At 44.7% G+C, this 72,089-nt stretch overlaps 1 protein-coding gene and 1 long non-coding RNA gene across 6 annotated transcripts; one reads left to right on the top strand and one right to left on the bottom strand.

Annotated features, from left to right (window-relative positions):
* Positions 1-33,175: 33,175 nt before the first annotated feature.
* LOC118509564 (polycomb group protein Psc-like) lies at positions 33,176-62,297 on the bottom strand. Of its 5 annotated transcripts, none has more exons than XM_036050324.1 (6): positions 62,193-62,297; positions 59,765-61,051; positions 58,470-58,560; positions 41,646-41,846; positions 39,476-39,689; positions 33,176-39,345 (listed from the first exon to the last, which is right to left on the bottom strand). In XM_036050324.1, the coding sequence occupies exons 2-6, from the start codon at positions 60,126-60,128 to the stop codon at positions 35,128-35,130; spliced, it is 5,088 nt and encodes a 1,695-aa protein (XP_035906217.1). In that variant the 5' UTR covers positions 60,129-61,051; positions 62,193-62,297; the 3' UTR covers positions 33,176-35,127. The 5 variants fall into 5 exon arrangements, with proteins under 5 accessions (XP_035906217.1, XP_035906216.1, XP_035906215.1 ...); XM_036050323.1 differs by lacking the exon at positions 62,193-62,297 and adding an exon at positions 61,965-62,102; XM_036050322.1 differs by lacking the exon at positions 62,193-62,297 and adding an exon at positions 61,754-61,821.
* Positions 59,156-62,169, top strand: LOC118509565. Its single transcript, XR_004905893.1, has 2 exons — positions 59,156-59,750; positions 61,495-62,169. It is a non-coding gene; the product is annotated as an uncharacterized LOC118509565 (long non-coding RNA).
* Positions 62,298-72,089: the final 9,792 nt, after the last annotated feature.

The following is a 72,089-nucleotide window of genomic DNA, read 5'->3' as shown; positions in this document are numbered from 1 at the left end:
GTCCCTCTTATCGACGCCATATTAAACAATTTCCATCCACCACACCATGCAATTTTCTTCCCCTGCTCCCGTGATGCATGATTTATCGAGTCAAAAAGTTTAGCGTTAAAGTCGAAATCATGATTTATAAATTACTCTATCTCTCTCTCTCTCTCTCTCTCTCTCTCTCTCTCTCTTTCTCTCCCTCTGTGTTTTTACCATCCTAATCCCCTATCGCCAGCCGGATGTAATCGTCACTCGGTCATGGATCGTTATGGACGGTACCGGGCGAACACTTTTGAAGAAAAGCTCCCGAAACACCCCAAAAACTCTCTTGCACCATTCTATTATTGTGCGGAACTTTATCCTTGTGCATCCTTCCGGCCAGAATGTTTCATGCAGTGGAGATGTGTGTGTGTGTGTGGACAGTGCCGAAGTTTCCGAAAGGCTTTCGAAACAAGACTGCTCTTCCGTGTCGCCGGAGTTGCAAGCGTTCGAATGTGCTTCGAAGATCCTTCACTGTCTTTTCCAAAACTTTGCAAAACCTTCCCAAAAAACCACCATTTTCCACTTCCTACTGCTTACAGCGTGGTATGATGCTCTGGACCATAGATACACACTCACACACACACTCATTGGTGGCCCCACATTAGCCATATGATGAACGCAACTCGCCCCGGAACGAAACGTTACCCCCAAGCAAGACAACGCTGCCGTGCTACGGATATTGAAGCCGTCGTTCGCTCACTTCGCCCGGAAGGAAGTAAAGTTTTTATCTGTTAAACATACATTTGCGGTCGAGACGTGGATTAAGGGTACGGCCAATCCCGTACGAGCTTAAAATGTTTAAAGCGCTCTTTTGCGGTGTTGCGTGGCTCTCAAGCCTGCATGCATTTTGCATTCTGCCAAAGTGCGCTAACCAATATTTTAGTGCACTTGGTGCACAGTGTGAGTGGGGCCCAGCTGTATACAGACTTCCTGATCGTGTACATGGCACGCTTGTGTAGCGTTTAACGTATTTAGGGTTTTTTTTGGCATTTGTAAACGTTTCTGTCCAATAATATTTAATCCTTGCTTTCAGGTTCTTGTGCAGAAGAGGAACAAAAAACAGCCCGAGTGTTGTTGGCGTCTGATGCTGTTTGCAGCATCTCTCCACTGGACCGAGAAATGGTTTTGAATTGACCAAAGAAGTTTAGAAGTTTTTGGGCGTACTGTCTGGAGCAGAGCTGTGTTGAATGCCGACAAGCATATATTTATTTCCGATTGGAGTTTTTAGAATAACGAGATTATGAGCTTGGGTGAGAGATTGTTTTTGTATGTGTGTGTGTGTGCTTCTTTTCATAACAGTTAGCTAGCTAGGAATTGGGGACGCTTTGTATACAATGAATTCGACTGGGAAGACCTACAAGGTCCTAGGTCTTATCATTACAAGCACTTATTTTAGACAGTGTATAATAGATATCACTGTACATGATTTCTTGCCTTTTCTATTCTACGACTCGAACCTCATCTATTGTAGCCTGACAGAATAATCATACATTGGCAATAGGGACGTTGTTAAGCCACTGTTATTGTAAGTTAAGCCACAGAATTGGTAACCACTTGTGTTTTTTTTTATTCGATAAGAACAGCCTTAAGTCCTTGGAGCGTGTTCTTCATGGCTTTTCCATGGATTTAAAGAGCCAGTGATCTTCCATCACTCTAGTCAAACTCAAAGAGCTCTTGCAATATTTTTCAGAAGATCTCAATACATGATGCCGAAAGGACCCTACCACAAGACACACAACAATAGCTCAAAATGAATGATGTTCTTGCATGATCTTATGTATTCCAGAGAAGGGGCAAATTATGACAACTTTTTTCTCTAAAACTAGTCTCTCAAACCTCTGCCAGCTTTGAGCATTAGTCGTTGGTTACTATTCGACACACACCTCTGAAACACTGCCCAAAACTCATTTACATTCGAGAGAAAGATGTACACTGGAATTTTTGATTCCATATGTGTGTGATCCCATACGGACGATGAAGGAGCCGATATAATGACGAACTCTACGAACTGTGCGATGATCTCATCATCAAGCAGGGAATGAGATTCATCAAACTCCGGTGAGCTTCGGTCATGCCATGCAAATGACACCGGACAACACAGCCCGTAAGGTCCTTTTAGGCCGTTCACACGGACAGAGGATTCGTCGTTGGCCCTAATTGAGATTGAGCGTCCGCCAGAAAGGTTGAGATATTGGACTGATAGACGACACCCTTACACCACGAGTGGTATCGAGGATTGTTGCAGCAGACCAAGATCGCGAAACGGACGAAGCGCCTGATTATTATGTAGGTAAGTAAGCATTTTTTTATGTAAAGTTTTAACTCCGATAGATTTACTATAAATCTTTCCCTAAAACATATTTGTGCTCCTTAATGTCTATTTATTTATAATTTTAATACTATTGACGTGGTATAGGCATCTTAATCGCTATATCTCTAAATAAATGATGACTTATAAGGTTCAATGTCTATTTATTTATAATTTTAATACTATTGACGTGGTATAGGCATCTTAATCGCTATATCTCTAAATAAATGATGACTTATAAGGTTCAAACTTAAAGTCCTTAAATCATTTGAGTCCTAGACCCTCAAAAGACTTTTTATTATTTTGTAAGGAAGGTGTGGTCTATTCTAGAATTTAGACGCATGACTAAAGATTCTATACCTAAACTTACAGATATAAATTAAAGTCCTTAAATCATTTGAGTCCTAGACCCTCAAAAAACTTTTTATTATTTTGTAAGGAAGGTGTGGTCTATTCTAGAATTTAGACGCATGACTAAAGATTCTATCAATTGTCCACCATTCATCATCATTTTTTTGATAAGGCTTGCTATTTAAATAATGACGATTGTGAGGCTTCTTTAACAGCTGATATTTTTTAAGCATGTTAACACGATATCTAAGAAGCAAAATAAATGTTATAAGACTTCACTTACAATAAAATCATGAGTTTAAAAAATATTTAAAGCCCTGGTTAGGGACGCTTCTATTCCGAAAGCACTCCAAAGCGATAACTTCATCTGCAATTCAATGATGCCCTAAAATCAAAGAGGCTTCGGATTGATGTTTTCCGAAATTGATTTTCTTTGACAGGGCAGGTCCAGTTTTTTCGTCTCGCAAATACGCAACACTTTGGTACGCTGCAGGCTGGACCCAATTGTTGCACGGCACAGTTATTCGATTCGATTGCCAAGCGTCCGAAATCTAGTTTGTTATCAAACTAACCAATAGCAAAAACGTAGGCTCTCAGGCTACGTATAGAAATAAAATACACTAAAAATCTAACCGTGAACGTAAATATAGTCGAAACTTGCTTTCATACCATTTCCCCATGTTCGGTGTACAGGGTATTAGGTCGGCTGGTGGTGCACGGTTGTACAATTTACATATTCCCTTTGCCCTCTTTGCCCTATTCCTGCTCGCCCTCGCAACGAAATGGGTATGTGTGGAAAGCTGTGGCATGGGACGATTTAGAATTTAAATCCAAAAACACACACATACACACAGCGACCAGTGCGACAACGATTCTCGCCATTTAATTGAATCAGGAATGCACTTTGTTGCACGGACTCGCGCAATAGGGGAGCAGCAGCTGGCGGATGACTACTGGAACGAGAGCCAGCATGCATTAGCCGGGGGGAGGAATGCATTTTCAAATCACATTTTGCACTGGGGACATGGACACTGCTGGGCATTTCTGGGATGGGGGAGCCGGATCGGAACAAAAGCTCATCCTCATTCAGGTCCGTAACTAGAAACAAAAAGCCGGGAAAAGGACGCGCGCACCAGAGCTGTGTTTGTAAAATAATAACGACATTTTTATGGTTCGTGTGTCTGGCGTCGAATGTTTATGGCTGCTCGCCTCTGCCATGGGAAGCTTAGAAGCAGGTCCTCTTCAAACAGGAAAACTCGGTGTAGGGTGTAGCAATGCAGGCAGATTCATTTCCGTCGGAATTCGTTATCTTTTCGAGGGAAAGTTTTTTTTTTTGCCCCGGCATTTCCCGGCAACTTTATGACAACTGTACGGAAGGATGTATGGATGGTTCAGATGGATCATTTTCACCAGAACAAACAAAATCCCATCTTTTCGAGTCTCACAACCCCCCAAAAGAAAGGAAGTGTGTGTGTGTGTTCACTGGAAGAAAAAAATGTAAAATAAATTAATATTATTCAATGATGGTTTGCACGGAATTTCTCATCCAGCCTTCCCTTTTTTTTGGTCCAGGATGACTCCCCTAAAGCACGGAGAAGGTGGAAAAAGTGTGCAGGGAAAGTGAAACATAATTTCCACTGACAATGTCTGAAAGAAATGGGATGTTAAAATAAGAGAGACACATTCGAAAAAGAAGTGTTACTTTCGACGTGACAGTATCACCGGGCTGGAAACCGTCCGTGATGAGGCTTTCGGCCGAGGCCTTTCCCCGGGACCGGGACGCGTTCCCGAAAGTCCGAAACGTGCGCAGAATGGTAACGATTGCCCTTGTCGGGTTGGTCCGCCGGGCCCATGCCGGGCATCATGACTCCCCAACGAGTCCTCGGCAATTGGAGTCGAAAAAAGCCGTTGCCACTGGTCCAACTGATGTAGAATGTATATTTGTGTGAAAAGGGCTCCGAGGGTTTTTTTTGTCTTTTCTGCACCCCGCGCAACATTTCACTTTCTTCTTTTGTTATTATTATGGTAATCATTCGGTGGAAATATATTCCACCAAAGACACGTATATAGAAAGGCCCGGGTAGTTAGTGAAAAGAAAAAACCTATCTCCCATTGTAACGCAACGAGGTTCAGTATAAGGGACCGCAGTGTTCGGCAGCATTTAGCAAAAAATCATTTAGAATTCGAACCGGGTTGGTCCGAAACCATTTACTCCCCTGATCCAGGAAGCTGTGACAAAAAAAAATCCCCTTACTAGGACCTGTGGCCCTTTTTCCATCCCCCCCCCCCCCCCTCCTCCAAAACACTCCTGGCCCTGAGAGGTGGTAGTGAATTTGAAAATTGAATAAAATAATTGATTGAATTGATATTTGATTGATCCCACTGCTCGATTTGATATCGATTCATTGGGGTATCTGAGGGAACCCTGCCCGGAATGGAGACGTGGAGGGTTTGTTTTCCTTTCTAGGGCAAATTTTGATTCAACCAGTATCAACCACTCCGGGTGTGTTTGTTTGTGTAAAATTCGACGATCGAAAACAAAATGGAGCATAATTGGAAGTGGGACTCCATTTCCGAGTACGGTATGGGTACCATCCATCTGTTGCCGTATGCGATCGGAACGTTTTGCTTTGCTTTGATTTGTACCGGGAATGGGATGCAAACAAAAAAAAAAAAAACTGTAATGTTGGCCGCTCTCAACACATCACGATTGGTAAAACAATTAGGAGTAACAGCGTGAAACAGTCATTGGATCCTTGTTTTTCGTATTGATGAAGAACGGCCAGGCCGTATTGCATTCAGATCCTTGTTAACTGTTTGCTGTTTTGAAATAGTTTTGGTATGATTTTTTCTAAGTTATATATTTTCTAAGTTCTGACACTGGTAGATATGAACGACACCACACTGAATTAACGAGCAACAAGGATTAAGAGCATCTAAAGAGTCCATATCCAAACAGTACGTATAAAATCAATTTTAATAGCAAAGATTGGTTTGTAAAGCTAAGCATACGCAATTGTAGACAAATATTCAACCATAAGTACCTCAACTTATTATTTACTAACTTATCTAGCATTTCAAGTCCTTGATAATAATCTCAGCTGAGCGCAGACGTTTGCTTATCGCAAATCCACACTTTTCTATCGGAAGATCCCAAGCCGACATACCACCACAATAACAGAGAAATGATGTTTCAATATACAACAAATGATCTTCTGGATTACTTATTCTTGAATCTTATTCTTATTCTAGAATAGAGATTATTTCTGCCCAGGAAAGATTCTACAAACAGATCAAGGCAGAAACACTCAGACCAAGAAAAATAAATGAAATTTTACAACTCAAAGTGTTTATATGTTAACTTTACGTATTATGCCAACCAAACTAAAACTCTTCCTCTGTCGATGTGAACGACCTTGAAAAGAAGTTACGGGCTGAATCGTTCAGCATTATTCTCGAAAAATGTCCAGTTCATCAAGGCACTCAGGCGGAGAGCCTCAACATGATGATGTCTAACTGGCTAACTGGCTTTGGAATGACTAACAGAAGATTTTGCCCGAGGTTTGGGTGGCTTACTCTAGCATCATGTTGAAGAAGAGATGTAAACCCATCAAGCTGGTACAGGCCCCTAGTGATAGCAAAGAGTCCTGAAAGTTTACCTGCCAATGCTGCTAGGGTTGACTATGAAATCTATTAAGATAAGGATCGAGCGAATCAGCAGTCCTGTTTTCTTTCCTTATTCAAGGTACGCCGTGCTTCAAGGAGTGAAAATTGAATCGATGGTTGAATTTTGTCTTCCGAAATATTCAAATGTTCAAAGTCAAAATCCGAAATATAGGAATAATTATTACAGTACCAGCATTTTTTTACCTGCGTTCAAATCCCATACAGACCGCCTCCTCGTGAGTAGAACTGTCTGTCCAGTAAAATCAAGCCACAGAACACCAGAAATGGAGAGGCAGAGATCTTTCGCGACTATTGAGCCATAGAAGAATAAGTTTTTACCAAAATTTTTAAATCTACTGGAGATCTCGTTATCTTTAGCACAATATTTGCAAAAAAATGGGAATAGATATTCCACAATAAGTAAGAGCTACACAAAACAATTATTCTTGGAACAATACAGATGAACTTATACACAGCAGCACAAATTTGTAGCTTGACGAAAGGATCTCGTTTTCTCAATGAATCTTTTCCCAATCATCTTACCAAGAAAGACTTAATAATATGTAAAGAGATCAGCCTGAGTGATTCCTTAGAAGAATGTTGATACTGCTAAAAAATAATAAAAATTAATACGGGGTACCTCAACAGTCTTTGAAGCTTTCCCAATTATAATTGTTTTCGATTCGGTGATTTTTGACGCTTTTTCGTACAGTTTTGGTATTTCGACCAGTTTTTTTGACGGTCTCCCAAATATTGGTTTCCCCAAATGGTTTTTTGAAAGTTCCAAAAAATGTTTTAATCACTTTTTATTAAAAAAATATTTTTCAATAAATAAAAGAAAAATGGATGTCCTTTTTTGGGATGAGGATGCTGCACTTCAGCAACTCTGGCACGGCCGATTCGACAACTGAACTGGTCTAAAGCTAGTACGGGACACCCGCGTTTGACTCGCTTTGTGTAAGTTCAACCTATCATAACTTCAAACGAACGATGCACAGACGTCAATCAGCTACTCGACGAATGCAATTTCGTTTAGTGAGTTTTATAGTTCACTTCAGTGAGTAAAGAGTGAAAACTATAAAAGGTTAAATTCGGGGAAAACCTCTGTTCGGGCATTTAACTCGTGGCAATACACATTTTTTAGTAATTATTCTCCAATGCAGCAAACGAAAGTTCCGCGAATGGTCCCGAATGTATAGGCAAAACATGATTTTGTTTTAGCATATCACATATTTTGAATTTTTATTTAGCATAAAACATATTTTGAATTATTTTTGAAAATATACTGGTAAACCATACAAAACAAAACCGCGGAACGAACCCAAAACATTCATGGTAGAACGTCAAAAAATCTTAAATATTTGGGAGTCCGACAAAAAACGATGAGAATCTCGGAATTCGCGGAATACCCTGTAATGTATCATTTCTGCAGAACAAAACAATATCTATTTGTAGTTAAATAGATTTTTTTTAACTAAACAGCAGTATTTATTCGAGGTCTCATCATCTCCAGCAGTTTGGTTAAATCTTATCATCTCAAGCAGTTAAATCCTGTTTAAATCTTATTTTACTGATGTTGTAATAGCCCATGTACTGTTTAACCTTTACCGAAGAGAAATACTTAAGCTAGCCCTCCAACAAACGCTTCCTTTATTTCACTCTTGCTACTTACGCAAAGGCGCATACTTTAAGAGATTATTTTCACTGCTGAACGCCGGCATGAGAACCGCTTTAAATACTTAGCGTAATCCGTTCGCCTTCTTGCGCCACAGTTTTGACCGACCAGTTCGAAAAGGCATCTGTTTCCCAGAAGCGGGAACACTCCGGGACTACTCACTCAGTTTCAATTATTGTTATTATTATTTTAATCCTTACCCCACCCCCCCCCCCCCCCTTTTCCCCCAGCCCGTTTTTTTCCCGACAGACACACGAGCAAACCTAGACACAGAACACACTTTCCCGCTTGACGAATGCGAGATTGGAATAATAATGCCAGTAATTAAAATTGAAATCCAACGGAATGCAATGCGCCGATAATAAAGAGGCGCGCGGGAAAAAATGGAAAGCACCGGCGTGGCGTGGTGTGGCGAAGCGATGCAGTTCTACGCTTCTGTTCTGCTCCGGGTGGGTTAATTTCAATTAAATTGACGCCAATGGCAGAGCATGGGTTTCGGTTTGGGAAAGGCAAAAAAATCCCATCCCATCTTTTTTGTTTTGCTCGTCTCTCCTTTCGACCGCATTGAAAGAAAGTCGCTCGGACGACGTCTGGAATTCTTAAACGAAATCCCCCGACTGGTGAGTGCGGTCGGACATGGAAGTGCACCGAAACGGAAGTGCGAAAAATGGGAAACAAATTGGATTAGCGTTCTTTATTGCATCAATCACTGTTGGCACCTTGCGCTGGAGACGATGTTCGGTAATGGCCGTGAGGCACTGATTTTCTTGACGCTTGCAACGGCCGGTGGCCAGCTGGTTAATGAAATGAGGGCTTCAAATATGCTTCGCGTGCATGTAACCTCTGGGATAAAGTTGAGCAGAAGAAGGCAAAAACAGTAGCCTCAATTGTTAATATCAACTTAAAGTTAGGAAAAAGGAGAGATATAAAATAAATAACCAAAATACCCAGAATGGGACAACTTCAAACAGAACCCAATAGCTCAGCGTTTAGAAGGCATTCGTCCAACCAGGTCCTTCACAGCGCTCGTTTATTTTCGCATTAGCACCCACAGCTTCAAAGTAGATCGCGAAATGATTATCAACTCGCGCGCAATGTTCAGCAGCGGATAATCATGTCGCACGAACCTTCGGCGCGGTCCGGCACTATTCACAACCGGGCGTGTAGTCCTTTTACAAACTACAACTGGATGAATACGTAATTACTGGCAAACGTACACGGATCGTCAATCGTTGACTCTTCCCGGTGCTGTCGAGTGACATCAGCTTTCCCATCGCGTTAGACGTGTTGTCCGTTCCGTTCTCGGAGTGTTTTTTGTTTTGTTTTTCATTCCCACTTCATCTTCATTTTCTCGCACCAACATGTATCACATGGCTCACGTCATCTCAGAGCCAACTCATCATTTATTTTAATTGAATTTTCCCATGTTTCCTGCTCCGCATTTGCTATCCGTGAGCGCCAAGCTCATTTCTAATTCATCAACAAAAGCTTTCTGGCGGCGTCAGCAACCGAACGGCAACATTAAACGACTCGCCCGGTTTTTGCCATTTGCAGAAGTGATAACCAACACCACGCCCGCCCCCTCCAGAGAAGGACTCGACTACACTCGCTGTTGTTGTTCGGTCGAGAGTGAAAGAACGGAAGTGATTTCCCGAGCAGTTTTAATTGCAAATCTGCCAACCGAAGAGCTCGGCGAAGCTAGTACTTTCCTTCCTTGCGAGTGGCGTGTTTTTGAAGGAGCCGGCAAAGAGTTGGCACTTCAATAGTTGGCCAGAAATTTCGTTCCGCGTTCCGGGGGTAGTTGGTAATAGAAAAACCTACTAGCCGCTATCGCATTAAAACTTATCCCATTATGACGCGTCTGAAGTTGAAACCTGCTCCCAGTACAGTGATAGGCCCCCGGTAAGCTGGCTCTTCTCAGTAATTTGAAGCATTTTGAGGATGCATAAGAGTGGGCTTCATTTGCCTGAATGGAACCTCACATAAGGAACATCGTTTCGGGCGAGTTTTGGCCCGTAAAAAGCGCAACCCTTTTCGGCAAACACACCCTTTAAATGACCATCATTCCTTCAACTTGTGTGTGAGGTCAAGTGGTGAATGTGAACAGGATCGGATAACATAATGTTCACTCACCTGGTCGCGCGAAACTACCAAAATTTAGCTTCCTCCCAGGCAAAGGCCACCTCCAACGATGCTAATTTGCATGTCTCTGACGCTCGTCTCTACGCTTGCATGTCTTGTTTATTTATTCGTCCCGCTTTGCTTGTTTGTTTCTGTTGTCTGTTTGTTTGTTTGCATGTTTGTTTGTTTGCTTGCTTGCATCCCTAGTCACCCGGTTCTAGCTTTCATTTGCCATTAGCGTTTTGACTCGGGGGTTTGTGTGTGTGTGTCTATGTGGCTTTCCGTGTTTTATTGTCCTTCCTTCGCGTCCGTTCAAATTTGTACTTCACCGAAAAACCAGCCGGTGGACACATAAATTGAGCCACCAAAAGCGTGGATGTCACAAAACGAACGGGCGGAGTTGGGAAAACAGCAAGAGTAAGCAAACTATGCCAAAGAACAATTTGAAAACTTCACCCCTATACAGGCAGAAATTCTACAAAAGGAAAATTCAACTAAGGTTGTGGTCGGTTGGTTTTCAAAAACAGGGAAAAATAAAATAAAAATTGTGCAAAAGCAGCAGACATCGTGATCGCCCGACGGATGCAAACGGATTACGCTGAACCCGGCTGCCCTAATGATGCTAAATGCGAGCATTAACGAGTTCATCAGCATTTGGAGAAAAACGGCCACGGTAGCTTAAATTGTGAGCCATCCCGTCCTCCTAAGGTGGTCTTGAGCAGGGTGTTGTCACGGCACCGGTAAACAGCTCGAGGTAATTAAGAAATCTCTCAATCGAATGGAAACGCTCGCGGTTTTTTTGTTTGTTTCATTCGTCGATTTAGCAAATTTCCAGTTGAGCGCTTTGCACAAAGAAAGTTTAACGATACCGGAAAATGTATGTTATTTTGTTTCGGTGAATTATAGGTAAATTTTTACTTTTAGATTTTTCTTATTAAATGCTTGTAAACATTTCGTCTGTGAATTATTTGTTTTGCTTTAGGTCGATTGGAGATTTTACCATACCTAATTTGGCTCTACAAGTAAAATTTTAAGTCACACTTACCTCCTTAGCTGCTGCGGTGCTTGCTGCAGAAATCCTTGATGCTGCTCATGGACAAAATTCAGTCATAATAGGTCTTCAGGAAGCTGTAAGCAACATATGCTGATTTATGGAAGCTTGATTGAAGTATTCAGTATCATTTAATACTTGAAATTTTTCTCTTGACTACATTTTCGATCCTCACAGGGAAGAAGTAATTGAAAAGGTAGAAAAATTGGGAAACCTATAGATAACGGGCACTAGGAACGAAAATCAATTGTGTCCATCGTCGATAACTTCATGTTGTTCTTGTTCTTGATGATTAGTGGACTAACTGACTGGGCTTACTCGAGTAACAACGTGGTGTTAATAAGTCTCGTAAGCCATTAAATGACCGGCATGATCAAGGTTGTTAAACCAAAACGAAGGAGTTTCGGAAACCTATCTAAAAAAAGCTAATAACCCTAGAATTGTGTATCATGAGCCATCTTATCCTCTCTTCTTCACACGTGGGCTTCACAACTTCAAGAGGTCTTGTCAGGCGAATGACATTGCTGGGTTTACATTTCTTGACTCAAACCGTAAGGTCGATAGACAGCCCTGCATACAGGAAGGCGGTTTTGGATGGGATTTGAACCCCGGTCCTGTGGTGTAAAGATTGGCGCCGCTAACGTCCTGTGACCACCGGATCGATCAATATTATGAGACATCTTCTGCTTCTTCCTTGGCAACCTCGAAAGGTCTCGTGGCTTGCCATTTCTAGCTTTCTGTGACTGAATTCTAGAAATACCATAGAAAGTTAGAAATCCCTGCGTACAGGGAGCAGGTATGAATGGGATTTGAGCCCCAGTCCTGCCGTGTGAAGACCGGCGTCGTTATCTCCTCGGTCTCCGGACCACCCCAAATTACTACGTGGTATTAATAATTCTAGTAAGCCATTAGATCACCGACATAACATAGGCCGTTCAACCAAGAACAAGGAGCTTCGGAATATAAAACAGTTAGCGTTGTGTGCCACAGATGTGTCAAGATGTCAGTTAGGAAGAATTGAGTGGTAAAGGTATGGTGGTGTAGCTGGAAACGAACCAACGGATATCCTTCAACTTATTGCGGAAAAAACAATCATACGACAAGATTTCTATCCATATAACTTGAAAGGAGCTAATAACCCTAGAATTTTGTATTATGATCCATCTCCATCTCTCTGCGAGGCGGTCGTGATGGTATTTAAACCCCGGTCCTGCTCTATGAAAACCAGCGTCGCTATCACCTCGACTAACGGACCGCCTAAAAGACACCAGTGTCCAGAAAATCTTTGTTCACGTACTAGCTTTGATTATAGCTTGCCATTTGAGTGTAAAGAGTCAAAATATCTGGGAAAGGGTAAAAATGTTGTCTCTTTTAGGGTTTGTCTCATCTGTAGTCAATTTTTTCTAACTATAAATAATGAAAAATTAAGATGCAATTCGATCAGCTCAAGTCTCTATAGAGAATAGCAATGATCATAACCATCAACCCCGTTGTCTAATTATTCAAGGTCTGTTATGAAGTTTTTTTGATGTTCTTATTTACTTTCAATTGATGTTGTGAAGCACTCAGAGACAAAAAAAGTACCCTGTTTCCCTCTAGATATTTTAAATCAATAGTCTTAACCACACATGTAAGGAAGGAACTAGTACTGAACCTCTGCTTGTCAGACAGAACTTGTACTGAACTTATAAAAATAAATGCCTCGAACGCGGACTAGTATAACAATAAAAGAAGAACAGGATGACAATAAAGTAAGAATAACAATAAAAAAAACTTTAGTACTTCAGCATAACAAAACCATAGTAAATCCTGGAACTGAAGCGAAGAGAACATTTCCTTTTGAATTGGCTAAAACTTCGCACAAACAAGCCAAACATTATAGCCCGAAGAGAAATTCTTACGACATTTAACACGAGTGACGCATATAATCCGATTCCTTTGTAACGCATTCCTCGTAGTTTAATGGTTAAGAAACAAACTCGATACCGTACGCAAGACATCCCTGAACCAACGGATAGCACTTCCTGAACGACTTTGCGAACGATAAATCCTTGTCCTCGATCTTTCAGCTTGTGCTATAAAACCCGTCTGCACATCGTATGGACCCATCGAAGCCATGGTGAACCGCTTAGCATAGAAAGCATACCCCCCATTCAAGTGTACGCATGTAAAAAAATGCACCATAAATTTACTATAAAAGAGTTTACGATCATCTTGAACCATAAACCTCTGCTCGTCACAGAGCAGTGACTTTTAAGAATTCATATATTGCCTCCGGACGGGTTGGTGATGTGTGTGTGCGTCTGATAGACTGAGATTCCAGGTTTCCAGACCTTTCATCATTATTGACCGCTTGCTGCTTGCTTTGCATGCCGTGAGCGGGGAAGTTTCTTTATCGAATCATCGACAATTTTTACGATACTTTGAAGGCTTTTAGCTTTGCGTTTATCGCCATGCAGAAGGGGTCGTATCATATTGATCTTGTTGGTCAGCAAATGGAAATGATTTCATGCGGACGAACGATTTCACAGGACTTTTCATGCAAATGGATCGCAATAAAAATCCTACCTTTGAGACACGAGTCGGCACACATAACAATAGTTTCGCCGTTGCTCTATTTGAACTATCCCATCTCGGATGGGCCATCTTAAAGACGTGAAATTCGAGCTCTGCACACAGCGAAGCGAGCATCGCTCTCAACACAAGAAGTTGTTGATGACTCCTAGCGGCAAGTGTGTGTGTGTGTGTGCAGCGATGAAACTTTTGCCTCTACAGACTAGACCAGACACTCCCGCTCGCGCTCAGGAACACAACGCAGCCACCACATGTGAGAAATTTTACCATCTGCACACCCGTGAATGGGTACCACGCGAAAGGTGGAAAAACTCCAGACGCTGCCCTTTTTTTTTGGTTGCTTCAAGGGTTGGTGCTATAAATTGCAGACCAATGCAAAGCGGCACATAGGACGCTCAACCGGAGTCAAGTCGTAAAAGATCGTGCTCCAGGATCAATTCTTTCTTCCCCGGGTTTTCTTTTTTTTTCTCTTTGGCAAGGCGAAGAAAATGGATAAGAAATCTTTCCCAAAAGTTCCCAAGCCCAACGCCAACCGACCGTCTGCGCCCGGGGTAGAGAGTAAACGAACTTCGATCGAATGACGAAGTTTGTGGCGCGATTTTGGATGCAAATTTGCGAAAAGAATCGTAAACCAATCCCGTTGCAACTCGCTCCACATACACGAGGCGTTTTTTTTTTTCTCTCTGTAGAGCACTAGCGAAAGATATCATTGTGCCCGGGCCCTCAGTTACGAAATATACGCGTCTGCAGACGGTTTTCTCTACACCAGAAAAGGCCACAGGAAGCACAGGGACATTCCTTTTTCATCGAGTGTTCTATTGCGTTCGTTAATGCTGATGTGTTGAAATATTCTCGCTCGACTGCGAAAAGAATCCTGCTGGGGGATGATGGGCTGGGGGATGCATAGATTTGTTGTCGGCAAAGTTTTGTCGGTGGAGCAACAAATTAATTTCAACTATTTTAAATTGGCATTTACTGGTGCGTTTTTCTTCTTGTCTTTCTTGTTGTGTGTGTGTGCTTTATCTGTTCCTGCCAACGGCAGGATAAGCGATGCTTTGTTCGGTTGCCGAACTGTCAACCATAACCTGATCGAACGCGAACTTCGAGGACTTTGTCGCGAATGACAGAGTGTGAAAGGTTTGGCAAACAATTTAATTAACAATTAGCAACGGAAAAAGGTGCTCAATTGAAGATTCGTCTTGAGATAAACTGGAAATTAGTTTAAGATTAAAGGAAATGCCACGCTTAAATGATGCTTTACAAATTAGCAAACAATATTATTCAACATGGCAGTTTAATAAAATAATAAATCATTAAATGAACTTCCATCTAATTTAATTTAAAACAATCAAGTGTTCTATTGACTTATTGGTTAACTATTGATAAACGATTAAACAGAAAGTGAAAAATCACAACAAGAGAGCAAAATAGATAAACACAAAAACTTAATATTAAATTAGGAAATGAAATCCAGAAACCATGAACTATAAGGCCAATTTTCAAATTTAAAGACAAATGTTTCGACATTAAATAGAATGTGCTTTAACTTTATATTTACTTCATTTAGTTGATTGGACTCTCTACATTTAAAGGTAATAATAAGACACATTTCAAGAATAATAAAAAAATTAACAAGGCATTTCCTCCCTGTTATTTTGCCTTATCCCGGGCATGCACGGTTGTGGACATGTGGCGAACTTAAGCTGCTTGTATTTTGTAAATATTTTTCAAGCCATTGTTTCAGTGATTTAAACTATTTTACGTTATTATTCGTATAAATGTGTAAGAAGGAAGAAATATTGCTTGTGTCAAAAAAACAACGTTTCAAAATCAGGTAAAAATAAATAGTTCTTCAAAATGTGTGTTTATTTATTCTTTATAACTTACTAAAACATCAATTTTATCCAGGAAGAAGAAGATTACTTGAAAAAAATCAAGGCTTTTCCTCCTTGTACTTTGCTTTATCCCGGGCATGCTCGACCTGGCTAATGCTTAGCAAACCAAACATATTTAATTTTTTAAACAACTTTTACTTGAGGATAGACTAATGAATCCCGGCCCAGCTTACCAGGCTTGTAACAATGACAACGGCCAACATCACATGCCTGGTGAAGGTGGATGGAAAACTCTCAGGGCCCTTTGCTAACACCAAGATGGACTTGCCTGTCTCCTTTTCAATCTGGCTCTAGAGAGAACCATCCGCGATTCGGAGATGGAAACTTCGGAGACTTATAGTGTCATCTTCTATAAGTCAATCCAGATCCTGGCATACGCTGATGACATAGACATCATTGGTTTGAAGCTCTCCTACATAGCAGAAGCTTATCAAAGGATCGAACGAGCGGCACAAAACCTCGGGTTGGAGATTAGGCGAGGCGAAAACCAAAATGATGGTTTTGAAAACCAAAATGAGGAGGCGCTACAATGACGAGCTCTACGCGATGTACGATGGTCTCACCGGAGGGTGGGCTGGTCACGTCATGAGAATGACACCGGACGACCCAGCCCGTTAAGTCCTTTTAAGCCGTGGTAGACAGAGGAGGCGTGGTAGACCCAAATTGAGATGGAGTGATGGCGTTGATGCGTCCGCCCGAACGGCCGGGATAACGGATTGGCAGACGAAGGCGCCAAACCGTGAGCGGTATCGAGGATTGTTGCAGCAGGCCAAGACCGCAAAGCGGTTGTTGCACCTGATAAGTAAGTAAGTAAGACTTATAAAAATTAGTTTCTAACTAGGGACGATCTTACTAACTTTAACTGATTTATCAAGCTTTGACAAATAATCAGGATTTTGTGATTATTTTTTAATTATGAAGCATACTAAAATCTTCTACTTCTAGATTTAACGACCACTTAGATGATGCCTGCTATTAAGGTTTGAACCTCGGTCCTGCCGTGCAAAGAGCGTGCGCCGCTATCTACCACCGAATCGCCTCGAATAAATACGAAATACTCTTAAAATTTGTATCCATTCCCATAAACTCATTCTACAAACACACCTGGGTATTCATTTCTACATATCTGGGACATTTGAAGTAGTTTGAGGGCACAGCACAGCTCAATGATAACTTTCCTCCAGGTTTCAAAGCACGCCTCAAGTAGAAAATAATCTTAAATAATCTTCTTTTCGTGTAAAAAGCCATAAAAATGTGTTCATTTTTACCAGCATCACACAGCACACAACATACCAGCCGAACCTGGGCGGCCGCTCCAGAAAACACTTTTCATCTATTATCTTACTCTGCTGCACGCTACATCCCGGGCTGTTTATGACCTCAGCACAATTTTTCAAGCCGTTATAATTGCTCGCCGACGCCGAAAACGTTACGTTAAGTTTAATCCCCAACACATTTACGATACCATGTTACCTGTTTTGTTATTATGTTTGATTTATTTTTCATTAATCTAAAAGCACTTCAGCGTCGTCGTACCAAACGTTTCACTCGCTGTCGTTCACGGCTGGAGCGCGAGTGGAAAATATATATATATGTTTGCCCTTTTCCTCCTACGTGCGTACGACGACGACGAGACCAGGCACCCCGACAGCAAAAACCAACGAAAAAAGCAAACCCCCCCCCCCCCCCCCCCAGAAAAGGGAACAATAAAAACAAAAGCACGGGAGGGTTGCAATAGAAGAAGCAAACGCAGAAAAACGAACAAACAGTCATCAACCTTCCGAGGTTCTCCTATTGGTGGTCCGGCGGTTCGTGTAGTTAAACCCTCTCAGACTGCTCCCGAGTGCAGAAAAAAGAAAACCCACCTTGAGTTTCCTTGGCATTCGGAGCTTAGAACCGTGTATCTGTACGTGTGTGTGTGAGTGGGGTGTTCCGTGCTGTTCCCAAGATTTTCCATCGACGCGTCGCTTAACAACAACGCGACGACAACGCAAACGCAGCGCAACCGTTAACGCGGTGGGGTCGAATATCAGCCAAGGCGGCCGTACCGTTGTGACATTGTTATGTGCCATGCTTGGGCATGGGAGACCACTGCGAGACACACACACAGTACACAAGGGAAAGAACTCATAGGAAGAAAAAAAGACGACGTAGTGGCGCGGGATTTCGTTCCGATTCCACCACACACGTGTAAAACCGAGAGCCGAGCGAAATGTGCTGACGCCGGCTGTGCTGTGCTGTGCACTGTCTGTAGGTACAGTACGGTGCAAGATTCAGCAACACTAGACCCGAGCCAAATTCCTCAAATGATAGGGTTCTTGAACCCTTGGATATATCTTTTTAGGAACAATTGTCTTTTTTTGTTTTAGGTCTAGGTCTAGATTTGAGGAAGCTTGTAGCAGGCAACAGGACTCTAGGAATCTTCTTGTGCAAAGTGTACAACAAGACCCCATTGACGACAAGATCCTTTGGACGATAAGGCCCCTTTAACGAAACCTTTTTTTATTTGCAGATGCGGTCCCTTGGTCGTTCATATAGTTAAGAATTCTCAACGATAAAGTGTCTTAGACTGAAAGGTTTTTGATAGATTATGTCCCTATGACTCCGAAGTCTCCTGGTAGATGAGACTCCTTTTGTATTACGAGGACTTGGAGACCTCTCTCGTTAGATGAGCTCTCATAGTAATTGAGGATGGGTCCAACGAACCAGTTCAACTAAACGATCTCTCAGAACGTAAAGCTGGCCTTCGAGGCCAGCCTGTTTGGGTGAGGTCTCATAAATCTCCTTTTTGATAAAGTCTCTTAGTAATTGAGGATTGATGAACCATGATGAATAGGTTTGACTAGAAGATTTATTAGAGCAGAAAACTTGAACTTCGAGTTCTCTTTTGTCGCGAGGTCTTTTAGTAAGGCAAGGTCCCTAAGAAACAAATCTCGGACGATCTCTAAGTAGAAAGGGGTCCCTTTGATGAGGTATCATAGAAATTGAGGATTGGACCATAAAAACCTGTTCGAATAGGAGAACTCTTGAAACATAAAACTCTCTTCGCATAAAACAATTAATTCGAGTATTCTTTTCATGCGAGGTCACTTAGTAGGAAATGGACCTTGAGAAGCATAAAACTACTTAGACGAAAAGCTCTGAGGAAGATAAGGTCCCTTGGAAACTCTTGAAATTCCCAACTAAACAGACCCAGTCGAGGATGAACTTTAATAGATGTCTGCAAGACTGAAAATAGCTGGGGAAGTATTATTTCAGACCAACATAAGTACTTTCATACAACTCGAATGCTTCAGTAAGAATTTCATAAGCTTAAACCCTAAAATATACGAAAAATAATCATCCGCGCACCCTTTCTTGTACATCACTGTTACCCGTTAGATTCATCGCCACGCTTGCCTAGCAACCACTGTACGGCGCACTAACACCGGAAGAAATCCCAAACAACACACACCCAGCGACCAAATTTCCATTACCACCCAGTGCTCCATCTCACCCCCTGCACCCTATCAAACGCCCCTGCTCACGCCGGCACTCACAAGGCGGTCTTTGTCTTGCTCTCCAAAATCGTGCACAAGAGACGCGCTTCGTTAAAAGAAGGTAATTTGATACGCATTCACGTACCTTCCCCACCATCACCATCGACAACAACACCCCACCCAACCCTTCAACCCCCGGACCTACCCATCATCCGAGGCAAACAAGAGACTGCGCCCTTTCGCGACCAGGGCTCACGCGAGCAAGACTCAAGTTGCAGTGTGCGTGTGGCGTTCCCGCGGGTTTCCTTGCTCATTGCATTCATCTCACGCTCACTCGATCGTCACCCATCATCGTCACCGGCTGTGAAGACGCTTGGCAGCGAGATTGATTGTCGTTTCTTCCGTGCGTTAACGGTGCGCGATTTATAATGATTTAACGTGCAGCAATCCGTACGTGACGCCCGGCTAGCTGACTCAGGCACCATCCATACAGCTCGAGTGCAACGGAACAAAAAACACACAAACACACACCTCAAAAAATGGATCACTGGTGCAATCACGCACGCAATCTTGCTATCAACGCCCAACAACGCCCAGGTCGAAACGGGAGCGACTGCAACCGACGGCGCAAAAAGATCAGCTCCGGATCCCGCAAAGCTGTGACGCCAGGTGTGAAGTAGTGGATGAGACGATGGGCTACTCGTTGCTCGCTTACTTAAAGATTGCCATTGTTGTTTATCGTACCACACGCTAGATACGAGGCGTCGAAAACGGCCACTTACCGAACAACGAAAAAAGAGCCAACGGAAAACACCAATCCCGTAAGGAATCGAATCGGAAGTTTGCTTCGTTTGGTGAACACAGACAAAAGACGACGAAAAGGGTTTAGGTCTGCACCGAACACGTGTGCATCGTTGAAAAATCGGTACTCAGAATGCGATTACATACGCGAACCGGAGGATTTATCGCGGTTGGTGCGACGCTTCACGCCAAACAGCGTGCGGTCGGAATGCGAAATGAAACATACCCGCGGCGGTAAACGAAGACGCACAAAACGGTGATTAAATTTGGTTTAAGGGGGGGGTAAAGGAAGCATTCCGAATCGGATGGGAACTTTATGCAATTAGAGGTGTTTTATGTAGTACACCTTTAACATACATCAAGGAGACGAGATTGTAGAAAGTTGTAAGTGTTGTTGCGTATGGTGGAAGCGCCTATAAATAATAGATAATATAGTTGTTTGGCAGAATTATTATCTTACTGTACATATTGTAAATCATTAAGCTCGCAACGAGTTTAGCTCTTGGCGAGTTGAAGGTAGTTGGCAATAAACTCTGATCTGGTGTACGTACATTCAAAACCTCCATAAAACATGGGTGATTAACATTTTAGTTCGCGACCGTAACTCAGATATTCATAATTGTCTATATTAGAATTGAGTAACTTAAATCGTAGATAAATAAGGCACGTAAGTACGTCTATGATTCGGATAACTGGTGCATTGAAAAAAAAACAGGAAAACCCGAACTCAATATTCAGGAGGGCCGAGCTTATTGGTAATAGAATATTATAAAATCCATTCTGTATGGTAAGATGTTTGGAGTTCAACGACAAAGTCTTGTGAAGAAATAGCATAACCTTCCGAAACACATTTTCATTGAGAGCACTCCACCTAGAGAGCATAAAATCCATGACTAACCAGCCTAATATTGCAACCAACACTAAAATTCCGAGTCTTAAAATTTCAGAATTCGACTTCATTTTTCAACAAAGTTGAAATCAAGTATTTGGTTGAAGACTTTGTAGATTATATCTGAAAGTGAACCACAAAAGATATGTTAGTCACCTGAGAACGGCATAACAACATAGCAGTTGGACATTAGAATCTGCATTAGATTAGAATTAATACTTCTACATAGCGGTTTGAAGAGGCTATATTGATATTTTAGAGTTGATATTTTACTAAAAATCAAATAACTCCCGAGATCTATATCCTATAGCCTTGAGCGAGCGAGCTCAAGCAGATTCTAGTCAAGAACTGCAACTTATCCATCTCCCACGATTGTATCGTAACTCATCGAATGGCCTTTGGCTTTGTGCTTTTAGATAGTTTAGTTTTCATCCCTACTTCAAAAATTTCATTTTCGTTCCTACGATCTACGACAGGTGGAATACTATAATGCTAAAGACTTTATAGAGGCTAGGTACTTCTCCTGCAGTATATAGTCTACGTTCTGAACTGTAATATTTATAAGGTTTGTTATAATTATTTTTAATCCTCTCTTTTTGGCTATCAGAGGGTAGTATCACGTCTATAAGAGATGACCAGGACACCAATCCGTTTCGAGGAATCTCGTTCCAGAGATCTACTCCTTCAATCACGACTGCGACTGCCAGAGATTTCCGATAGCTGAAACTCTACCTGAACCAGTCAATGAGCTTGCTGTGCTTCTCTACGCCTCGCATCGAACGTGTCGCTAACGACCAACTTCCTGGTAGGGAAAGAGTCCGAAATCCTCATCAAGTGCCCCAGCCATCAAATTATTCTAGCTTTGGCCAGCGTCAGGATATCAACAACACTGAACAGCTAAGCTGACTCGACGTTCATTCTCCTTCTCAATATGCTCTGCTCGATCAAACTACCAAAGGTATAGCTTATAACTTTATATAGACTTTGTGTTACCCTATGTTACTTCTTTACATTGTTCATTTATTTATTTTCCATAATTTTGTAAACATCATTCATTTGCGTAAGTACTTGTTTTATTCTCTTCCACTCAATACCTCTTAATCTTAAGCATTTTACAAACCTTTTTGTTAACTATTTAGAGGACATCTTTCGTTATAGCTAGAACGTCCATGACCATCTTGCAACAAATGTATCTCCATGACAGTTTCAAGTCACTCAGTCAGAAGGTAAGCAGTATTATAGTGCTTCTTCTTTTCTAAACAATGTTTAAAAAATTTCACTGAATGCATGCCACAGTGCATAGATCGTTCCAAGCACAACCTAGAACACATACGTACAGCACACACACACGTACCCCCAAGCACGTATAATATCATCACACTCTTGGCAGAGATTTATCCAAAAACCTCCATTATGTGGGAAGAGCTAAATCGATTCGGCAAACCCGGATGACGAAAATTGCCGATACCAATAACGATAACCGTACGAGCATGGCATTTATTTTTATCATTATGTCCCCGACGGGAGGGGAACCCGGTCGTCAGATATGCTGCATAGCACATGGGGAAGCACAAGTGTGTGTGTGTGTGTGGACGAGCGGGTTGTTGGTGGAAAATCATTATTTTGACCATAATTTCATTAATTTCCATTTCGACCACAGCCAAACGTGCGGGACTCGCATCCGAGCATCCGAAACAAACCGCCTGCAAGTTTCCGTCTGGTGCTTTTACAATCGTTTCTGGACCATCGGAGGTTCCGGGTAGCGAATGGGGGAATGTTTTTTCTATTCTAGCGAGCGATTTTATAGTTTAGATTAGCAGTCGATGTGCCGGTGTGTCGATGCCAATACGGGCACGACGATGCCATGTTTTCGGCTCTGGATTACAATTAACTGCATCCTGTTCGGCATGTGTACCACCGGAGTTAATGTGCTTGTCAACGTAATTATAATTAAAGATTTTGGGGAATGTATTTTCACTTTTAACGACATCAAAGACGAATGACGGCGAGACCTGAGGGCTCTGAGGGCCGTAATTAAATGTAACATTCAGCTATCCATCCACTCTCTTCACGAAAGCCCTCCGGCGAAAGTCACCGTGTGCCTGGCCGATAATTTGCAAGATATCTTCTTCCTTCCATCAAACATGGGGTGGACCAACACTCGGCAGACGATTTAAATTCATTTGAATAAACACCGAAATTGAAGATATATTTTATAGCAACACGCCGTGCAACACACCCTGAACCCAGCCGAACCGAAACCCTGCAGCTCCCTAAACTTTTGGTCTTTTGCCCTTGCAGCGTAACGGCAAAGCGAGCAACGGGAGAGAAAAAAACAACGGCCAAGCCAGGCATTCGTCGAGCCCAAGCACTGGTCAGAGTTCTTGTGCGCCTTCTGCGCTCGTGACCGTCACCACGTCGCCCGGGTGGTGACCAGCGTAAATTTGCATGAATAATTTTCATCCATTTGCAAGCTTTTTGCGTACATCGAGGCACACGAACCGTTTTGCCTCGGTCGAAAAGTGTTCGGGAGATTCTGGAGGTCTCTCGGCCACGTCCCGCAGAGCCAACAGAAGAGAGAGCGAGCTTCCGGGAAGATCGACGTTGCGTCATGGACACCGGGCGCGATTTCAACCTGTTTTTTCCCCCCGGCGCTGGAAGCAGAAGAAGCCTCAGCAATTGCCTTCTTCTCGAACCGGGAAGGCGAAGCGATTTTGGGGTGAGATTTTACTGCAGCCATAAACCATGTCGAAGCAGGTCCCGTGTGCTCCACTCCTCTATTGGCCAACCCGTGCTCGGGGGGGAGCGCTTGGACCGGGGAGTCAAATATTTGACACAGCTTCTAACTATTTCTCGGTGCCGGCTAGCTCTGGGCAACGTTGAGGTTGAGGGTTGCTTAGTTGTGAGCCGATCCCTATCCGGCTATCTGGCCGTTTGCAGACGCTTTTGACCACGTTTAGACCACGGCTCAGGAAAGCTGCAAGGTGTCCTTCGTGCGGATGACAGTTTTTTTGTGAGTGTGTGTGTATGTGTGGGTGCTAGTCCATTTGTCCATCCTTGCACGTGCAGGTGTGAAATCTATTTCAACTAACGAAAACTGCTACGAAGGTTTTGGTAAAAAATGCATGATGAAAAATAAGAACAAATACTTTTCTGTTAAAGCAGTGAAATGTTAACATATAATTATAATTAAAACATATTAAAGAAAATAAAGACAACAAGGTTCAAAATAGTACATTAAAACAAAAATAAATAAATAAATAAATAAAAAGAGGAAATAACATCATGATTCAAAATTATTCAAAATAAAACAATTAAATGAAACTTCTAATAAAAACAATATAAAATCATAAAAAATAGAGAAAATGTATTGAAAATTTTAATAAAAAATAAGAAACATATATTACATTGCTAAAGAGAGAGAAAGGAAAGTTTCATTAGAAAGAACATATAAAAAGAAAAAAAAAATTCGAATTAGGAAAATAACAAAGTGGGTATTTTTATCTGAAAATTATTGCTTAATCGATTGCTATTGCTTAAACGAAATAAAACATAAAATTTATATAACCTTGAAAAATAAAAGAAAATTTTGAATTGAAAATTATAATTAATGAATACATATAATAAACAATGAATTTAAATGAAAACAAAGATAAGACTCCCAAAATAATGTAAAAAAGAATATAAAAATAAAGGTCTTAATACAAAAAAAGCTAAACAAACACATAAAACCATATAATTGCAACGCCAAGCAAACAAACCAAAACAAAAAAGGCAGTAAACGAATGTGTGAATGTGCTAATCTCAGCACGGAAGATATTTGTCCAATCGTGATTCCGTACGCAAAGAATCCATGGATCATGAATCAGATCCCGACATCCATGCCACACACTTCACCGATGACAACACTACGCAAAAAGGCCAGCAGGCACTTCAAAGTGGAAAAGTCGGCTCGCCCAACCTCCTCCCCTCGAAAAGCGAGACCTGGACGTGGCGCTGTAGGATGTGTAGGATTAGAAATGCACACGACGGTACACGACGGTGGACAAGAAAATTGCTGCTCAAAAATTTCCGCTCAACAAAAACCCCACAAAACAAATGGTTGATAGTGTTGGGAGTCGGTGATGAAGGCGCTGGATGGCGCTCCCGGACCCGGACTGGTTGGCCAAACGCGTTAACGGCCGCTTTAGCCTTCTACCATCGGCTTGTCATCTGCATGCTGCTTCTCTTCCCTTTTACGCTTCACAACAGTGCGACCCGGTTGGGATTACACGTGGCAAAGGATTTGGCCACAGATTCCCGGGGAACGCAAAAGGTCATCCCGGGACGACGCCCAGGAGGAATCTCGCCACTGGGAAGGAGTGAAAATAAAATTCCGACTCCGACTCCCATCATCCAGCCGGCCCGAAAAAGCTGTGTCCGAATGCCTCCCGGATGTTGTGTGTACCGACGAAATGGCCGATCGGCCGGGCATGTGGGACGTGTGTGTGTGTGTCCGTTTCCGGGGTGTTGTAGCAGTCGGGACACTGGGCGCCCAACAGTGTCGGTGGCGATACGGAAGATGCGCTGCCGGGGTGTTGCTCGTGCAGAAGCCGTGAATTATGGGTCGCAACCCGGGAAAGGAGTCCCGCAAGGCATGAGTCGACGGCTCTGGTGCCCGTATGTGCGTGCGATGGTCAGACCGGGCGAGTGTGTGTGTGTGCATATGAAACGCATAAAAATAACGAGCATCACTTTACCACTTAGCTCCCGGTTTGGCAGTGGCAGCAACGCACTGGACCGAGCAGTCCGAGTCGGAAAAGTCGGACGGATTTTTCCTTCGGAGCAGAAAATGAAAAATTATTCGCTCCCTTACAAATGATGTCCCCCGGGGGGGGGAGCAAAAAGAAAGGTTGCGTAGCGTTCGGGGAGAGATTTCTTTTTTGTTCCACTTTCTTCGTTCAAGTTTTTCACCCTCCAAGGTTTTGATGAGGGTGCTGCAAACGCACCGTGGACGTGCAGTACTTTAATCTGTTACGGTGGAGGTTTTTCGGTTTTAAGTTGTAGGTTTTTGTTCTGTCTATTTACTTTTATTTCATTCTTGAAGAAACGGGGGGCGGAGGGTTTATTGTTTATTTTTTCTACTTGGATGGGTATTTTATTTTATGGCAATGAGTCTTCTTTTTTTTGCGAAAGATACTTACTTTAATGCACGGTGTCTTTAATATAACTTTAAAGAGAAGCTACTATGTATTCGAAAGCAGTGCATTTCACTGTTTTACAACATATTTTTATTGTTTTTGAACATATTTACCTTTCAAAGTGGGGCGTTTCGATATCTTTCAGGACACCATCAAGTTAATAATAGATTTTCATCAAATCAAATCTTACAGCAAATTGGTGGACTTATGAAGCTTCTTGTTTCTACTTGCATGAAATTACTTAATTTAACGGAAGGCTGGGAACATTGTGGGCCTTTACATAAATTTTCTTTATTTAGCTTCCGATTCGTGATTTGGAAGATTTGCATTACATCTCAAAATATCAACGTAAGCACTTGAAACTAGACTAAGTTAAAGATTTCTCAGCCGATGATGATGTGTCAGCAATTCATCTTTCTTAATTCTCTTGATGATCTTCATTCTATCAAATGTATAGACGAGATATTTGAGTACTATCTGTCGCTTACGATCGGTAATCGCCCAAAACAGTCGAGGAACGTCAAATGAAGATGTCTCCGTACTCTCATAAAGCTGAGCTAATAAATAGTATAATCAATAAGTCATAACATCCTATACACCGGCTATAACCGCTTCGAATATTTTGAAAACCAAAAACCTTACTTTTGAATTAATTCCGGACATCCTATAGTATTGAGCGACTCTTCAGATATAGCAACAAAAAAAATTACGAGGAATCAAAGACTTTATTGTAAGGAAGCATTGGTGTTAGAGCAACTATCTAAACGTCCAATAATATCCCTGAAAAGTTGATAGTGTTGACAACCGGGCGTCAAGTAGGTATACCGGTTAAATAAATATATAAATAAGTAAATGCTGGGATAGATGCGACAGCGGTGCCGGTCTTCACACGGCAGGTTCAAATCCCATCCTGGCCGTTCCCCTTTAGGACTGCTCTATACTCAAAGTTAACTGTAACTATCAATAAGTTTAGTAAGCCAGGAATGACAGCCATGACCTAAGAAGAAGAAAAACAAGTCATTCATAACTTCCTGCCCATATCTCAGACGAGTCATCAATGGGACATCAACCACTCAGATGAAGTAGAAGACTACATTTATGATAAATATTTATCTAACGTCAGGCGCATCGTTAATGGCCTTAACTTTCGACTTACCACAGTGGCGATCAATAGCATTTTATCAACAATCGACCAGTATCGGAGGCCTTTATTAATTTTTTTGTAGCCAAAAAGTTCATCAATTGATCGTCAATTCAGAGACAATGTTTGAAAAACTGCTATCATTTACTTTAACACAGGCGGGGCTAGCCTAGTTGAACACAGCTTTCTGCCGAAAATCTTAGTAAATGCAAATGTTACAATGTTTGTGTCCTACACATTTTAAGGAGGATAGTTAGATAAAATAAGGTATTTTTAGATGCTATATTCACGCTGGCACTTTTTATTACTGGCCTGAGGATTTTTTATTGTATCAAAGACACGGATTGAAGATGGCTACCGTCAATTCTATAGCTATCGCTCTCCCTAAGCTCTCAATATGATTATGATATATTTTAAATTGAGTAGTATTACATTCCGGACGGTTAACTGGTAGTTGAGGTAGCGGCACCGATCTTTGTACGGCAAGATCGGGGATAGAATTCTCTTCTTACCACCCACCCGTACGCAGAGAATTGACTATCCAGCTCTCCGGGAAACATAATATGTGGCAGACCAAGGCAGACCTTTCGAGTTTGAATAGCCAAAGAAGCAGAACATTACATTTTTTCAGCTAGTAAGTAAAACATTAACAGAAACCAACAACATAAGATGGATTTACGAATACACAACCACTCCCAAAAGGTAATGGGGCAATTACTTGCCTCGAACCTTCGAATGAGTTACCTCGAACGTTCTTTTCCCAAAGATAGCACAATATTTGAGCTTCCTGCATCAGTGCATATTCCAGTGTTCCGGTTAGACTTGTGTTGTACATTATTAGCAATACTTTTATAACCACTGTGTGTTTACACGAACGAGCACTTGGCATTAAATTTAAAATTAAAAAACTTGTGAAAAAACAACATTTTTATACGTTTATACAATTTTGTGGAGGAACTAGCGAGTTTTACCATTCTAATAATGAGCTGGTTTACACGCACTGTTGGACCAAACACTTCCAAAAATTTTATAATAAAAAAAGTTTTTATGTAAATAATTCAGACTGGTTATTTCAAATAGCAGTTTAAGATATAAATTTAATAATGAAAATAAAAATTAGCACCGCATTTTAGCAATGAAATAACAATGAAAGTAAAAACCCCCCAAAACCGTTTCAAATTTCATTAGCAGCATTTCGCTACGATTGGCAACGATAAAAGAACTGAACAAAAAAACCCGAAACGCGCAACAAGCAATAAGTCCCGGTGTGGGGCTTGATGTGTGAAAAATGAAACCTCCCCCCGAAAGTGTTTTAATATGCTCAAATTTGACAAAAATAGTTGTGCTTTGATTTTCACAAATGAAGCTAGCGCAAATGTGAAGCACATTCATTTTGCGGATAGTAAAACACCAACAAGAAATAAAAAACCGCACAGACACACAACAGACAAATGAACGATTTTAAAAGGCAAACATGAGCGGAAGTGCAACATTGACACAAAACTTTTTGGCCACCGTATGTGTGTCTGTGTGTGCTGCTATCGATTTCGGGTGTTGCCAGCCAGTGTCCCGAACCCAGCGAGTGTGCACGCGCGCTTGTGTTTCGAACAGCGACACGGTCCTGCTGTCCGATGCCGGCGAAAAATGTTTAATGATCAAAAAATTCAAATAACTTCTTCCTTCACCCGCCAGTCCAGCCAGTCCCAACGCCTGTGCTGGCGGCTGGTGTCCCCTATCAGCTTCACACACGACTGTGGCCATCAATGCTGCGCGCACTGATGATGATGGTGGTGGTGACGATGCTGCTGCTACTGCTGCTGCTGATAATAAAAGTAGCGAAATGGCCAGAGTAACCAGTCGGACAGACACACTGTGTCAGACGGCCGTGTGTGACAAGAGCGGTCTGTGAGAAGTGATATTATTATGTATTTGTTTTACAGACGCGTCGAGAATATGACGGCAGCAGTATAATGGCCAAACGTCGGCACATAACGTCGGCTACATGCAAAAGGGGCCGTCTGCGTGTGGTCCCACCAACCACGGCACTCACACACACACCCGACCCGGGGAGCTCAGTCCTTTCTTTACGAGGCGACAAAATGGAAAAGTTCGAGGTATTGATCTTTGAGCCGACAAGTCGGACACGTGAGGTGGGTCGGTCCGTGAGGGTTAAACTTTTTCCCTCCAACACCCGTTTGGCACACAAGACATAAAAAAGGCAACAATAAAAAACTTCAAACTTAACTCACATACGCCAGCAGGTTTCACTGGAACGGGGGGGGGGACTTTTCAGTCCAGAGAAAATGGCACTAGGTTGTCTTGCCACTACTACTGTCCTCCGTGTAGTGCCAAGTGCTAAATAGAATTTTGATTCACGCCATATAACCCCGAGCTCGCCTTCAGTGGGGACACCATGGCAAAGGGAAGCAGCCCAGACGAGGTTCTAAATCGATTTTTATCGAAACATCAAACTGTCTGAACTACGGCCAGGCCGTCCTTTATGAATAAAAAAAAAAAAAAAAAAAAAACTGTCTGAACTCGGGCGGGGTTCGCCTGTTGGTGTCAAATAATAATGAAGAATTTTTCCTTCACACGAGAGCGTTTTGCGAGCAAGCGTTTTGTGAAGCAGGCACCTCCCGAAACCCAAAACGATCGAGAAAGGAACATAAAATATGAAACAATTTCGGTGTACCCCCCCTTCGGTTCCAATTTCGGTACCGGGAGGTGTAGAGAATAGTTTTTTTTTATGTTTAGGAAACTGGAGCTTTTTGGGTTTAGAGAAGAAGGTTGAGCGCAAAATAACAGACTAGCAAGAGCTTCAAATATCTTTCAATATGATTCCACCAGGGCAAGCAGAAGTTGCTCAAAGGTTGACCTTCTGTTTCTTGAACATCATATTTCATAGATTATTGCTGATGTGTAGAGTAACGCAATTCAGAAATGGTTCCTACCCCGTGAGCCTCATTTGGTGAGTGTTAACGAACTTTTGTATTAGAAAGTACAAATTTTCATTTTGATTGAATATTATGGTATCAGTATTGTGAAAATTTAAGTTCAATTATTAGATAGAATGAATGCTGAACATTCTTGATTGTTTTTCCGTAATACACCAAGATCGCACAAACCAGCATTGACAATCATATTGACGACGAGCTACTCCCAAGAGAGCTGGCTCGAAGAGTAACCTGAGCGATTTTCTCCTATCGAAAGGCATCCCGACTAGGTACGAACCTGAAGCAGTATTTCGAAAACTAGCTTTACCTGAAGATGAAAAATATTTAAACCATCTTAACACAACAATGGGGGATTTCATTCCTGCTCTTTCCTTCCGGGAGACTAAAATCTCTTGAACCAAGTCGATCAGCAACCAAGTCAACTGTGTCTAGGTTAGCAATAAGAGATTTACTTCAGTAACGAAGGGAGAATTCATCTAATGCCCGTCAGAACACATAGCGTAGCAAAAGCTTTGTAGAAACTCACACGTTTAAGCTTCAAAACTATCCTTCAGTTGCTTTATGCTTTCATGATCTCATAATCAGAATATTAATTGGAACTTATATTATTTGAAGAGTAGTAGCACCTGGACCTGGTCTCCATTAGCTCCAAAATCATGAAAATCCTTGATTGCACCATATATTCTTCCAGATTATTTGGCTAGAACACATCAGGGCGCACTTCAACCTCCAGGCATCTTGGCCTTCCATTTCTAGAATCCTGTGACTTGATTTAAGTCGTAGCTGAACCCTGGGTACGGGGTTTGGTTGGGGTTTGATCCCCCAACCTGTCCTGCCGTTTGGAGACCAGCACCATTATCGCCTCTGCCACCGGACCGTGATGATACTTCCTATAGTTAAAAGCATGAAACAAGACCTTAAGATATCATCAATAATTTCAGAAGGAATCTTTGAGGATAAGACTTTGTACGCTCGCAGAGTACAGTTGCAGTTGTGGGCGAGGTGTAAGAATCTGTTCGGTGTTCATCACCGTTTTATGGGTTAATATTGATCTCTTATGTATGAATAAGCATTGGAGGAACCTATATGATGAATAGAAGAGCAATTTATAATACCTCACTGTTATGGAAAGTTTTTAAATAGCTTGAATACAGTAGAATCTACCATCCATGCCGATGACACCTGCCGATCCACCTCGACTTCATAGGTCGATCGCCCAACATTCTGCAAAGCACTCCTGTGTGATGTTCTTATGATAGGTGATATTATCTTCAACGTGTAGATGTTAATTTAAAACATCTTCGGATGAGTAACATGACATCGGCCATGACTTCCGAAACTTCAGATTTTTTAAACCCCAATTATTATTCTACGAAAAACTTCATTTATATATTTTTTCCTAGACAAATAATTTGGTGTATGATAAGTGAAATAGACTAACCTAATTTGCAACAACTGCTTACCCATCAAAGTACTTTTACATACCTTTGGAAGTTTTAAATTTCCCTTTAATGTATAATCCAACCGAAATTATGTTTCTGCAAACTGCAAACTTACTTTCATCATTTACCGGGTGCAAAACAAGGTTATTGAAAACATCTCTTCCCTTCGACCAACCGCACACCACGTCGCCATCTTTCGATAACCATCAGCATTTGAAAATTGCTTTACAATACCCTCCCCCCTAACTCGCTTCCAAGCATCTTTAAACCGGTCCAAACTTTAAAGCGAAAACTTTAATATTAAAAAAGTATCTTGCCCATCACGTGGCGTTTCCGCCGGCAGGAAGCGAAAAGGTTTTCCGACCAGTGAAGTGAAGTCTAGCGAAACCTTTCACTACGCGCTGGACAGAAAGAACACACCAATGGACCCCCCCATACAGACACCCGGACAGTGGGCGTACGTCGTGGTAAAACTTCATTTTTCAAAGCAAAGAAAGCAGGTGAGCGAGCGAGCGATTCCTTCGTGCCGTTGGGGCATATTTCTTTGCTTGCCTACTTTCGCGCGAGTAAATGATGGCCCGCGACCACCGACCACCAAGAGACAAGCAGCGTTAAACAATGTTGCAATATTATTGGACGCACGTGGATGGTGAAGATGCTATGGCGGGGCTTACAAATACTCGTCAAGTGGCCGCGCTCGGTGAAGGTAATCACCGTTGCACTGATTACGGTGTGGTCAGCGTTCAATCGAACGCGCTCCAAAGACTGCACAGTCCTTGCGCGAATGAAGATGAAGATGATGCGGTGGTTGATGGTCCTCTGAAGTTCTTCAAGTTCCCTTTTGAATGAAAGCGGGTGAACAGGGCGGTGAACATAATACTGACGAGAGAGGTATTAATACTACCCGGTCGCTCGCATCGAGTTCATTCGTTTATACCTACACACAGGGGTCTCGAGGTCGAGCTCAGCAGGAGCCGGGCGGGGAAAGCTTTACCGGCGAGGTAAAGTATCCTTCTAGTGCAAAACTTCAAAAGCTTCCTGTGACGATGAAAGCGAAACCAGCCGAGTGGCAATGATGAACCAAGGGAAAAAAAGCGAATGAAATGGAAAAGCACCATTCAACGCGAGTGAAGAGAGGAAAAACGCATCAGAACATTATGCTGATGCTGCTGCTGCTGCAGAGTGCACCATAAACTGGTGCGAAAATACCCGCAGCTGACCCCGGGCAATGTGAAATGGAAACCCGTTATTTGGTTGGTTTGGTTTGGTCCTTTGTGCGCGGACGGTAGAATGGGAGGCGGTGTGGTGACGCACACGCGCCCTTCAAAACTACCTCCGTCCCGTCCCGTGACAGAGACCAGTTGGCATCCACACCACAAGATGTCGGATTAACGAGAGAAAGGGAGAGCATCTTGTGATGCAGCCCTCGCTGCGAAAAAAAGGACCTTCCGACGGCAATTAACGACCAGGCCGCTCCGCCGTTCCCGTTTCTACCTGCAACACTGAATTTAAATGACAATAATACTGGCAAACCTTGTCCTTGGCTCTTTCGTCTTCCTGGCGGATTCGGATACGGAGGTTGGGCAGCAGAAAAATGCTCCTTTTTGCATTATTAATCTCCTTTTTTTTTGTTATAATAATATGTGCATTTATTTTGCGGACTCCGGGCGTGTATAAAGGTTTTGCCTCGTGTCCCGAGAGGATTTTTCGCATACGAGATATATTTACAGGTTTTGTTTCTATGTACAGACCTTAGAACTTATCATCATCATACGACGCACGACGACACATATGGTGGTTTGACTATGCTAGGGAGACTGACATACAAACATCGTGTCCTTAATCGTTAATAGTATACAGAAATCGTTCTGAGGCTCCGTATCGGACCAGTCAGTCAGGGACTTTAAATCGGATTCCGATACTCCCTTCTTTTGTTTTTACATTACAAAACTACTGCAGGGTGTTTGTGTTCTCTTATGCCTAACTTCAATGACTCGCTTGTCAGCAAATGCGCGGTATACTTTATCTACACGGACATACTCTTGTATGTAAACTTAAGAAGATAAATTTATCGTAAAATAGAGAGATAAATAATAATTTCAGCAATTCACAGGGTTACTTGTTCCATTTTTTCAACTCAATAAACAAGCAACGAAAACAAACTTAAATGCATTTCGAATCGATTCGGCCATAATTCGAAGGTTAGTTCCCTTCACAATGTTATAATATGTTAAAGAATAAATAATTAAAAAAGAGGAATAATGAAAATGAAAGTATTAAAAAACGAAACAACATTTTGCATCCTACCTTATCCATTATCAGCATGCATGTTTTGATTGTTGTCTTGGCTTACAGTGTCGCTAACTCATCGCGTACTTCAAAATCGTTGTTTTTCTTCAAGTTCCTCTATGTTTCGTACATCTTACTTCGCTTCTCTTCACACCTCTTCCCACCTGATTCTTTTCATCTTTGTTCCTTCGGTTCTATCTTCTTATTGCTTATTATACCTTCTTTTCCGCCTTCTACCTGCTTAAACACATCGCCTGGAAGCAAACACACATCAACCTTATCTTGTCCCATGCATTTTCAAAGTGAATATGCGATATGCGGTTATATGTTTGTATATGAGAGGCGCAGCACGTGGTCCTCCTTCTTGCTGCTGTGCAAGGTTTCTAGCTTAAAATTCATTACAACATACAAAACACACACACGCACACAGGGGACGACGATAGACGCGTAGAGGTTAAAATTTCACGGAGCTCTAAACAGAAACGGTAGTACACAGTAACAGTTGCCCAGTAAGCTTGATAAAAGGGATAGTGTATAGGGCTCGACGAGCACTAGGAAACAAGCGCTAAGGACGCTGACACTCAAACATCAAACATCAAGCGATATAAGTATTTAGCGATCGGCCTTGGCCGGCCGAACTTTGAGGTTAGTTTACTCCTTCGGGAAGGCAACACAACACAATCGATGCCGTTAGAAGGCTCGGTTGTACTCGCTGTTCAAAGCAGTTTATACTATTTACATACCGAAATAGCATCGCATCGCACAAGTATTTTAAAAAAGCGTTCACATTTTTGACAGGACAGGTAGGTAAGGTGGTGGGAGTGTATCTTGGCTCTTGGGACAGTTTTTTTGAATAACTCTAAGAGCAACTGTAGAGACTAATAAACACATTCACGATATAACATTCAACAACGACAACTATACCTATTACATTTAGCTTATTTCCTAACTCGCACGGCTCACAAAGTCACTGGAATTTGACATTTGATCTTTTGTTCTCAGACCTCTTCCCAAGTAGCATGAATGGCACCACCACGCTTTTTTGTTTGCTGCTTATTTTCAGTCTCATCAGATTGATTGTTCCCTTAGCAAAGGGTGTTGTTTTTTCTTCCTTACAAAAATGTGCCCTCGCAGGCACACGTACTTTACTGGCCCTATGGCTGTAAAGGCTCGTCCATAAACAGCAAGAAAAGGACAGGAAATGCACAAACGGAGTAACGCATCCACATTCCCTGTCTTCTTCTAGCGCCGTTAACAAGCACTCTACAGCTCGATCAACATTACTCAGGAAGAGTTGCGTGATGCCGGATTGGTACCGCCTCCACCAAAGCCTCTCGAGGGACCACCTCCATTGCCGCCCGATCCACTGCCACCACCGGTCGCGCTGCTGCCCCTACCATTCGCGACCGAAGATCCTGGCGGAATAGCGGTGACGGTAAGCGAGTTCTGTGACACAGCATTGCGGGACGAGCTCAGCGGGGACGCGGTAATTGTGACCGAATCCGATCCCGCTCCAATCGGCATATTCAGACCGGCCGTTTGCTGTGCGTACTGCTGCAGGAAGTACGGGTACACTAAGCCATTAAACTGACGGGCGAATAGATTGTTGTTCATCATCTGCGACAGAACTGCCTGCTGGGCGGAGAAGGGAAGCGGACGTTGGGATGGTGTTGAAGGTGCTACCGGACCCTGCGGATGGAGCGTGATGTAGTCGGAGGAATTGCCCGTTAGCTTCGGACCACCGCCGCAGCCACCGCCGCCACCACCACCACCACCATTCGCGGACGCGGATGAAGAACCCGGCGAGGACTTGAGGGGAACAAGAGTCGTAGAATTGTTCGTTGGGACTATCTTACGCCGGGGAACGGTGCCGGAGGTGAGTGTGGTAGATCCAGCCGGTGATTTTTTCGACGGTGTACCACCGGATGCGCCGATCGCAGCGGACTTCATCTGGATGTCGAACATGGGGCCCATGCTCGCCATCGAGGGAAGATGCGAGGGAGGTGTCTTCGACTTTGGCTGATTGTAAGCGCCATAAGCGGTAGGTGACCGTGGAATCGGTGGAGACATAGCCATCCGTCCGTTGGCAAACGATTGCTGCGAAGGTTTCGGAGCGATCGGAACGTTCGATTTGGGCTGTGCGGTCGGTGGTGGCATCATTCTGGATGATGCCGAAGCAACGGTCGAAGTGCCCGATGACGATGACTTTGAGTTGGTGGGTCCAGTTCCGGGATTGATACCTTTCGGAATCAAATCCACCTCACGGTAGTTGTTCAGCTTCAGCATGCCGTTCTCGTTTACGGTTGCGTTGGGCTGTTTGAACTTGTTGTTAGAGACCGGAAACGAAGGCACCTTGGGAGTGCTTGGCCGCGACATTGGTGGCATGGTTGGAGGCTTCTGCTGGGCGGACTTGCTGTTGGCAGTCTTACCACCATCGGCCGAGGTACGCTTCTCGATTATATCGTAGATTTTGCGCTGAATCGCGTCCGCCGTACCATTCGACGATGCGGAAGAAGAAACTGCAGTCTTGGCCGGGACACTGTTAGCCACACTGTACGTAGGATTGATGGGTGGTGTCGATTTGCGTGGCACCTGAGATACTGTGGTCGTTGGCCCGGGCATACTTCCTGCAGCACTGTTGCCAACCTTCGACGGTGGTGTTCGACGATCCTGCTGCTTGGGCATGGTGTTGGGAAGTGGCAGCGGAAGCTTCACGTCCGCAACCGGGACATCGGGCAGCGGCCGGATCTCGATGAAGTTGTTCTTCAGCTGTTTGTTCACGTTCTTAATGCGGGCCGCATCGTCCTCATCCGTAGCCAGCGTGACCGATAGTCCATCTGGGATGCCTGAAGGGAATTTGTCCAGCGGGTTCGGAGGGCTTGGCATCGTCGGTTGTTTCTCCGGTGGCTGTAACTTCTTTTCTTCTGCATCGGGACTGAGGGCTGATGCGGGCCGTTTGTTGGAAGCGGGCGTGACGGAAATGCTGGCAGATAGAGCCGCCGGAACCGTCTGTTCCTTCGCTTGTGGTGGAGATGGGGATGAAGCAGGTATGGTGATTGTGGTTGATGGTGGCGACGTACTACCCGACTTGCGTTCGGTCAGCATGTTCTGAAGATGGCTGCTGTACGCAAGTGGATTAGCGTACTTAAACTGCTTCGGAGAGAAGTTAAGGTTGGGATTGTACTGTGGGGAGTCGGGCGAGTAGCTGGGCGAGTTGGACGAGTACGATGGAATCGGTGTTCGGGACCCGGCGGCGGCTGCCTTACTGTTGAGCAGTGCGTAATTCAAGTAGTTAACTGGCCGTGCCTTTGCGCCCTGCACCTGAGGACCTGCTGTTGACGATGTGCCAGCAGCTTTTGTCGTTGAGGTAACAGTGAGGCTAGACGTTGTTTTCGGAGTGACCTTATTCGGTACCGCGAAGTTGGCGGTATCTGTCGCTCTTGCTGGAATGATCGGCTGTTCTACTGACGTCAGAGGTCCGTAGATCTTAACGTTCTTCTTCAGGTCCTCCGGCCGCAGCTTACTGATTTCGGTATCACGCGGCACACCAGGTGTCTGAGGCAACACTGGAGGTAGAATGTTGATCGATGGATTACTTTGAGCGCGCTTCAGTTCCAGTGGCTTTTGCTGCTTGCTAGACCCGGCAGCGACGCTGTGAGTGGTCGAATTCGATGGAGCAACGATGCTGGTACCGCCGTTGCTGAGTGGTTGCGGGACTGCGCTCGCACCACCACTGAGCGCTGATGAAGTCGGCAGCTTGGTTGGTGTCGTTGGCTTTCGGCTGGGCGCTTGTGGAGCTAGCGGTGTCGGTGACTTTGTCGCAGGTCCTGAAGCTTTCGGTGCGCTCGATGGCCTGATTGGCGGTAGCGATGGTTTCTGAGGGATCGGAGCTGGCAGTACCTGCTGCGAAGGCTTGACCGCGGGAATGTTGCTGGCCGACACGATCGGTGGCGGTGGAGGTGGTGTCTTGAAGACGAATGGACGTGGAGAATCTCGTTTGGGTGGAGGCGTTGACGTCGGCTTTGACTCTGATTTACCCGAGGAAGATACCAACGGTGGTGACTGTTGACGGGATGAAGTAAGAGAGGAAGGAGAAGTCACCGGAGGAACCTTTGGCTTGAGGAAAATCGGTGGAACAATATGTTCCGAGGGTGAGCGAATGTTTTCCGCCACCGTTTTCTCGACGATTGCCTTCATTTCATCGTCGGACAGCTTCGGCTTCTTGGAGCCGGATCGGGTTGCACCACCGGCCGAATCCTTTGCTTTGCGTTTCGTTTGCGTGGTGGTGCTTCCATTCGGTGTGGTCGTGGTGGGGGCAGCACTGGACGTTGGAGATTTCTTTGACGTCGATGTACTTTCTACCAGCGCGGGAGGCGAGCTAGTGCTCTTCGTCGGCGAAGAAGACGGCTCCGTCTTGATGGGTGTCAAATCGAACGAGTTCAGGAACTGTGACTTCTCATCCTCGAACTTCTGCTTCGTTGGAGGTGGTGTTGGTGGAGATGGCGGCAACGGTGGCGGTGATGGCGTCATGCTTTTATCCGCTTTTCTCGGCACACCGAACTTGAGGGTTGACGTAGCCATGTCCGGGCTGCGTTGATCGATCTTCAACACAATCGGATGATGATGTTTGTTGTCCTCCGGACTGCTGCTGCTGCTGCTGGAGCTGCTGCCACTGCCGCTCTTGGGAGATTTTATCTTCAACTTGCGGTAGCCCGAACCGTTCTTGGAAGAGTGCAATCGCTTTGAATCGCGCTCCGGCTCTTGCAACCCCTGAGCATTGCCCGAACCCGACTCAACCTTATAAGGCACCAGTGGCAGCTGTTGCTGCTGCTGCTGCTGCTGCTGCTGCTGCTGCTTCTTGGCACTCTTACCCTCGCGTTTGCTGCTCATCAACCCCATGTCCTTGATCTTTTCGATCTTAATCTGGAGCTCGCGAGAATTTTCTTCCAACTGCTGCAGCGCACCAAGCGCGTCGGACCGTTTGCGCTTCGTTTTCTCCGATTTGTGTGACTTCGATCCTTCCACGGATGCTACCGGGGATGTGTAAGTGTTGGTGGCCGTCGGTTCATCCGGCTGTGGGCTCTGGAGGAAGCTTACGTATTTGTTTTTGTTGAGTCCAATTTTGAGCTTGATCGACTCAGTCTTCCGTGCTGGCTGTGCTGGAGTTGCAGGCGATCCAGTCGATGGAGTTGTCTGTGTAGCAGGACTCACCGCCAACGGTTTGGGTACATCCTCCACAGCTTTGGAACCATTTTCCGAACGACGTACATTATCACTGCTACAGCTGCTACTGTTGCTGTTATCACTCTCGCTAGCCGTCACCTCGGACACCAACCGCTCCAGATGCACATTCTCCTTATCATCCTCGTCATCCACAGCCTCGGTAGTTCGCTGCTTCCCTGCGCTGACAAGACTTGGCGAACGGCGCAGCGGTACCTCCGGTAGTTCCAACGGATTCGATTCCGTCGTACGTATGCGATAGTAATACTTCATCGGAGCGTCCTGTGAGGTGGAAAGAACAGTAACAAAAAAAAACCCCCAAAGGGAAAATAACGATTGGGACCATTGATAAAACGTGCCGGTGGTGCACAAATGCAAATGAAGTTTGCTTCACGAGCACAACACAACTTACCCTCTTCCAGGTGTAAATGTAAGCCACGTCCATCAGCGTGTAGTAGTCGGGCAGGATGATCGTCTTCACCTTGTACATAATCTCGACGCAAAACTGTCGTTCCGAGATGCCGTACTTGTAGATGATAAACTTCTTGAGCAGCGCGATCGAAAAGATGGCCGGACAGAGCAGATACTTGGCCTTCAGCAGCTCCTCATTGTCCTCAGCCAGTTCTCTGTTGTTGGGGGTGGGAGAAAATCAAAAAACAAACATGTGCCTGATGAATAAATCCGTCTCCACTCGGTTAGACATTCTTAATATAATTGTTGTCGAATTTGTGGACAATTTTCTGTCCCGACTTCTACAGCGAACGAAAGACACGCCGATTGCTGCTTAGTCGGACCGGTCGGATGCTATTTCTAATTTCCTTCTCCTCCACTAACCACGCAGCGAACCAAGCGCAGGAAACTGACGATATAAATTATCGTCGGCAATAATTTTCGCGTTTTCCAGACATTCCACACTACCGGGCGCTCCAGAATCACCGTACGGAAAGATGTCTGAGCAGCCACTCTCTATCTCTTAAAGCAAGCAAGCAAACACCACCCCGGGACAGTTTCGCACGTACATTCCTCTCCTCTGCCTGCCTCGATTGCTTTCCTTGTCCCCCCTGCCAGATCATCGTTTCCATACCAAACCCTTGAACAGTCTGTAGCTTGTGCCCGGGGTGAGAAAATTTTCGGTAAATGTTCATTCCGGAAGGTTTATCTTAAGGGTGGCTCTATCTCATTCTCTCTCTTCACTTTGTCGAAGACATCGCAAGGCAAGGACGTGGCAGTGGCTAATAGTTATTGTCGATCTAGCCGGTATAGCTGGCCGGTGGGATACGATTCTACACCCCGGACTCCGCCATCCGGCCGAGTGTCCCACCCCATCACACACAGCGAGGAGTGATTCATTGGTATTTACCGAACGTGAAGAGGAAACTCAAATTAAGGAAAATACCGTGTTGAAGACACGTCCACGTCTAGGGTCCGGGTGTTCTATCCGTGTTCGCATCAGGTCCGGAGGACGCTACTACAAAGCACAACACACCACACACCACTACCGCGCGAGCGTGTAAACCGTGTTCCGTCTCAAGCAGCTCAAAGGAACGGAAGGCTTCTAACAAGAAGCTAGCAACATCGGGAAGAACAATCTGGGGACGACCGTTTTGCAGCGAGGGAAGCGAAGCGTCTATGTTTGATTGCGAGCGAACCTTACCAAATGTGGTCCCCGTTCCTCGGTTCGTTCCGGTCGACAGTTTGAATCCGGCTCTAAAATATCGATTCGCTTCCAGCGCGGTCAAAGCTGGTGAAGGATGTCCAAAGGAGGAAGCATATAAAAATACGATACACACTTTGGAAAAATTTGAAACACCCAGAGCGAAGTTGGGAACGAACACCGGGAACTTCGTCACTGGTGTTCGTATCCGTTGCTGATCACAGCTCAATTGCGATGTAATCAAAATAATCAAACAATCCAACATGGGCGACCAAACGAGCGTTTTCGATATTTTTTCCCTCCGATTTCCTTGTCTTGCGTTCGGACACAATTGCTCATGAATTATTCGGCTTCTTTTATCGGGTCGGGTCGGTTAGGATATAGGAAAAGGAATTACTTAAATAGACAATTATACGACCGAAATGAGTGAGACGAGAGATAAGCTAAGCAGGAAACCGAGAAACCGAGTATCCATTTCCAGATTTTTTTCCCCCCAAAGAAATTGGAGATCACTGATCCTAAGATGGAATCCTAAATTTATATACAATCTTTCAGAATACATTCTTTCCAATACACGTAGCAGAATCAAACCACACTTTCGTGTAGAATCGGATCAACTCCACAAGGATACGCGTGTAAGCCCTAAGAACCACACACACACACACACACACACCTCGGGTAATGGCACAAAGCAGAACGTGACAAAACCTCGGGCTGTCTACTACTACTATATCCCTTCGCTCCTGTTGCACAAACACAAAAATTAATGAGATGAAAATTGATTCTCAAGCTGTTTTGACGTTCGCTGCTTCAATCCCAACCTCCAGAACAGGAAGGGATCGATGGTTCCAGAAATGGATGGAAAATCATTACGGGCAATATCTAGAGAGAGAGAGAGAGGGAGGGAGAGCATTCCAGTGAAACTTACTTTTCCGCGTACTCCAGCGATAGTGAGATCTTCTCGTTCGGGCTAAAGATGAGATACTCGGTATCTTCGCCCCGTTGCTCGGGCGTTGCAATGGCGGCCATTTCCGGGTGCAGCCGGTAGAAGGCACGCCGCCGGCGCAGCTCATTTTCGTACAGTCCCGGCACCAGCTTGTACACGATCGCCTGCAGCGTTGCATCCGGTCTGGAAAGAAAGGCAGAATACAAATTTTGGGAATGAGTCTCGGGTTGAGGTGTCGCGTGATGTGGGGCACGAGAAGATATGGGAAGGGTCATCTTCAATCTCAGCGCGCCATTTCTTGAACGGGTGATGACGCGATGCGGTTGACACGGATGATGATGATGATTCGTCGTCTTTAAGCTTGGCAGCACTAATAAGAAGAGTTTGGATGTCATTCCCTGAGCGGGATGTGCACCAAAATGAAACGGAAACGGATTTATCCCGAAGTTCTCGAAGAAAAAAAAACCCCCGCCTTGAAACGACAACTATACGAAACCAAAGAGAGATAAATGAGACCACACCGGAGTCTTCGCTTCGTCGTCGTCACTTCGCAGTTCGGAGGCGAGATACGGAAGGAACGAAATTAAGAAGTTTTTCCAACCCATTTTCCACAAACACCACCACACACACACACGCACCTTTATAGACGTCTGTTCTTGCCCTCCCGAAGAGAAGAGGGAACTGGGAGCAATTTGACCAAAAACTGGCATCCGACACTAGGATAGAAGTTCCACAAGATCCTGAGCCTGACTGACTTGGGTGTGTGTGTGTGTAAGCCTTTCGCCACAAGCAAACAGGGAGACGGAAAGAAGCAACAACAAAAAAAAGGCGAAACGTTCGGCGAACCTTGGAGCCACAAAACCCGAAGGAAACTAATTACAGTAGTGGAATAATGAGACTGTGGGGAGCACTAAAAACCATCCGAACGTCAACACATCTCTTCTTCCCCGAGCGTCGAGCGAGCGTGGCTGGGTGTTGGATGGAGTTTTCCCGCTTTTCTTTTTGTGTCGTGATTGCAGCGCCAACGGGTGTCAGGAACACTGGACGAAAACCAGTGAGAAGGAGACAGAGAGAGAGAGAGAGAGAGAGAGAGAGGGTAGCGAGTGTCTTTGCCCCCGAAAATTGCGCCACATTAAAACAGACCTCATAAAACACGGGTTTCATGTCCCTGCAGCAGCGCAGTGGCCAACTTTTTGACAAATTAAATATCGCCCTTCGACTGCAGAAAAGATACTCATCCCTTCCATTTTTTTGTTTTGTTGTTGCAGAATATAATGAAAGGAGTAGGTTTAACTTCAAAGGCGATTTTCGGTGCTTTAAGTCGAAAAGTTGTTCCTTGCGGAGCTGTGTGTGTGTGTGTGTAGCAGCTGAGGGGGTCGTGTTTGCGAAATAAGATAAGCACAAAATTAGTTCCTGTAATGGCGGCTTCATTCAGACTGGTTTGACTGTCCAATTATGAGAATACGGCACTAATATGACTTTACCTTGCTTTAGTTGAGTTTTCTGGTGAACGAGCCTCCCATTTACCTACCACTCAAACCCAAACCAAGGACACGTATGAGTCTCGCACCAAAAAAAAAAGCTAACACCAACACATCGCCCATGGAAGAGTCGAATGTTCAATTAAAAATTTACCCACGTAACGTCAAAACGCAATCATACGCATCGCGTACCCAGAACGGGTGGAACTCATCCATCATCGGTAACCCTCTCTCCCTCTCATGGACCGGGCATAACAACTGCAATATAAGAGGACCTCTGTACCAGCCCGATCCACCCAACCCTACAGCAGTTCGTTTCCCATTTTTTTGCCTTTCGTTACATTGTTTAGAACGAATGAAAACGCAACGCTCAACTCCGACTTTTCCCTCATTGTCATTTGAGTCGCGCGAGGCTGCAGAAGGCAGTGAAGCTGTGTGGAAGAAATTTATCAGCATTGCCTGGTCGGGCGTTGCGTTGCCTTCGACAGGTTTTATCGTTCCATTCGCTGGAAAGGATAAATGTCCTTCTTCTCCAACCGACCCGGATAAGTTGCATCGAACCGGCAGGCGGCAACCCCAAGTTGATGACCTCGCGGATTTGTGTGGGCGCGCCGTAGATTCCAGGTGGCGGCTGGTGATATGTCTTTCCGTTCCGTCTGATCAGTGCAATTTATTCTCGCGAGTGGACGATGTTCCCGGTTCGAACGATGACACTGAACCTGGACGTCATGAAATCGCCTGCGAGGAACAGCCTGGAGCACCCGAACACACACCATTGTGAAGAGGGAAATTTCCCCCAAGGGACATCTTCACATGGTGACCAGTAGTATCTGTCCACACACAGACAGCACACACACATAGTGTGTCGATGGGTTCGGCGATACTCGTCTCTCCATTTTTTTAATTTCCATTCTCGCGATAAGGACACCCAACTGACGTGAGGCTCTCTCCCGAACTGCTTTACACCAGAGATATCCACCAACTACTATTTCCATGCCACGGCGGAGGTCACATCCAATTATGATCGTGTTCCACACGCAAAACCGGTCCAACATTTTTTTTTTTGCTGACCTCACTATTACCTACCGCGCCCTCTGGACATCATCAACAAGCGCTGCAAACGAAAAAAGACGAGACCCAAGCGCCAGAAGCGAATGCTACAGTTGCTGCTGCTGCTGCTGCTGAAAAACCAGTCAAACTCACCCCCTCACAGCTCAGAGCTGTGTGAGAGATGTGAGCTCGTTCCGGGTGGAATTTATGGCGCACCAAAACGCGGGCGCGACCATGGTGGACCCACCTTCCTGGTGGGATCCATCTCTCGCCGACAACTCACACACACACACACACATATACTATGGGTACAGTGATAACAACAAAGACACTCGCGGAGCCCTGTGAGGTGGAACAGAGAAGGTGAACAGACGAGTCAATAAAGGAGCTGCATGTCTTCAACCCTTCACGCGAGGTCCTCCTATTGCCGTGAACTCCATCTGCCTCTACGGCGAAGTCCCGATTTCTTTCGCCACAAAGCAGTCCCAGAGCTGGGAATTCTGCCTTTACAGTCAACTATGCGAAGAGGACAAACTTCCCGACTTCCAAACCAAAGCGCTGTGACAAACTAGGAGTAACAGTCGCTCAGCCAACGAGAACCAACCATCTCTTATCCTCTTCAACAAGGGAATGATTCTTTTTAAAATGGTAATTATAAAAAAAAACTCCCAGATCCTTTCTTCACATCCCCTGTACACGGGCGGCACAGCATTCTTCTGCTGGGAAAGGTCCTTTCTTTTGCCAGCGTGAATTTGTCCCATCCGGTGGAAAATATTAATCTAAAGCAGCACACCCTACTGCTGCTGCTACGCTGACTACCGGCGACCGAACCGGTAGAACGGACAGGACTAAGTCGTTGCTGCCACTCTTCTTCGCGTGACATAATGCGATGTGTCTCGCGACAATTAGCGACAAAATTGGGGGGGTGGGAGGAGCTTGAGGATGTGTTGGTGGTGGTGTGGTTTAAAGGGAGCTCCAACTATGACAGGAAAAAAGAATTACAACAATACAGTATGATGGATCGCCGAGGTTTTCCATACAGGAAGAAGTGTCCGGGGACTAGCATAGAGGGACGCTCCAACTGGTTGGTTCTATTGTCACATGCACTTTCTTCTGCGAGATGGAGACGGTTTTTTGGGTTATTGTTTTATGAAAGGTTTAAACTCTTATTCACTCCGCTGTTTTAACAGAGTCCAGCAGAATTAGCGCAGTGTTTCGAGTCGCTGTTTAAGCGCGTTTAAAATTTGCATACAAATGGTAGTGTCTGGCTGCGTTTTAAAGGCGTAACAATGCAGTGGGTAAATAATTTATATTTTCGTTTCTAATGAGCTTTAATGAGATGGGCATAGAGATATTAACATTATTTAAATTAAATTTGTTGACCACGCACGATCCTCGCAAGACTCTTTTTTACTCATTCAAGAAGAATTTAAGAAATGTTTGAAGGTTTCAGGAGCAATTAAAGGGCTCCACAGCCAAGCAGGATATAAATAGCAGACGAAAGCTACAATGGCTTACCAAGGACCCAAATTGGCATTGGCTGTATCCCCTCGGAGTTTCTCTTTTACGATTGACACGAATTCTTCAACGCAAAAAAGCATGAGGCATATCATGCTGTCCAACGGTTAAAAATATGTTTTTCCATTGGAGAATTCCATTTCAGGACACCGATTCCGAAAAACACAAACTATAATGATGAGTTCCGTTGAAGACTTTTTTTTGCTGCTCCAAACCGATGTTTCCAACGTGCTTTATTGATTTCCCCGAATAATTAGCATTGCTGAAGAAGAAGTAAAACAAAAAACGAGGCCTTAAGGTTCGGAGGAATCATTTTATTGCACTCAAACTCCACGCCAAAAGCCTGACTTTACAACCTCACAACTCTCAAGATCATCAACGATCGAGCACGCTAGCCATGATCATGGCGATGTCCCAGATATTGAAGGTGGGTATATAAACAAAAAAAAACCTCCAACAAACACCTCACAATAAATTATCTCCTGTTGCGAAAAATACGACCTTTTGCAGAACTCATCACAGTCGCTTTCGGTTGGAACATGCTGGACACAGCCGAATTCTTGCGTCGTAGTATTGTTCAGCCTCCAGCACGCCTTCGCCCAAGGTAGAAAATATGATGCGCTGATGCAAAAATAGAATTGAAAGTAGAGTTTTAGAAACAGCTCCCTAGAGATGTACCTCCAGCGAACAACAACAACAGCAAGTGACTACGGGAGATAGAAAATAAAATCCAAACATACGGACAACACAGGACGGACAACGTCATCACCGCCGCGTGCGCTTGACCCGCACACACACACACACACACATGATCTTTCGCGATGTTTACCCGGCTAAGCCCCAAAGCCCCCTCGGAAGCCCCACCAGAACGGGCGGCCACATCATCATCGTCGTTGTGGGCCGTCGTCGCCAGCAGTACTAGCAGCAGTTGGATTTTATTGATTTTTTTGTCTACTCCGTTGTTTCCAAACCTCCCGCAGAAGCCGAGGTAGGCTTAGAGGTGGCGACCGAGGGAGTTTCACTGTTAGTTTGCCAGGGTTTGCGCACGATGCTGTTGCAGCCGCCAGTCAGTTTAACCATAAAATGCAATTGTGCATTGCTCCATTTCTTTCGCACTCGGTAAGTCGCCCCGTTCGCACAGTCAAACAAACGTACCCAAAATAGCTGAATGTGGAAGGCGGCCTTCCTGACGATCCTGGCGAGGGATAGGTAAGGAGTGGCGTGGGGAGATGAAAGATTGAGAATCGGCACACCGAGGCACAACCTAGGCAAAACGGCCCCCTTCCAAAATAAAACCATTAACAAAAAAGTATAAAAAAAAACGCAGGAAGCAACTCCGGATTGAGCTCCGGCGATTCGTTTTTGCAGCAGGCAGCCCGCCCGTGTTTTATGTGCGAGTGGGGCAAGCAAGGCACCGTTTTTTGTGTTGTTTCCGTTTCGTTGTTGTTGTTTTTTATTGTTCTCTCGTTCTTTTTCGCCCATGTTTTCCACAATCCCTTTCGGCCCCCAAACAAACGCTCGGACCTGAATCCGGACGACCAAAACACTCCAAAGAGAGACGGAGGAGATGGAGATCTGGATTTTCGATTTCCCAAGTCCTGCGATGATGTGAATAAAGTTGGGGAGCAAGGGCGAAATGGGGGGGGGAGAAGAAACCGTGGGGAAACACAGAGAACGCAGAAGAGATGAAGGTAATCCGGAGAACACATCGATACCGGGGGGAAGGCAGTCGTGAGGGCCAGGGGGCAGAGCATCGGAATCGTATTGCGGGCGCAATTGAAACATGATTATGCTCTCTGGACTCGGGACGACGCTTTTTCCCAGTGCGCTCTTGTGCCATTACTGATACTGATGGCTATTACCCTACTCCCATTCGCCCCTGTGCGTCTCACACTCCTGCTGCAAACCGAAAGGCCCATCCCGCCGCAGGTTTCAGACTCTTTCCCCACAGCCCACCGCGCCTCAGAGCTTGATCGCCGGATTGGCGAAAGAGCGGCGGCACGGCACAGAGACCTGAGCTCCGGAGTTCAGCAGTATTTTCGATGTTATTTTTTCCGTTTTCCCCAGGTTTGCTGGTGTATGTGTGTATGTCCGGCCGCATCCGATCCGGATGGATGTGCGATTTCCGATGCGATTAAAGTGCAAGTGGAACAAAACACAAAACCGAGGTGGGGGGAGGGGGGGGAATGGGAGGATTGGTGATTTTGGGGAGCGATAGGAGGTGGCAGCTTTCAATGAAAGAACACACCGGATAAAGCGGACAAACTGAGCCTCCGGGCGGCGGTGTACCCGTTTGTACAACGGGTCGAAAGTGGATCGCCTCCCGAATCCTGAGTCTATTGGCAGGACTCGCTCAACCAATCAGCTCTTCCGCTGCATCCGTGTGTGTCCCCTTACCCCCCAGACACACACACACAGGCTCCAGCAATTCTCCAGCCCGAGGACCCAAAACAACTACGCGGTGGTGGTGCTCGCTGATGGATTTAAGGACGAATCAGTATTTTGCAAGTTCCTTTTTTTTGCTTTAAATATAATCTTGTGTTTTGAGTTTTGGTTTCCCTTTAACAACAACACGAAATAAAAAAGAAACACACACACAGCAGTAAAAGCAGGAATAAAAGTTAAAACGAAAATTTGGAATATTGCAAAAAAACGAAACAGGTCTCCGGCCCGAAACCAGGTGCCACCAGAATGTCGAAAGCGCAACAAGGCAATTTTTCCAAACAACGAAAAATAGACAACCAAACGGAAAGTAGAACAACAACAAAAAAACTCTAGAGTGAAACACACAACACAAAAAACGGGTCTCAGTTGTATGTTTTTGTGCTGTTCCGTGGGTATATATTTATATTCATCATAACAGGGAATATTTCAGCAGGATATTAATAATTGAAGAAGCTGCGTACGAACTTCACATGACTGTTTCATTATGATTACGGTGAGGGCGGATTTTTTTTCCTTGCTGACGGGTCCGCTTTTACTTTAGTTTTACTGTTAATAGTACATCGAAAAAAATGTATCTTTGAGAAGTTTTTTTTTTATCATATCCAACTCTGGTCCACACATTCATCACAGCGGAAAAGCTGCTGCTGTCAAAAGTGAACCACTTTCAATCAATTGATGCAAGCCGCTTCTTTTTTGCTGAGACTGCCCCCGTAAAAGATGAAACACACACACACGCATGAGGCCAATAGGCAATTTGAAGAAAATAAAACATAAAATCAAAATCCATCCCATCCCACAAAATCCATCCCATTTTGATGAACATTTGAACGCAGTCAGGCGAAAACCGAGTGGGGGCTGGCCTACACTTTAGTGACGGGAGTGTGGTGGTCCTGCCGAAGGATCATCATGATTAATGCATGATTGAATGAGTTGTCAGCATTTTTTGCTGTTGTTGTTGAGGTGACGTTTTTACCCCGGTGCAAAAGCCACCCAAAAGTCCCCGCGAGAGTACTGCTCGAGCAAAAGGAAATGGAAATGAGTTCCGATAGACTATGTTTCTTTGGCCGCGTTTCATGCCTATGTGGCATATGGAAAGGAAGACAAATTTTGAATTTAATTTTGAATCCACTTACTTTGAGGGCAAAACTGTGCAGCATTGTGTGGATGTAACGAGCGAGAGAGAGAGAGAGACCAAAAAAAACTAGAAAAGATTTGTCGCAGTTCTGTGCCCATAGGGTACCCTCTCTTTGGTCCTTGTACGGTCTCTTGCTTATCGACCTCATATCCGGACAAGACGCACAGTTAACCGTGAACACAGAGGTTAGCGAGACTCGGGACCCTCCTCTTCCTTATCGCACAAATAATGTTTTACGACCCTTTCCAGCAAGGGGCTTTTTACCCCTTAGTTATAATTCCAAGTCTAAGAAGGTGAGCAAAGGGTCTTAGTGGGTCGGTACCCTTTCAAAGCGCTAGAGTTCACAGTTCGTGTTCGGGGATCACAGTTAATTATTGTAATCCGTTCTTTGCTGTTAGATTTGTCAGCACATAATTCATCTTTAACACAACATTAGCGATCAATTTTCTTGGCATGCAAAGAAGAGTCGGAACTGTATAACTGTATTTTAATTAAAAAATTGAAAAAAAATGTTTATTTATGCGCCATCAGTCCACTCTTCCAACGAATGGTATTCTTCCTCCACACAGAATTCTCGTTCTTCTGTGAAACAAAACCGTTCAGCTGGCGGAAGACGCTCAAACATCTTCGAGAAACAACACTGCGGCAAGAAGGTGTGAGAGAGCATCCCTCCCAAAAGTCCCGATGTCAGAAGAGAAGCGAAAGATCCACAGCACGACTCACCCCATCGATCATGTGATCGTGCGTGCAGCATATAATGCGAGCAAAAGAGTCAGCGAATGATGGGAGAGAATTCTCCCACCCGGGAGGATTGTAAATTCCCTATACTTCACATCCATTAAATCTTGAGTGTGTTAGTGTGTGTGGTAATGTGTATTCTATGCTCGAGAACTAACACACAGGCTATCCCGACTTTAAGCGGTCTTCTCTGTGCGGTGCGGCGCGGTTTTTAAGACAAACACGTTTTCTTCCTGCTTCTTCCAATGGTAATTGTTTTCCGTTCTTTCCTTATGCTTTTCTTACACGGTGGCGGCTTCCGAATGCATATTGTAGCGGCTACTGCCCTGCGTAAGACGACGAGACCCGCCTGCGCTGTTAATGCTATGTACGCTGGCGCATGTTTGAAGCATGTGGATAACTATACAACGCATTGCTCTAGATGTACTAAGGAAATGAGTCACCACTCGCTTCATGAAAGTAAGCGAAGAAAATAACGTTCCGTTTGTGCACTCGTCTATTTGAAAGACTTTTATTTTCTCAAAGAAGCTTGTGTTAATTGTAATCTGTTGTGACACGACTACAGTGATGGAAATAATTATATACGCATAGCTATTTTTATCCATCCAGTTTATTATTGAATATCATGAAATCTGTCGCTAATCAACACTTGAAATGTAATTCAAAATGATCAATTTTTTTGCCAACTTTTATGTTTCAAAACATGAAAGACTCTCAGCTACTAGTAGATGAATAAAAGTATTAACCTAACTGCTTAGTACATATGTGAAAACAGAATGATTAAGGAAAATAATAAAATATAATGGTCAAGTTTCTCGATATCCAGACGTCCATTCTTTGAATTCTTCGGATATAGCACCATGCTAATAAGCCAACTTGAAAGATCTCTCATGCATTAAATAAAATTTCTAGGCTGAAAAATTATGTCCTCCATTCAATTAGTGAAGATGATAAATGTTCCCTGTTAGAACTGGATGGTTTTTAGAGGAATTTCCTTGACAAGACGAGAGAAACCAACGCCAAAGAAGCAACGTTTCAACATCACAGCTACCAGAACTCGAAATTTCTTAATTGCATGAGGGTAGTTTATTATTGTGTTTCTTATTAAATATTTAAAAAATGTTTCAAAACGGCGTTAAGCCGTCATTCTAGAAATATAAACATAAATAAATAAAAATAAAAAAATTCTCACATACAGTGACGAACATTAGAATAAGACCACTTATTTTGCAAATCGAAACATTAAGGCCTATTCTTATCAAATAAATTAAGATTTTATGAAAAACTCAGTTTAACATGAGTAATCGATTCCTAGTACAAGAGTATAATCAATTTTTTTTTAATTATTTATCTTTATCAATTATTTTTTATTTATCATTAGTTATCTTTAATGATAAAACAAGTTATATATTTTTTGTCATTTGTTTTACTTCATTTAGGTTTTCATGTACACCATGATTTAAAATTCTTTACTTTTTAAATGATTTAACAATTTTCCAACAAAACCAAAATGGTTGTTAATGTTTTTATGATTTTCAATATGCTAGTATCGAAAACAGGAGATCGAAAATCAGAATGTAATATTGGTTGTATTCTTTTGTCCGTCACTGTATTTTTTTCGTTAGGAAAACGTCAAGTTCATTTCCAACAAGTGTCACAAATATTAAGACTTCTTTTTCCATGATTCTTACAACTATTCCCACAAGTGTATTATTTATTAACACATAGCGTAACGGCGATCCACATACAGCGCACACTACCATTACCACAGTTCATTCTGCTTCACTACATTTCCCTATCCGGGATTTCCCCAGGAACCGGAACAAAATATTTGTGCAGGGTCTACCTTCCATTTGGAGAGAAGCAGCAACAACAAAAAAAAGCCTCTATGTATTTTTCATCCCATTCACTATTTACCCCGTGTCACGCTATCCTGCTGCTGCTGCTGCCAAAACCCCCAGACATCATGCTCCCGACAACAGCATTATGTAAGGAGAATAATACCAATGATAATGATGAGGAACGAACGCACACACACACACGCATACATAACCACACAGGCATTAACAAACGATGTTTAAGTTCTAGACACGTGATTGAAGGGAATATGGTCCCTTTTACTTTCACTCTTCCCCAGTTTGCGATACCACCGTTGCCTCGTTGCTTTGCTTCCTCTCCTCACATTTCCACCACACGAGCCACTGCTTCAAGGTGGGTATATTTTTGCAATTTATTTGCTTCATGATGTCCGGAACGCGGGAAAGAAGAAGCAGCAGATTTTGTTCGCGCATAAGCCACACCCTGCCACCGCATACCTTCTCGCTTCCTTCCGCTCGTCCGGGCACAAACCCACAGTAGTTTAGGAGGCGCCTTTCCTAGCAACGATCGTCCCGGTTTTTCTCCCTAGGTGAGCAGGGTATTAACCAGATGAGGAATCCTGTTTTTGACAGTTTTTACGTTTTGTTGTTGAGAGGGATCCTAGAGTTTTCCGAAAGAAAAAAAAAAAGATTCCGACAGTACACGCGGCAGCAGTTTCATTGAAGCGTCTACCACCTCACGCTCTGTGTCCCTCTTGCTCCCGAAGTTCCTCTATCAGCAATATAATATATCCCGTAACTGTTTAGAGCACCAAAAACGGCACAAAAAAGCCTTTTTACTAGTTGGGTGGTAGTCTCTGCGAGGAACACACATAGTGCGAGTGCCAGCCAGTGCGACAGGAAATAGAGGCAACGTGGGTCAATCTTTCACATCCCGCCAGAGGTTTTGTGTGTGTGTTTGGGTTAAGCGTTGCAAAGTGTTCTTGGGGTGTCCGCCGGTGACCAGCTATGTGGAAGACTGCCGAACCACATAATCGAAAAATATGATCCAAGCAGAAAGACCCCCACTAGAACACTAATGCTCCCCTCGAAGTTTTAGTCTTCTTAGTCTCGCTCCGTATGTGTCTCCCCGTTTATGCTTCTACATTTCGGTAGCAAGAATTCCTTTCCTAAGACTGAGAAGCAAACAAACAAAAAAACCTACACACAAGACACAGCGGGCACGGTGTTAGACGCCAGAGTTCGCGCGCGCCCGGTATGCTCACTCCTCTGGGCGACCAAAACAGGAAATGCGCAAACGGACACAAAGGGTCCTTTTTTTTGGCTGTGTGTAGACAAACAGCCAGCAAAAAAAAAAGACGACGAACCTTTTTACCCCACACGGCGCTTGGCGTTCTCGAAGGTGAAGGGTTTCAGTTCCTTTCGAAGACTACTGACAAAAAAAACGCCCCGTGACGAGTTCCTCCTGGTGTTCCAGAGTTATGTGCGTGTGGTTCTACGGTCAACCAGCACAAGAGTGACTGTGTGTGTATGTCTTGGGATTCGGAAATAGAAAAACGGGAAGAGATAAAACCTCCTTAGTTCTCTGGACAGACAGAACCGTGAATCCTTGAATCCACAGCAGCCAATCTCGTGTCTGGTGGTGAGAGTTAAGCCTTCAGAAACTGCCATGTGACTCTGTGTGCAGATCTTGCACGGACCTTGCATGCTCAGATGCATTCGAGTAGGGATTAGATAAGGCCCTGGTGGTGGTTCTCCAATGTCTCTCACACCGTCCACCATATCACCAGAGGAAGATTGAGAGTTTCCTTACAAGCAGCGCGCACGGGAACTTCTCAAAATTGAATCTCCAAAGAAAAAACTGAGGCAAATATCGCGCCGTGGCCCCCTATTTTTATGTGCGAGGGAACCACATAGGGAAGGAAAGAAAGCGAGAAACATACCACAATCGGGGAACGGCAGACACGAAGGAAATTGAAATATTTCGACGAGGCGAAAGAGCAATGAAAAACCCTCCAGAAACAGAATCCTTCCGATAGTTCTACCAAGAATACAAAAAGGAACCAAAAATTGGGCTCGTAAAGGATGATGAAGTATTGAAATGTAAGAAAAATTGTTTCCCCCTTTTTGCCATCCGTTCGCCGCACGTATATCGGGACCGGTACGAAATCTTCCTTCCTTATTGGCCCTTACACACCTTTTGGAGGATAATAATAATAAAGAGACCAGCAGGACGAAGCACCCGGGAATAGAGCGAACGGAAATCCACCAGAACCCAGTGAAAAAAAGCCCCCGTAGCAACGTACGTAGTCGTGAAGTTTGGTGGATTATTTTACCCAAATTCCATTCCACTAGAGGCCGAAAAGCCGAAACGCTGTCGCTGTGCTGGCAAAAATGTCTAAGCCTTCTCTCTCTCTTGACAGAACAACCCCGGAGCGCCCCGGATATAATACTGACTCGCCTTGACGGGCCCACACCACCAACGTAACTATGTGGTGTTGGGGTATTAAGCAAAGAAAAGGAAGAAATGCCTGCAAAAAAAACCTTCAACTTATTATTGAGGTTAAAATATTTTAAGATTAATTCTTGGCCAGGCAACCAAATGGGGAAAAAACTTTCAATTGCATTTTAACACGGCCAGGTTAATAAATATGGCGGTTAAAAGGTTCAACCGGTTTCGTCCCAAGGGCACGATTGGATGTACGGGGGTATTAGAAAGGGAATGCGGCACACGCTTGTGGGAGAAATAGAATTGGGGAGCTTTAACTTTTCGGTCAAATTAAATGTGGTCGATTTGGGGGAAAATGTTGGCACAAATGAAGTAGTCTAAATGATAAATAAGAACAACTGCTAAATCATAAGTGCAACAGTATGAGTGAGGAGCATTGCGATTAAGTTACTGAAGAATATAGAAACCCCGAAAAAAGTATATAAGTTAGTAGTAAAATTTAATAAACTCCTCAGAATATATAAATTGTGACAACTCAACCAAAGCAATGGTTAATACAACACAGCCAGAAGGTTAAAGAAGCCAACAAAAAAAAATAGATTAATTTCTTTAAAAAGCAAACAACACATTTGTAAACGAAACGCAAAATGTATTTGCCGCATTAATACAAACACGTACAGCCAGACCAGGAACAACAAACCAGACACCCAAATTTATATACATACACAGATATTCTTCTCCCTTGACCAAATAATCTCCCAAAAAACATCCCTTCCTCCTTTCGGCTTCCAAATTTTCTAACAAATCCTCTACTGGGGATGGCGGCAGCCACAGCTTGGTGCAATACAGAAATGAAAATGAATTGTTCCGCAACTGGAAAAACTCAAGTGCCAGCAGCAGGAGTAATGGTAGAAGGACCAGCAGAGCAGAGTCTTGTGCGATGTGGTGTTATTAATTGCTGCACGCTTTACCATTCCGTGCTCCGGTACTATTCGGTTGTCTGGAAAGAGACTGCTGCCGGAGTTGTATCGTTGTGGAGTAGGTTTTTTTTTGCTCTCTTTCTAATAAGAGAAGTTTAGGAATTTACGACACTTGTGTCAGTTAATCATAGCAACTTTTGGTGCTTTTCTACTTTCTATCTTGGCGAGTTGCGGACGAAAAAAACTTTCGTCCAGACAGTAAAATAGTATTCAGATTTTGGAACTACAATTTTCATGACTAGATATTCTGGAGAGGACCCGGAGAGAACATTCGGCAGCGGTAAGAGGAACAGCGGACACCTATCGAGGGACACATACAAAATAACCTTATCGATTACTGCTACCTTGCTCTCCGGAAAGCCACAATACACAGCCCGAACCCGATACAGCGAGAAGGTGTCATAATTAAGCGCGCGCCAATAATAGACGTGTGGCGTCACGGAGAGGACGGCGTGGGTCCGGGTGAGCGCGGAAAGCCTCAAGGGCAAAAGGGCTCATCATCGGGATGACATTCGCGAACAATGCATCGATCCTTCCGCATTCCAGCCCAAATCCACCACCGACCATGCACCGTTCTTCTCCTCTCCCGTCGATTGGGAATGCTTTGACATCCTCTTCTCATGACAGGCGGTAGTCGTCAATGTCGCAAAACCCACCGTCATCGCCACCGTGGGGAGGGGGGGGGGAAGAATCGATGAAATGTTTGGCAATATATGGCTGCGGCTCTGTGCGTGTGTGTGTGGGTATCGTGTGTCGGATGTATGGAAATTATGATTCGGTATTTTTGTCCATGTTGCTCGTTTTCAACATCATCTGCTCCATTATTAATTCTTAATTAAGTGCTTAACTCCCACACTCTCCGAGGGGAGGAGGGACCGGGAATTTGGTGTACCATTGTACCGGGGACCCTTGTGCTGCACAGTGGGTTTAGGTGGACAAAATAGGAGAAAAAATTGGGGACGAGCATAAAATGTTTTATAAAGTTGGTGGAACTTTACGTAAATGGATTATCGAAATTACTAAAACTAGAAACACATGAAGTAAATTATAAAAAATATAACAAAACAGCAACTATAATCAATATTTCACACCAAAAAAAAATAAAACACAATATAATAATGTAAAACCACAACTTATCCCACCGTGCCATTCCCCACTGTGATTGGTAATGAGCAAACAAATTCGGAAATGGGGATCCAGTGGAAATTGTTGCCACGGTTGGCTCAATTATGGTTCACAATTGTGTGCAATGTGTGTGTGGGCTTTAAATTTAAATCGTATCGTGAAATTGTATTATTGTTTAATTCAATTGCCATTCACCAAACATGAGCGGTATGAACAAAATGGCGGTGAGCCTGGGGAAGGGAACAAAGTATAATAAAAACGAAACAAGTGGAATGGAATGGTAAGGGTGTAATTTTTTTAAACAATATTTGTCCCCTTGTGATAAGAATATTTGCCAGATTTATGAATTTATCAATAGCAAATAATAACCGATTTCGATGCCAGGGCACAATCTGACTGTCGATCGATTTATTTGATGTATGCTCCGCTTTGAAAGTTCCTGCACTTGATGGCACATCTTGAGGATTGAGGATTGAGGGAGGGAAAGTTGAGGATTCCAGAAACACAACGGCCACTAACGAACGTCTTAATACGGACCAATTGAACATCTGAGCTAAAGTGGGAAAGACGGCGAGAATAACTATACACGGTCACAACATGTGCGCGCACACACACACACATCCATAAGGGTCTGCACCTCCATAAAACGCAGCCTTCGCCACGGATCGTAAAGCCCAGTTGCCTGCAACTCAACATCCCCGCATCTCCACCACCACACTAGGGAGCTCTCAAACGGGCGTGTAAAGTTATAAAAACTGAGCTCGGAGGTGAAAACGAAGTCGACAAAAATGTCACACGTTCCAGGAGCGCGAAAAGCAACACAAGGCACGCGCACCCAGGCTGTTAGTTCCTCGAGTCGTGGTGTTCCCTTTGAAGTCTAAAGTCCTCAATTCTAGTACGCCCAAGAAAAGCGAGACAAACGACTGGAGGGAAACTGTCCCTAAGGATTCTCCACTGTCAGCAGTTTTCCGTCGGCGGTGTCGTTGAGCATTGAAAAAGGGGGAAGAGAATAGAATCTTGGGTAAGCGATAAAGACCAGACAGCTGTAAAATCTTGCCCGAAAAATAGAATGTTATGGTACATTCCGGTGAGACATTTGTTTGTTTGGCGGCTAGCGTTTCGGGGTGCTGTTTTGTTACTTGGTAGTGATGACGGCATCCTCTTGTGGGACTCCAGCTTATATAGGATTTTTGTTTTATGTTATGCGCTTTACTGTGTTATGAGGAATGCTGGTAGGTAAAAGGAAAATGCTGGGTGAGGGTGACGAAAGAAGCAATAAAGTATGAGACTTCTAACTCAAAACAACTATGCAGCATATTAGGGAAGATGGCAGAGTCCTATATGAGAAAGAGATCGAAGCTGTATGGCAGTCCAACTCCACTAGGCTGTATTGATATGTCCCATTATCGAACTTGACCCAACTTAGGACTTGTTTCCAATTGCTCTTGAGACAACTTTTGAGATAGTTGAGTTAGAGCAAAAAAGAAGACATTGGAAAGACATGCTGCTGTATGGAGTCTTATTTGATACTTGCACTCACAGCATTCCGGAGGAATCAAACTGTCAAAATTGAAGTCCCATTAGTCGATTATTAAGATCCGGCAAGATGAGTCATCATGGGTGACTCACCACGATGAGATTCAAACAGCTATCACTGTCATAATGCAGAGCTGGACTCAAACAACTCGATAACAAATTTTTTTTATTTTGATTGAAATTTAGAAAATTCTAACCCCCCTTTCCCTCCTCATTTGTCATTAATACCAAAATAAGCTCGGAATGAATTGTAGAATTAAATTAAAGCACCCAAATAACGATTGATTGGCACCTGATTATAATCAACATCTCGGCCTACCAACACAATCATCATCATCATCATCATCATCATTATTGTTGCTTACGTTATAACCGAAACTGAAATTTTCAAATTTAATCAACGCGCGTACGTGCGACGTGCATTCGCAAACCCCAAACGCCGAATCTTTCATCTAATAAATAAAGCAGCTGCAGCATTTTGTGCAAATGGGCGAGAACAATATTTAGCAAAAACAAATGCCAATATACTCACTTGATGTTGGGCTTCGCTTTGTTGATCATCATTTCGCACTGTGGGCAGTACTGTTCCGTGCGCAAATGTTTCATAATGCAGCTGTGGCAAACTGTGGCGTCCAGTCCAGCGAACACGTGTCCGGGAGCAGAAGAAAAGTAGGAAAAACGAGAGAAGATAGAAACATTTGATTAGTGTACTGTGGGACCGTTGTAGGTAATCGAAGGAAAAATATTGATGTCGCTTGGTAAACATTAATAACGCAAGTTCATTTTGTTAGTTGCACACACACTCGGGTACATTCTTTGGTGGGGAGGTTTTGGAGGAGGCGTTGCAATGTTGTTCTCCCTTTTGGGTGGTGGTATTCGTACGTCATCATAATTAGAGAGGCCGCGCGTCCAAACTGATACGACATCACGCGCCTGTATTCGCGCGCGCTTGTGTGAGAGAGAGTGAGAGCAAGAGATAGAGCGAGATACCACGAGTGGTTGCAGTCCGGGAAGCGCATCTTTCTAATACCTATCATCATCATCATCATCATTCGCTAACCAGCTGTCATTCGAAAAATGTGTCATCTAGTAGCAGATAAGTAGTGCGGTGTGATGGTGTGGTGTGCCTACTAAGCTCGTGAAACGACGTTGACGTTTTGGACGCATATCCGGACGGGCACAAAATAGCTCTCGTTGGTGGTGGTGGTGGTGGTAATGTTGGCGTACTCTTCGAAATGAATAGTGTTTTAGTTTTGTGGTCACCGTCGGATGCGACCTCACGCAACTTAACTCTACGGCTGGCTCCAGCTCCACGGCTTCTTCTTTTTCCCCATATTGTGTGGATATTCCCAGTGCTTCTTTGTTGCGAACGAAACACTCGGTCGTGTGGTATGGGTGAGATGAGAAGTGAGATGGAAGGGAATACACATTCCAAGCGCAATATGTTTCCTGTTCTCTTCAAACCCACCCGCTTGCTCCTGTCGTCTCTTGTGTGGTTTTGAGATACGGCATACGCGTCGATGTTTCCCGCTTGCTCTGTGTATATGTGTGTGCGTGTATATTGTAAACAAACGCGCCTAACTGTCAACTGTTCCCGCTGACAGTTCGCCGGTTCGCGCGCGCCTACATTGTGTGTCGGTGTGTGCGTTGGATTCACCCGGATACCGCCGCTTCCAGTAGTAGAAAAGATTGATATTGCGTGTGCATGTGCGTGTGTGTGCGTGTTTGTTTATAACTCGCGCGCAAATCAAATCTCGCTCGAGCGTGTCTAATTGGTGGTACGGAAAGCAAACTAAGGTTTGGGGAGTGGAAGGTAAGGTTACTTACAGGAATGCAAACACTCGACGATCGTTGTTGCATCGATCAGATAACCCTTGCAAAGGTTGCACGTGATGCAGGGATAGACCGATCCGAGCGTTACCCGGCTCGGTCGGTACGGTGACAGCGGCCCAGCACTGCCAAACGCGCCCGTGACGTCATCGGTCAGTGTTGCCGACGTCGTCGTCGTGGAGATGCTGATTGCCGTTGCTACTGTTGTTGGTGGTGTAATGGTGGTGGTGGTGGTGGTGGTGCCATTGGTCGTATCGACCCCCGACACCTTCACCAACGTTCCCTCGCTGGCCATTTCCGTGCTGGCGGACAATGGTGCGTCGCCCGACAGGACTTCGCTGTTCGGTGGTAGCAGAACCATTTGAAGGGGAGGAATGGTGATTGGATGTAGAGGAAGGAGGATGAAAGGTAAGTCCTCGACACACTTGCTCGAAAGGGAGGGGGCGCCTAGTGCGGGCGGCCACCGAGATATTGCTTTTTAATCCTTTCGAAATTGACAACGAGCTTTCAGGGCTGCCTGTTGTACGAGCGGCAGCTTCTGCATGTTGACGTTCCGGCTCGCTTTTCCCCGATTAATCCAAAGACTTGTCGACGCGATTTTCACTCGCTTACACACGCAATCACAGCAGGCCTTGATTTCTTTTCTTTTCTTCTGCACTCACTCAACACAGCGAATTGAAAACGCTATCTCACTGAGATCCACTCACTTGGATTTTCGCATAAACCTCGGCGCGTCTCACTCGACGGCTATGATTTGCAGCAATTTGGGTTTTCTTTTCTTTGCGCTTTTTTTTTTTGCTGCAACCCTCCCTTTGATGTTTGCACTTTTCTTCTGTGCCGACGACACTCTTCTTCTTTGCCGTGCTCTTCAGCACGTTTCCACACACTATTCTTTGCTCCGTGTGCGAGACACTTTTATTTTTCACTGCTTTTTCTATTGACCCAACTCAACATGCGCGCACACACAACTGTTTTCCATCAAAGGAGAACAATACACTCGGGGGCTTTGTTATTTTTTCATTCCTGCTTCTTATGCTTCTTCTTCCTTCAAACGATGTGTTAAGCTGTATTTTCACTCACTCACACAGATACACATTCGTCGCTGCTACACTGCTGCATATGAATTTCTCGCTGGATGCAATTTTATTACCTTTTTGCACTTATACACACACACCCGAACGGCTTATGCACTTAAGTGAACGCTTGTGAAGGCCAAGACGCACACTCACACACTCTTAACGGCGCGCGCGGGCGCAAAAACATCGTTGTTGACGGAATACGCCGCTGAAAAAGACGCAAGACGGTGAGAGAGAGAGAGAGCTAGAAGGACAGCTCCCGTTGATCGCGAGCAACCTCACTCACACATCCACACACGCCTAAGCAAACACAATAGCAGCAGCAGCAGCAGAGAGGCGATAGCACACACAAACGCAGAACGGTTTTCCGACCAGAAAGTGATCTTTCTAATTCTTTGCTCTTTCTTCTTCAACCACAACACTGCTTTTGGGAATTTTCCATCCGAGTTTCACTTATTCCTCAGGGCGTAAGCTATTATGCAGCTTGCAGAAATGTTGACGCGGGCTTTATTCACGGTGCAATTCGTTTAAATGCACTTCTTCTTAGAACTTCACTTAATTTATTTTATTTTATTGCTTTATTTTCTGTACGCCGATCTAGCGCGCGTTTATTTTCTCACACTTTCCGTACTTATTTCTCACTTACACCAGTTAAAACCCTGTCGCTGCAGATCGTCAGCGAACGACGACAACACACCGGCTACGAGTCAGCGAAGAAAAGGTATACCAAAAAACTCGCACCAACACCAGCTTGCTTCGATCGAGTGTGATGCTTCACCTTTTCGCCGCTTGATGACAGAAGGTGCAATAGCTGGCCGGCCGGAGACGGTGGTGGTAACGATGTATGCTGGAAACACACACACTCACACAGTTACGCGTGCGCGAATTCAACTGTCAAAAGCGTATGTACCGCGGCAGCTATCAATTGCGATGTATTGATATCCCGGCGACTGCGATGCACATCCAAACGTGGCGACGTTTCGAAGAACTCTGCCGCTACGAACTCAACTCAACACAGCGCACACCTCGCGCTGTCGATGTGTCACCGTATGCGTGTGTACAACGCGAGCGCATGTGTACATAAAAGGCGGAGTGCCCACGGGGAAGCTGAAGTCACTCACCACTATATACTGCGTTGCTTATGTTTGGTGAATTGGGCGCTCGCTTCGTTCGATCACTCAGCACGCGTTCACGATTCGCGGCTGCCGACTAATTACGACGCAACAAGAGGGCACTACGTCGAAAGTACGCGATGTCAAAATTGATGTAATTACTTTTCTGCGGTTTATTTTTTTAATCATAAATTACACACTCTCTCACACTGTTCTAATGAGCTGATTGTTATTTACTGAACCACTGCTTCGGCTTCTGTTGCTTATCTAAGTAAGGCTTAGTTTGACGTCAGCTGAGGACCGCTCAACGGCACGACCGAACCGGTCGAAGCTGCCAGAAAAACTGATCCGTTTTCACAGTCAAACTATGTACTGCACCGGGAACACAGCACGCCTGGAAAGGAAACTCCATGTACAACGGCGATCCGCGCTGCACGTCATCACCTTTCTCCCTTCTCACTAGCGCTGCTCACACTCACTGTTTCACTCACGCCTGCAACTCGCATCCGCTTCACGGACCGTTTCTAAACGTTCATTTATTATTCCATCAGCAGTTTTGGGTAAAAGTTTGCTGGCTCGCTCTCCCGCTTGCGAGATGGCCGCGTTCTATCTCGCTCTCTCCTACTCCTTTGCATGATCTCTTCCAGCGAGTTGTATATAATGCGCTACGGTACGGGCAAATATAAGTGCTCTCTTGGGGATGCTTGCCCGTTTCTTTGACCTACCCCTGCACCCTTCTTCATCTTTCTTGCTTTTACCATACAAGTCCCATGCTGTACGCACTCAGAGCTCTCAGCTGCTTTATGTACAGCGCACAGTGCTTCTACCGATGCCACTGTTGTACATAGAAAAGCAACCACTCACTCAGCTCAGCTTCATGTAAACATCCCAAGCAGCGAAAGGCTCGTGAGTGCTTCACTCCACAGTTTGCAGCTGTGTGCTTGTATGTTTGTGCATGTGAGCGGCAGGGTTAACATTATAATAAATTAGAAACAGTTGGAAACGGCGTTTTTTTTCCTGTTTGGTTTTACAGGGCGGAATGGGTCAGGCTGAGTGACGGCGGCACATGGTGGCCGCGCGCATTTTCGTGTACGGCTTCAATAGGTTTGAGATGTTGTTTCTTCGCCTGCAGGCGCGCTCGTGTATGTGTGTGTGTGTGTTTCTTACCTCCTTTTACATCCAAACTGTTTTTGAGTTTTATTTACGACTCGTTAGTTGTTTTTTTTTTCTCTTGTTTTTCGCCCTATCGATAAGGTTGTCATTTGGATCATTTATTTTAAAGCTATGTACACGTTGGCTTATCTTCCTGGACAGGATCGCTACATTGTATTGTAAACACGGTACAGTACGCTATTTGCTTAATCGAGTGCACGGATAGATAACATCCCTTCCCCCCATGTGTTCTTTCTGCTGCACGACGTGTAATTTGATTCGTTCGCTCATTAGCAACGGACGCACAGTTGCTGGAATTCGATAAATTAATCAACATAGTATTGAGAGACTCATGAACGTCAGCTTCGACAACCGTCACCACCACCACCACCACCACGACCATGATTGCCATCAACCACAACCACACGCTCAAACGCAGTCTCTCGTTAGGCCTTCCACAGCTAGCCGAGGGCCACAGCTGCTCCGTGTCTGTTGTTTGCCTTTCATCTTCCTTTTTTTTTTGTTCGCCCAGTGCTAGTTGTATTCCTTATTTTGTTGCCCATGCAGGCACACGGGCTACAAATCAAACACGTACGGAGCGCTTTACATAACAAGTCACCCGTAACGATTCCACCAACACCACCACCACTACCACCACCGAGGTGTGAGCACCAACGCTACGCAACTCAGTTCGATATTGGTTAAAACGATTTTATAGCATCGACGAACGACTTTTGGCGCCCTATTAACGAGAAAACGGTCCGTTCCCAGGTTGTTCCGGTTTCCCTCAGCATAGCCCTCAGCAGGAAAGCCGACCGTTCATGTCATCAGCTGCTGAAATCAAAAATTCAGCAACACCAAGCGAAGAGCGTGCTCGGCGCAAAACAACGCAAATAAAAAGTTGGGAGAGAGAGAGAGAGGGCAATGAAGAAAAAAATAAAATAAATCCAACCGAGCTGCTTGTTTACGCGGCCCGTTATGCTTGCAGTTTGGTATAGAGGGAAAAATAATCATTTCACTACGGGGCTCTGTATGTGTGCAAGTCGATGTGTGTCTGTTCATGGTTGTGTATTTCGTCCCGAAGAATCACAAGTATATAATAACATATCTGAAGTGTGCTGCTTTTTTTTCCTTTACCCTTATTTTATTCTCTACAAAAACGAAGCAAATTTTAAGCGTACGCGTGAGCATGCGAACGAGCGAGAGGGAAGGAAGGAAAGAGAGAGATAGAAAAATTCATTTCTGTTGTCGGCTGAAGAAATACGGGGAGAAAAATACAATCAAAGCAACCGCACGGCTAGCTTTGGTGAATTTCTCCACTCAGTGAGCCGCTCATTTTTCAAACTCACCACTGACACAAAAACGGTGAGTGGTGTGTACAGCTTTAAACCTACATTATGTAGAGGACAGCAATTGCATCGCTTTTTTCAACAGATTGCATTTGTTTTCAGTGTTTTTTGCATATAGCAATTTGATTTTTTTAAACAACTTATTCAAAAATCTTTATTGTTAAAATGTAGTTCATATAATAAATTTTCTTTAATTAAAAAAAAATCATTTTAAAAATTGAGAAGGAATAAATTAAATATAAATTCCAAATAGTTCTACGGAAAACACGAAGCAACAACATGATATAAGCTAGAAAAACTAATACAAAACCATCTATTCTCCCATTCCAATGTCTTCATCGTTCGACCCTTTCCAAACGCTGGCCCGACCACTCACCAATATTTACAAAACACTCAACACTCACTCAACCTTTCATCGAAAAAAGCCGTCCTCCCTTTCCCCGCCCTCTCACACCACGACTCATCGGCTTTACCCTCTGAAAACCTCATTCCACAGTCGCTTATATCAAAATGTGCGTACAATTTAAGGTGAGTGTCTCTTCGCAGCAAACGTCACTCACAATGTGAGACCGCTTTGCTATTGCGAGTATCTGTCCACGCGTTCGTGTTGGTGAGCGCACCACCAGTCGAGAAAAGTAAATAAGCTGCAAGTGAACGAAAGCAAAAAGGGGAAAAAAATAAACCAACAAGCGCGCGCTACCCTTAAAACATATAACGTTTGACCGAAATTGTAATGCGCTTCAAGACTTTGGGAATGGTTCGAAAATTTAACATAGCAAAGGAGTGTCGTCGTGGTTCCAGCGAGTTCCTATTCTACCCATTTCTAGGGGGCCGAATTTGTGACGGAGGAGGTGAATATTTGACGTGGTGACCGATTTTCTTGTCAACTCTCGTTGCCGTTGCCGAGTACCATCGCCACCGTCCTTCATCTCGTGTCGATGCGTCGTCACCAACAATTTGTGCCACAAATTCAAACCCCCCCTCGTAGTTGCTTCCATTTCTCCCTATTGAAAATATATATGGTTGATTTCTCGAGGGGTTCAATACTAAGTGCTTCTTCTGGGCTGTTCCGATGCGTTCCCTTGCCAACTGTGCTGCTAGAAATCCACAGAACCGCACACACACTCACTCACCCACTGACGGATGTAAAAATTCCACCAACTGTCAAACACACGGAACGGATTGGAAGAAAAGAACACAGCGCACAAATGTATAGGCCTCGTTTGGTCCGCTGTGGCGGCCTTTCCACTCGGCTCGGCAAACTCACCACCTCACCACAAGAAACGCAACCCGCGTACGCCACCCCCGGGGGATGAGTTTGATCGAGTTTTCGAGGATTTGCTCTTTTAATTTAATTTAATCGCTATTTTCCGACCGACGCAGAATCGCCCGTTCCGGGAAAATACATTTAGCTTAGATCGAATAAAATAAAAACATAAATAAAGCCCCCTGGAGCCGGTGAACGGTGGCGCAATCGACACAAGCCGGTCCACCTTTATCGTGTCCTCACTCGACGCCGTGAAAGGTGAAAGTCATTCAAATTCCAAAATATCGCTAAAACCACGCGCGAAAACCCTCGCCGTTGGGAATGTGCTATCGTCCGCCACGGTGTCCCCCCCCCCCACCTCGATATACTCACCGATGACATGTTTTATGGCGAAAAAAAACCCAACATTACCTTCTGGGAGCGGGCAATGTCATTATAAAAAAAGCCCCAAGCCCCGGTGCGTTTGCCACAAAAACACCGCTTGGTGCGTTGGGAAGACACCCGAACGTCCAAGCGTCGAAGCGTCCTTAACGGCCGTCGGTGTGCGCGACCGGCCAGCACGGCCAACTAAACGGTGCGGAAACATGTCTAAATCTATTCACGAGCCTCGGCACCAAACCACAAATGTCCGCCGCGCTGGGTTTTTCGGGGTTTGTCCGCCACCGCGACAACTAATGCCATTTCGAGCGAAAGGTTGAATAAAAGTCGCATCCCGTCTGTGGCATCGCGCTCGTGATGGTATGAGCCTTCCCATCGGCGACAACAACAACAACAACAAGAAAAAAACCCCCCCGATGCGAGGCGAGTTCCCCGCGAAAAACCTTGTCCAAACGACGACGACCAAAAACGTTGATCCCTGGCTAACCTTCGCTGTGTGAAAATGCACCAAATGTCCTTTCGCTGCAAGGTCCACACGCGATGGGGCCATCGTTGCAGCAGCAGCAGCAGCAATTGTTTCGCTGTATGTCCTCCGAATGCACTCCGATGCACCTCGATGCACGGCCAACAAAACCCGTCAGGTGCATCCACCGGTGGCGGTGGCACACATTGAGATGGATCGATTGCCCGGGTTTGCCCGGCTGCATTTGGCTACGAGCGTTACCACGACCGCTTGGCCCGGGAGGCACGTAGCACTATCATGATCCTTTCACGACCGTACCCGGGGTTTGCTGGATCCGGGTGCGGAACCGGGCGGAACCGGAAAGTGTCCCGTCCCGTGTCGCCGATCCCGCTCGCGAAAGGTTAGCTTTTGTGTCAATTTTGCGCCAACTGCACTGCAGGTGTTTAACAATGGCAATCCAAGCGTCACTCCCGAAAAACTCAAGCAAACGACCACCGTCGTTGATGCAGGCGCGTAGCCGCCGGCGAACGTCAATACGAGATCGGTGCGATTCCATCAAACTGCTCACACTCGCGCCCGTTTGACCACCGCGTCAGGGCACAGCTTCACAGCGGATTGAAGTTGAGCTTCTTTTTTGATAAAGTGCGCCCGGTTCGGTCTCTCGGCTTCGTATCAAACCGTACAAATGTAGGCACGCACACCTTGGTCTTTGACGGGGTCCACTTTTCCACTACCGGGTAGGGAAGGACACACAAGGCCGCTACCACGACTCGCAGGAGCTATTATTTTGAAAGCAAATTGACTGAAGAGCTTATCGCGAGTGTCTGCGAGTTTTTGACGTTGACCAGACCGAGCTGCCGAAGAAGAAGTGCGCGTCACGCAGAACGTCACGAGCCACAATGGAATGGAATGGAATGGCACCGGGTTTTTTTTTCTTTTTGCCCAGTGTCTCTCCCTCAAACGAGTATAACTGGGGCCAATTTGAGGGTGCCCAACGACACAGCCGACTCGGAAGCGCATCATGATGCTGGGAAATGTTGAAGCACATCGGTTAATGCTGCCTGGTAAGTGACTTCATTATCGGACAGTACCGATAGGGGCTTTCGTGGATCGTCATCCTCTGGGCCAGCCTCGTGGAAGGGTGGATCAATTATGAAAACGCATGCAACAGGGTGGTATGACATTTCTGTTTGCTTTTGGCCGGGCGCTGGTTTTGCATCCCCAACGGGCACATTTTTGGCGCAGTGAATTGAAGGCGTTCATTCTATGGCGATGGGCGACAGCGATGGCGAAGCGTTCGCTTGTTTCCGGAGGGCTTTAAAGCATTTAAAAATGAGTGTTTCTTACATTACGTTGAGGCTTCAAATAGCTTCTAGAGGCCAACAGGGCTTAAACAGTTTTTGCTACTTCTAAGATGTGCTCCACTTTTCCCACCCCTAGCGTTTCTCACTGAACCGCCTTAGGTTGTTCTGAGCGCTGTTAATGTTCCTGCTAACCTGTTTGCTATCCTCCGACCCGTAACTGGTTCGAGCGTTTATGAAGCCGCCGTTGCAAGAAACCTAACGCTTATTACACCATGCACTGATCTGCCTTTAACGGGTGACCTCGGGATCAGTCTTGGCTATAAATGCATATGCATATCGCTGAAACCTTCTGGGGAGTGTTCCATCCATCGAGTTTGCTGCCACGGGAAGGCTAGAAACCAGGAAGCAACGACCTCCATGCGGCCCTGAACCTCGAACAGTCGAACAGCAAATGATCGAAGAACTCGGTACCCCGCTGTCAGTGGATGTAAATGAAGAGGAAGAACTTTATGACACTCCAGTGGGCAACGTCCGAATGATGAACTCTGCATGGTTCATCTGTTCTGTGAAGCAGCATCCAGAATCATTCAGTTCTGATGTTCTGAGGTCACGTCTCTTAGATCGCGCGCCTGATAGTCCATTCTCTTCGGAACGACAAGCGTTCTGTAGCTCAGGAAGTTGCCAACACATGCTAAAAGAAGCATAGTTTGGCATCAAGAGCTTAATGCCCTGAATTCAAAGCTGTTGTGATTCTAGAGCCGCTTTTGAGGGATCTAAATAGTGGATTGTTCTTGATTGATCGTCACTAGATAGTGGTGATCCTGACGAATATTTCAATGGGGATGGATCTTCGTCTAGATATGCATCACTCCATCGTTTCTAGCAAGTTCTATGTGAACTACCGGCAATCATCTCCCCGGAATGGCTTACAAAAACCTTTAACATTTTATTGGATGCAGAACATGGATGAGGTGAACATTATGGCACTCTAGTGTTCAACGTCAGATTGTTGAACTTTACTTGGTTCATGCACAACAAGAAACGTCCAGAATCATTCGGTTCCACTTCCACTTCTGCGCAACTGGGATCGTGTTTGATTTTATTGCCCATCCTCTGCTGCAACGCTCACGTTCCCTAGCTCAGGAAGTTGCCAACACATGCTAAGAGGATCAAAGTTTGGCATCAAAATCATGACAGCCTATTCTTAAAACTAGGTAGATCTAGAGCAGCTTCCAAGGGTTCTAAAGAGTGGGTGAGTATTCAATCTTCTTCTTGGCTTGACGACCTCTTAGGTCATGCCTGCCATTTATGGCTTGCTTGACGTATTGATACCACGTAGTTGGTGAGTCAGTCCTTAATACGCAAGCAAGAACGTCAGTGAAGAACGGCGTCGCTATCGCCTTTAAAATCTTGCCGCCTAGAGATTAGATACTAGTGATCCTGACGAATATTCCAATGAGTGGATCTTCATTTAGAAGCAAACTACAAACTCTATCCTTAAGGACTTGCGGTCAGCTACCCAGAATGGCTTACAAAAAATGTTTACTTTAACCCGATGTTTGTAAACATCTGGAAAGCATCCTGGATAATGAGTTGATCTACCAAGACCCATTCCTAGCAGTATGATTAGGAGTTATATCATCCTATAATCCTAGAAATCATTGCGAGTGAGCTTCCCCCCTAATTCTTATTAACGATATCCTCCACGCAGTCCTCCATTACTGCTCATCATTACGATTTCAGCAGACTCACAAACCCCCCGATTTTACCACACGAAAGCTCATTAATTTAGCTCTGTGCGTCCAAGCCGTGCATCCATCCATTAGCCGACAAAGAAGCAATTTCGGGCGAAAGAATTGCTAACATTTCAAATTAAACAGCTCCAGTTCCCGGGCCACAGTGTGTAGGTGATGAAGATTCACCACTTCCCGTGCACGTTTCATTTCAATCTCGTCCGCAGTTGGTTTGGCAGCAGGCACGCACTGGGGCGCCTGCCCCAAACCATCCGAAAGGTGGTTCTAGACCGATATAATTTAATTTATTATGTTCCCAAATCTTCAACACGCCTCATGCAACTGCTCCACTCATTCTGAGGCTGGGAGGCCGCGAATGCCGACCGGAAAACTTTGTCAGTGGAGCGTTCTGGCCGGAAACGGGAACGTGGCATTTCTTCGGGAACTATTTCTATTTATAACACCCTTCCTCACCCCGGCGGGAGGGAAACTTTTGAACGAAACTCGGTGCGTCTAATGAGATATGCCAACATTGCTCCCGAAAGTTAGTTGCATGCAACCGCCGGTTGGAGACACAAAACTGCCTCGGGGCAGTTTACACGACGAATTAAAGTCCACAGCACTGAAGGCTGTGCGGATGGCTCACCAACTTCCTTACACCAGTAAGCGGACGTTCATTAGTCAAAATGTTGTGCAAATTTTGCCCGGCCTCGCTGCCCATGATGCCCGCGACGGCGAGTCCTCGAAGGTAGAATTTATGCATGCACATTTTGAAGACATTTCACATCCCTACCTGCCCTGTCAAAGGGTGGCGTTGTGTGCGGCGATTTGCTGATCGATGGACGTGGTTGACTGTTATGTACCGGGGAGGCCCGGTAACAACAGCTCCCGTTAATTACGTACGCTGGAAGTTTATGTGCATACGCACGCTCCATCATTGTTGTATACTGCAATCATCAGTGTTGCGCCCACCGCAACTGCGACTACTGTGAGCGGCCCGGGCACACACGCATTTACTACTTGCTTAAAATGATTAGCTTCCGGTTAATGGTACATAATTCTACCGGCCCCGGCCCCCAACAAAACCAGACCACCACTGCTTGCTTTTCGGCGACCGTTGGAGTACATTGTCAGCTTGTCAGATTTAACTGCTTTGCTAGAAATCAAACACCAGCACAACCTACGGCTCTCATTTACCCCGTCCCCGGTTCTTCTTGGTGGAATTGGTTGGAATGTTCTTCGGCAGAGAGATCCTTGCATTTCCCATGAGGAATGAACCCGGACTCCCTTTCCTCCACACCCTAACCGAGGAGTGCAAAAGCCATCATATTTGCATATGCCAGCGAGGTAATAGAATAGAAAAGCTGCCTTAAAACGCTTGCCACTGTAAGCTCCCCGCTCGCCCAAGACCACTCCGTTTCCACGCAATCTACCCAAACCCTGACGGGCTTGGATCGCCCAACACCCAACACATCTCGTTCGAACAAAACATTGCGCACTCGATGTAGTCTCGATTTCTTGCCGCCACCGCACTACAAAACCCCAACCGCCATCTTACCAGGAGAAAGATTATTTGTGCGCTCTGTTGCTTCCGAAAGCTGCTGCCGGTGCTTAAGAAGGCAGATTACAGACGTATCCATTTCACGTTTTGCCAAACGTCTTCATTGCACCGGGTGTGTGCATGTTTCGACTGCCAGCCGAAGCAGACAGACATGTCTTGCTAGACACAGCACAAAGACACTACGAAGGGCAAGACATCGTTGCTTGCCCTCCAAGGAAGGAAGCGCCCGGGCACGCTCGAATGCCTTTTCTTGTGTGAGCGAGCGAGCACCTTAAACCGACCGGTTTGACACTGGCGGACACTGCCGGGAGTAGTACGTGTTCGGTTGTGTGTCGCCTTTGCACACCTTCTCCAAGAAACAAGAGACCTGAGGTGAGGGGACCCACTCCTGCTCCGGTTTCTTAAAGTATGGGCGCATCATGCATCATCATTACCAGTTTGCCGGGGTTTTTCCGTTCTAATTTCATTGTTTAATTATTCTGTCTAGTTTAACCGATCGAGTGTCATCGGTGGATGGGAGATGCCATGCACGCCTGGCTGCCCCAGGATTAAGGACATTCAATTGTCAATCGGTTTCTTGTCTTTTTGGTTGCGAAGAACGTCTACCGAACATGGAAAGGTTAGGTGCAAGCGACGGTAGCAATATTCATGGGACACTTAATGTATGTATCCAGTTACAGGCATCCCTGTAAAGCAACAATTATTATGTATTAAGCTGCAAGTAATGGTGATGTGTAATACGATATTTAGTGCAATCGAAATTGCCTGTGGGAAACAATCGGCAATGAATGTTGGGATGCTTTAAAGCTTAAGACAAGACAAACTATAAGAATTGTTGAAGAATTCCTCTGCCTGGATACTGACTAGAGAATTGATGCAGATTCGTCCTCGTCCCGAGATGAGATAACTTCTCCAGTTCATTCACAT

The sequence above is a fragment of the Anopheles stephensi genome, chromosome 3, assembly GCF_013141755.1.
Source record: "Anopheles stephensi strain Indian chromosome 3, UCI_ANSTEP_V1.0, whole genome shotgun sequence".
Lineage (NCBI taxonomy): Eukaryota > Metazoa > Arthropoda > Insecta > Diptera > Culicidae > Anopheles > Anopheles stephensi.
Note: the sequence above shows the minus strand (reverse complement) of the source record. Positions and strands in the feature narration are given on the sequence as shown.

Coding starts and splice junctions, on each gene's coding strand:
- LOC118509564 (XM_036050324.1), bottom strand. CDS start 60,128: ATGGTTCTGCTACCACCGAACAGCGAAGTCCTGTCGGGCGACGCACCA. Junction 58,561..59,764: donor CGTCGAGTGTTTGCATTCCT/GTAAGTAACCTT, acceptor TGGACGCCACAG/TTTGCCACAGCTGCATTATG. Junction 41,847..58,469: donor AAAGCGAAGCCCAACATCAA/GTGAGTATATTG, acceptor CTTTCTTTCCAG/ACCGGATGCAACGCTGCAGG.